At 38.6% G+C, this 72089-nt stretch overlaps 3 protein-coding genes across 27 annotated transcripts in view; 1 reads left to right on the plus strand and 2 right to left on the minus strand.

The window, feature by feature from the left end:
- The window catches only part of Stim (stromal interaction molecule), a 240478-nt gene extending 240090 nt beyond the window's left edge, over positions 1-388 (plus strand). For all 20 annotated transcript variants that reach the window (XM_067132347.1, XM_067132343.1, XM_067132346.1 and 17 more), the window contains one exon: positions 1-388. This exon is cut by the window's left edge and continues 1 nt beyond it. In XM_067132347.1, coding sequence (XP_066988448.1) covers positions 1-254 — 254 coding nt within the window. In that variant the 3' untranslated portion in view covers positions 255-388.
- Positions 389-20563: 20175 nt separating this feature from the next.
- Positions 20564-52675, minus strand: LOC136855396 (THUMP domain-containing protein 1 homolog). Of its 6 annotated transcripts, none has more exons than XM_067132371.1 (4): positions 52553-52675; positions 38239-38437; positions 31548-31699; positions 20564-21792 (listed from the first exon to the last, which is right to left on the minus strand). In XM_067132371.1, the coding sequence occupies exons 2-4, from the start codon at positions 38426-38428 to the stop codon at positions 21019-21021; spliced, it is 1116 nt and encodes a 371-aa protein (XP_066988472.1). In that variant the 5' UTR covers positions 38429-38437; positions 52553-52675; the 3' UTR covers positions 20564-21018. The 6 variants fall into 6 exon arrangements, with proteins under 6 accessions (XP_066988472.1, XP_066988468.1, XP_066988473.1 ...); XM_067132367.1 differs by lacking the exon at positions 52553-52675 and adding an exon at positions 48851-48874; XM_067132372.1 differs by lacking the exon at positions 52553-52675 and adding an exon at positions 43531-43581.
- A 14532-nt stretch (positions 52676-67207) lies between these two features.
- LOC136855302 (uncharacterized protein PF3D7_1120600-like) lies at positions 67208-68917 on the minus strand. Its single transcript, XM_067132206.1, has 2 exons — positions 68864-68917; positions 67208-67666 (listed from the first exon to the last, which is right to left on the minus strand). Exons 1-2 carry the CDS (start codon positions 68915-68917, stop codon positions 67208-67210), a joined length of 513 nt encoding a protein of 170 aa, XP_066988307.1.
- Positions 68918-72089: the final 3172 nt, after the last annotated feature.

Below are 72089 nucleotides of genomic sequence, written 5' to 3' on the forward strand. Positions count from 1 at the left end.
AAATATCAGTAAGTGAACCAGCTTTAGGTAGCCCAAAGACTAATTCAGTCCGTAGCAGGAAGACAGGCACATCCCCTTCAGAGGAGGGTAACTCCTCTGATTCTTCAGAACGTCCACCAAGCACTGACTCAAGAAAAAAGAGTAAAAATTGGTTTAGAAACGGGATTACAGGAAGTTTGAAATTAGGAAGAAGTAAGAAACAGAAAGATATAATTTCAGAAAAAGAACCAATAAAAGAAATTCCCAAAATTTAACATGGTAAAAAGTGCATCACTTCTGTAATGAAGCATTTAAGCTAGTTTTCTCGTATGCACAATTACTCATAACTCTCAACCACCTCATGTGATATGTATTTAAATAGTATATGATCATTTTCTGTATTTCCTTAATTTTTTTTTCTACCTCACCAGTATTATAACTGATGTAGTGTACTTATTTCTTGATAAATTCTATATAGATCAATCTTGATACCTTAGTGGTTGTATGTGCAAGATGAAGAAACAAACATCAATATGATAGATGGTGATTACTGATGGAAAAATGGTGGTTTTCTCATTCCACTTAGCTTGAGTGTCAGACTTTTGACAGTTGCAATATTAATCTACCTAGTACAGTAATATTTTTATCATTACAAAGTATTCTTAGTCATTTTATCCTTAACCCTAACTGTCATAGCTCTAATATCATTCATATTTTGACAGTTTGTATATAAAGATATATTTAGTGTTCCATTAATTTCTGTGCTAATTTGTTATTTTTATTTCCCCTTTTTATTTATACATTACTTGTAATTTGTTGCCATAGGCCTCTTCCACATAAAGGCAGTAAGTTATGGTACACAAGCATAAAATTGTGTGTATTTCTCGACTGCAATAGTATTTGTAAATATAAGTTTATGACCGAAAAAGGAGAGAATATACATGGAATAGGATTAAGTGATATTGTGACCTATTGGGCTTTCAGCTAAAAATTAGTGATTCGATACATGATTGTACAGTATCAGGATTTGATTTTTTTACATAGTAAAAGTACATTAAAACACCAGTTCATACACAACACGTACATTTATTTTTCAGTCTATACCAACAATCATATTCTCAGAACAGATTCATTCATAATTAAAAATTACATTTTTTGTATTTAAAGAATGAAAAAATTCAAGGTAGGTGGTTTGGTATTGTTATTTCTGTTAGCTATAAGCTGCTTCCATTTTTCTTGTAATTTATGATAGCTCATCATTATTCAGATATTCTTGTAAATTATTCCAGTTTTCCACATATTTTGCTGTACCTTTGGGAAATTTCAGACTTCTAGTAGACAAACAGGTGAAGTTGCAAACATGCCTTTTGTAAATTCAAAAGGGCTTAAAGTGTTGTTCTGTATACAGTGTGTGTGTGTGTACATATATATATATATATATATATATATATATATATATATATATATATATATATATATATATATATATATATATATATATATATATATATATATATATATATATATATATATATATATAAACATATATATGTATACATAGCAACACTGTGAGTATTGCTGTAAACTGTCTTTAAGTCTGAGTATAGAAAGGATTTTAGCCCACTACTGTCCTGTGTCCTACATCAAGCATTTTGGTGATACATTTTTGAATGGGCATATGATAAGTTCTGTGATTCTGAAGTGTCGCACTGTGCATTTCATATTAATAAAGCCAAAGGCATTATATTATGTATTATAGAGCTTACTGTAAATATTACAGTTGTTCAAAGGTGCAGTTTTCTTTGTTGTCTTTTTTGGTAATTTCCAGAAATATTGTTCCTACGTCTCCCTAATAGGATCATTGGTTATATTTAACTGAGCCATGATTGGCTAATTAGGATTAATTTTCTCTTCAGTTCATTTACAAATTTCATAAAATGTCTTGCAATACTGTACAGTTTTATAAAGTAATAAACAGTGTGACTGGTGACTATGGTAGGATTTATTAATCTCTAGTATCTCATCAGTTTTTCTTTGTGTGATTTACAAGAATGTACCAAAATGTTTAAAAAGTCACATAAAGAATGTTATGAATTTGTGTTGCCCTTCACATGAATAGCCCTGGTGGCTTGAAACTTTTTACTCAATTTTCTTTCCTCAATTTAAATGGCATTCATTGGTATATGTATTTCCAACATTTTTATTTCTTCATATTATTTTATTAAAAATCATGTGATGTATCTTTAATTTTCATATTGTAGAGTAGTTAGATAGGTGGATAGGCTTGTTACAACATGTGCGTAAGTAGAGTTAGGTGATTTTTGTTGGTAAAACAAAAGTCTAATCCATGTGCACATAGTAGTGGGAGGTGTATGGATGTGTGAATACTGAACTGATGTACTTAGATGGCTGTGTGTGTTTGCAGATATCAATAAAATCAGTGTTAAATTTGTACTTAACTTTTGTGGCAGTAAGTTCCAGTCTTGGAGCATCTACTGTGGAATGCCTTTTAAACCTATACAGCAGCACAGGTAGTTTAATTAATTTTGAAATAAATATTTTTCAGTTTATATTTTAAGCAAAGAAACCTCTGTTTTTTTTTTTGTTTTTTTTTTCTGAATATAACAACTTCTGCATTCATAATGTATTCCTCAATGTTGAAACATTTTATGGGAATTCTTAACACCTTAAAAATTAAATACTGATTTGCTGTTCGACACTGAAAGGCATATACTGTAGTTGTTAGTATTTTTGCTAATGTATATTTAATTTGCATACATTTTCAGAAGAGTTTCCCACTTTGGTTATTAAATTTGTTTAGATAATTTTAGTCTGAAATACATTTATGATTGTCTGCTATGGCTTCACCGTCAGTTATGATTATAGAGGCGTCATTGTTCTGCAAGTTTTATTTTGGTTCTAGTGTTGTTGATATAGCTTTGAACAGAAAAAAAATTAAATTGTAAATGTATTTTAAGGCTATAGAATATATAAAATCAACAATTTGAATTGTTGTAAAATCTAATAATTGTGTATGCCATCTAATATCACTGGAATGTAAGTGATCCTAGTTTGTGAATGATATCTTCACCTCCAAAGTTCAATTTTTCCTTTGAATATTTGAGGGCAGATTGAATTAGTTAATGAATGACAAACAGATGAAGGTAATACTGAAGTTGAAAGTATAAGTTAACATCATTAATATCTAATAATTGTACTTTGAGTTACCTTACTTATTCCTTATGAGTGCATATCACACTATTACTACTATGTTTTAGGAATACAATAATGTAGTTAGAATGAAAATATAGAGTTAGAAAAAAGTTATTTTTTTACAATGACTTCTGGCTTGCACCTTCCCATCCTTAACTATGACATTTCTTTTGAGACTTAAGTACAGTGAATGATACGTTGCAGCATATATAATGGACTTGGTATATTTATATAGACATTTTCCTGTAAAAAATATATTTGAATGACTTAAAAGAGAGTAGTATTGTATATTTATTGCAGAAAGTATCTTTCAGATTTAAGTTTTATCAACATAAAATATTTATGATCCATGAGTAGATATGTACAGTATTCAACGTATTTTTTGCCAGTTTTCATGCAATAAGAATAAAAACTTGAACCCATTTTCATCATGTTCCCTGTGTATTACCCTGATTTTGGGTTTAAGAAAAGGCATGATAATTGATGATCAAGTGAAAAAAAGTGTAAGCAGTCATAGTTGACTCTATGCCATTATTTTTCGCAAATTGTTACGAATAGCTTTGCTTACTGGTACAAAAATCATAGGCAGGTTTGCACAGAATATTCTCCAAATGAACATGGATATTCATTGTTAATTATTACAAATAATAATACTTGAACTGCTGAGTTGGTATCATCACTAATGGCACTCATGGTCATGGAAATTGGCAGACATTTAATAGGGCACACGAATATAATTTTACATCTATAGATTCATATAATTGCTAATCTAGAGATTACTGCTGTTTTGTACTGTGGTAATGCCTGGACATTTGTACATTTTTCTGCCAAACACTGTACTGATTTTAATTTTTGTAAATTAATGTTTTTATAAAACCAATTACAGTACACAGTTATTTCAAAGCCCAGTCATTTCTAAAATGCTTTTCTTAAATTACATGATCTGCCCTTGTGATGTGTGTAAGTGAATCAAGTTTTGTATGACTGACTGAAAATATTAGAGTACTTATGCAAAACAAATGTTTTACCATAATGTAGTATGCCTGCAAGTAGTTACAGAATGTATGACCATGCATTTGGGACTTTGAGCTTCAGATTTTGTAAACAAAAATTTTAAAATCATATTGGAAACATTAAATTCAGGGACAAAATTATAATCTGCAATTGTTACGTCAATAAAGATGTTTTTACTTTTGTAACATGAGAATTACTTTGTTATTACAAATTATTGTTACCTTGACAAATAAAGGATGAAAGAAACATTTGAATATCGCAAGAGTTCACTTCACCTTCCCCCCCCCCTCTCTTTTACTCTCCTTTTCTATTTATAAAATAATGCATATGCATTGCTCTCATTTTGTTCCTGATTTCCAAGATGAAGTGTTTTATATTTATGGGAAACTTCAGAAATTCCCAATTTATGTTCATAAACATCCACTGTCTCTTGACAAACCTATAAATAATAAATAGGCTTCTTTGCAATGTTGAATTCCCCTAGACATGATCTTCAGATGTCTTAAAGCTGAACAGCTAGAAATGACTGTTCTTGTATGCACACCTCCAACACATCGGTAGTCAAGTCACCTCTTGTTATGTGCGTTTGATTAAATTTTGTGAACATTGATTGACTGAATTTTTTAAAAATAATTATAAATATTAAAATCTCAACAGATATTAACCTGAAACTTTCTTGGCAGTTTCCATGATACTTTGCTAGCAGCCAAGAGCAAAAGGCAGGAAGGCTTAGTTTGTTGTAAATTACCATATTGCAGTCATCTGTATTAACAAGTCATGCAAGAAAGCTGTAGGAATGAATGACCCAAGGACAAGCCACAGGAGAATGATGTAGGGACAGATCTGGAACAAGATGCTTATGCTGAGACAGCATCATTTTTAACCAGAGCCAAAGTACGGTAAGAGAAATGTAGTATCAAGCCCATTTCCATAGCTTCTAGCATCACACAGGGAGTAGAGCAGTTAATAAAAAACCACACAATACAGGCCCAATGGTAAATGAACTGTAAAGTTATTAATGGCACATGGCATCATGTTTTCCAGGGCAAGTGGCTGGAGAAGTGTGGCAAATCCTAGTGCCACATGTATATCACAACAAGTGATGAAATTGATCAACAAGTCCATTGTCACCTTGGAGCTAAGAAGACTGTGGACTATATAACCAGCAATTTCCATTGGCCAGGAGTGTTTGTAAATGTCACAAGATTTTTTTGATCCTGCGACATTTGCCAGAACACTGCACCTAGGGCAATATCAGCAAAATATGATAGGAAAGATGCCATTGATAGAGGACTTACTCCAAAGAGTAATAGTAGGTGCATTTGCACCTATATTGCCAGTGTCAGAAGGCCAAAAGCTACATCCTGATAGTGGTGGATTTTGCTACAATATACTCAGAGGGAGTGGCACTACCTAAGATAGAAACCTGAGTGTTTAGCAAAGACACTATTTGGAGTTTTCAGTACGTAGGATTCCCCAAGGAAATAACCAGTGAGAGGGGCACCCAGCTTGCTTCTGAAATGCTGAAAGTGAGTTGTCTAGTAAGCACAAAGCAGTTGTTCCCAATGCACATAACCCGAGATGAAATGGATTGAGTGAAAGGACCAATGGTGTGCTAGAATGAAGCCCAAGCTGGAGATGTGCCATAAGAGAGCATTGGACTGGGACCAGCATCTACCAGCAATCTTGTTCACATATCTAGAAGTGCAGCAGTCAAGCACCGGATTTTTGCCTTTTGAACTACTGTACTGTAGGTTGAGCAGTGTGAGGAACTTTGCAAATTCGTAAGGAATTATGGACTGGAGACTGTCCAGATGAAGTAAGCAGTGCAGCAGAAGGAAGGAGAGTCATACCAAGATGTCAAAATTGCCAATGACCCAAGCTAGTAGCAAAAGCAGGTACCACAGTTACTGGAAGAATTTCTAGACATATTTACCAGCGATCCAGGGAATACTGTGTTGGGAGAACATTGCATCAAGTTCATGATGGAGCAGCAAATCAGAGCCACTATGGAACTGTTTCTTGAAGTTGTGGAGATGCTAAGAATGAGAACCATCAAAAGGTGAAATTCTGCATACCATTCACTATTAGTAGTGGTGAGGAAAAAGAATGGATTGTGCAGATTGTGTGTGGATTACCATTGACAATATGTAATTACCAAGTTTGACAACAAACTGAAGGGAGATTCCAAGGATATGATGATATGATTATGAAACTTCTTAATGACAAATTTTCACTGGTGGATTTGAATAAAAGAATGTTGTCAGACCCCTATGGAAGAAGCTTTAAAGAAGAAGAAAGATTTCAGTGCTGAGCGTATGCTACCAGTTCAAGAGGACACCATTTGAATTGAAAAACTGAGCAGTAACTTTCAACAGGGTAATGAGGAAGATGCTAATTGGAGCTAAAAACCCTGACCAGTGTGTGGAAGCATTAACTCATAACAGTGTCATAGCATTGAGAAACTCAAGGACCTCTTTCATAGTGACAGAAGCAGGACTGGCTTTCTAATGTAAGTCTTACATTGGATACAATAAAGTAGAATTCCTTGGGTAAAAGGTCAGCTGTAATAGCCATGGATTAGGCAAAACTAATGAAGACCCAGGATGCATCACCACCAAAGCAAGATCATTTCCGGGATTATGATACGACTACGGGAATTTCTCTGAACATCTCAAATCTTGCAGCTCTTTTGATTGACTAAAATAAAAAAGACAACCCAATAAAGTGAAGTGGAAGGAACTTCAACAGAAAGCATTTGATGAAGCAAGCTCTAAGAAATGCACTGATACTACGAGCATCAAATTTCAACACAACTTTCATCGTGAGGACAGATGCATCGAGTGAAGGATTGGGAAGCATACTCCAGCAAAAGTTTGCTGAAGGCATATTTCCAATTGATTATGCAAGGAGATAATTTAGGAAAAACATTTGCAACTACTGCACAATTGAAAAGGAATGCCCATCAATAGTATATGTAGATACAGTAACAGATTCCATCTCTTACTATATGGAGTGTATTCTGTGATTCCAACACACCACAAGCCATTTGTTTAGATCTAAAGGTCCAATACTGAAAATTCAAGAACTATGAGGTGAATCACTGCACTCCAGAGCTATGTTTTGAGTGGATAGCATTCTAAGAAAGCTCAACACTGGCATTTATTACCTCAATAAATTACCCTCATAGGTGTGTGTTGTCTAAAGTACAGTTTACCATATATGATTTTCCTATTTTATTTCTTTTTAGGGTAACATGTATAGTCCCCCCACCCCAAAAATCACTTTCTGTGTTAAGCTAACAGAGGAAATGTTCAGTCTTCAAGAAGTTTATATTTATTTGTAATGATCTGTTTAAAGGTACTGGTCTTTCATGTTCCCATTGATGGTACAGATCTGCCTTTTTCTTGTTGACAATACAGGGTTAGTGTGCTGTGCTCTTGTTAATAGTAGTATTAGTGTGTCCCAGACTATTTTTGTCCGAGAAGGAAAGGAAAACTTTCTGAGCCTTTCCTTCCTCCAGCTACAGCTTGGTAGGAGGGAAAGGGAAAGGATGCGTGGAAAAGATTACTATGAAACTTCCCATTATTTCAGCTGCCACATTTAAACCTAGAAAAGACCCAGAGCCATTAACTTTAAACCCATCTCCTTAATCAGCTGTTTGTATGGAGTCCTTGAAAAAATCTGAATTTTCATAATAAAATTAGTTACAGTATTCCAATACTCACCATACATTCATCTGCTTACAACTTTATCAACAAGGCAGAGAAAGAATTTCAGTTACACCTGGTTGGGCTGGTAGGCTGTCCAATTCTACTTTCTCACGTGCAGGTAGCTTGAATGAGATTCCCATTTTCTAGCCTTTTTTTCCACTAGACTGAGGGGAGAAGGGGAAGAGTTATGAATGTTTGGTAACTGGTGAAATAACTACCCTCAATACGAAAATTCATACTTCAATAATAACACTTGCCAAACAATCCCCTAGCTGAATACTGCACTGATGTGGATGGAGTGTGAGTGGTTTCTTCTGATGTAAATTTCTATGGTGAAATTAGTTACTTGGATACTTATCTACTGGGAGAGTTAGCTTATACCTTTGCGCTGTTGGGTACGATCAGCACTCAAAATAAACAAAAAGAATCATGCTTAGCTGACCCGCAAGGACTGTCTCTGTAATCAACAGTTTTCCACCGGGTGGCAATTGAGTGTTTACAGCCTTATTAGAATCCTTCATGACCACTCACAGAGATGTGGGAAGTCTGGGTGGGTTTCCATGTTAACAGTACGTAAGTATCCAAATTGTTAATTTATCAAAAAATTTTCATTATTTGAATCTTACCTACTGTTAAAAGTTAGTTGACTACCACATTGAATGAGGATGGTTGGTTAGTGCAACCAGAGAAACAACTGTTCACCCAAGGAAACTAAAAGCTTTTTTTTTAATGAAGGGGAGAAGCTTCTAAGCATTCCTGCTTGTTTGTTATGCATCCTGATAAATAATGTGGCCAGATGTTGGAACCACAATGGGGTGTAAGGCCCTTGTAGTGAGACTTGTCAGAGGATCCTTACAGGGAAAAAGGACTATCTCTTCGAGTACTAGTGACTCCTGTGCCTGAGTTGAAAGACCATAACCACCAATCCAAAACTAGACAACAACTACCTTCAGATATGAAGGTGCTAATACGTACCTTCATGCTCCCAAAACTTGACACTAGGATTTCCTAACAACTAACAATAAGCAAAAAAGCAAGGTTACTCTCATTTTTAGTCCAGGAAAAAGCATCCCCACAGCAACAATATTACTACTATAATGGCTTTACATGTCTCATATGAAATTTGAATGTTTTGCAAATACAGTAATATGAGGCAAAAACGGTTACATCTCCACTGAGCTGCGTTGACAACCTCTTGGAAATGATGTCATAGAAAATAAAAAGACATGTTTACGGCGTGGAGACCAAGAGGCTTTACTTTAAAAAATGGAAAAGCTCTGGGTTCATCTGTGTGCACTGGCTTAATTAAGCACTCTTGGAGATAAAGTGTTTGGCATTCTAACACAACAGCATAAATTCTTAATTCCTCCTCTTAAAGGTTTAATGCTAACCACTTGGTTCTTAGCCATGTAAAATAAATCTAATCCTTTGGGCCAGCCCTCCCTTTGGGCCAGCCCTAGGAGAGCTGTTAACCAGCTCAGTGGTCTGGTTAAACTTAGATATACTTAACTTGTCCATTATACCCTTAAGAGTTCTAACTGGACAAAACAAAGCCACCTCTGCATGCCTACTAAAGCAGTTAAATTAGACAATGTCACAGTCTGGGAAGGGCTTTCATTCCTGCATCTTTTTTGTTCTAAGCAATGAAAGAAAAGAGGTTTCCACTAGAACAAAGCCAACATATAAGAAAGGGCTTGAAGTTCACTAATACGGTTTGCTGTAGCAAGAGCTAAAAGAAAAATGTCTTCAAAATTTTTCAAGAGATGCCTTATCCAATGGCTCAGTCTGAGGTAATCTTCAATCCTTGAGGACCACGTCCAAATTTCATCATAAACCATAATAGGAAAACTTGAAATTTCCAGCTCTAATGATCGAAAACCTCCTTCAAATCTAAACTTTGATTTATTCCAGTTAGCATGACACAGTACTAGAGACAACATAAAGCAACATCCTTTGATCACTAGGGCAGAAAACTGTATACTCAAGATACCAGAACAACTTCATCATGATATTTACAGAGATATGGGTTCTGGATATCCCTCTGGAGAAGCACCAAAATCTATAAACCAACCTCCATTATTGATGCAGTCTAACAGTGGAGGGCCTTCTAGACTTATGGATTGCTTCCCAGGCCAATCTTGAAAAGTCACAAGCTCATAACAGACGGTTCATAATCTCCACGTGGCCAGAAGAAAGATGTAGGGGTTGGATGGGATCTTCTCAAATAAGACTGTGTGAAAAGACCGGACGGCAGAAACCAAGGAATGCCCACTGCCATGAGAGGAAGTTCGGGAAACCATTCCCATTGGGGCCACCAAGGAGCTATCAAAATCATCCTTGTGCTCTGCAAAGCTTGCAACTTGTTGAGCATTTTCCACAAGACAGCAAAAAGAGGAAAAATGTAAAGGTCTAGCTTCAACCATTCTTAAAGAAAGACATTGATTGGCCATGCCTGAGGATCCTGGCATGAAGGGCAGTAAACTGGGAGTCTTGTGTTAAGGCAGTCATGAATAGTGATGTTTAGGTCCCCCCTAAAGTTCTACAGCTTCTGGCAGAACTATGGATGAAAAGAACATTCTTATAGATGACCTTGCCCATTCCTGCTGAGTATTTCTTTGATAACATTGTTTCTCCCTGACACAAAATGAGGTAAAAGAATGATGTTCCTGGACTCTGTTGGGAGAAGAAGGAAGTTTCTTTGTTAGCCTGAACAAAATGTTGAATAATCTGAATAGACCGCAATCACCTGGTCTCTGACTCTATGCTCAACTTGCATAAGGCCATTCCAAATTGGCTAAAGCTCTAGCTTTTTTATTATAAGCAGCTTGCTCTTCTCTACAGTCAAACTCCCTGACATCAAATTTTTCTCAGAATGGCACCCCAATCTGCCTTGGAGGCATCTGAGGACAATGGGAGGTCTGGGTTCTTCAAGTCTAAAAGCAGACCCATCAAAATTCTTGCAATAGAGATACAAAATTGTCTATCCATCTCTATCAGAAAACAAACCCGAAATAAGAGTCAGTCTTTATCCCAAGATAAATAACTGACTGGATTGGAAAAATCATAGATTTGTCAACAATGATCAAAATGCCCAGCCCTAAGGCTGGACACAGAAAATAATCCTTCACCCTCAAGATCGCCCGAGACAAATTGGCCAGAACTAGCCAGCTGTCCAAATACAGGAGAACTCTGATCCTAAGCAGATGACTCCATCCTGCTAAAGGCACCAATGCATGGGTGAATTACTTGTGGTGCCATGTTTGGACCAAAACACAGCTTAGAATTGGAAGAACTTCCCTTTGAAGACAAAGCATAGATACTTCCTTGACTGGAGTTGCATCAGGACATGGAAGTACAGATCCTTACATTTCAATAGAAATCATCCATTCGCCCTACAGAATGGCTGCCAGGACCAAACTGAATGACTCCGTTGAAGAGGGAGTAAAATGAATTAACTTGTTGAGACTGGCAATGTCCAGTACTGGCCTACAGCAAAGCTCAGAAACTACTATTACTATGTCTATAATAGCTAGTATAGAGGGATGAATAAATTTGTTTTTATTTAGCATTTCCCAACGTTTTGTGAGAGAGAGAGAGAGAGAGAGAGAGAGAGAGAGAGAGAGAGAGAGAGAGAGAGAGAGAGAGAGAGAGAGAGAGAGAGAGAGAGAGAGAGTGTGTAATTGTCGTTAGTGAGTGCTTCGGTTGTTGGAAGAGGGATGAGGTCGTTAGTTTGTTTACGGCGCTGTCTGTCTGTGGAATATATGTGTGAGGATTTTTCGGTTTTGAAGGCAGTCTTGAGTCAGAGCTAGTGCTGGTCTGTCGTTTGGTTTTGGACAGTTTTTTGTGTGCATTTTGAGAGTTGTTGGTTTTCCTTGTTAGTGTGCTGTTCTTGTTGCTGTATGTTCGTGAGTTGTGTGTTTTTCTGTTTTGGTTGGGTTTGTGTTTTTGTGTGCTGTGTTATGACCGTGGACGCCTTACTCCATCTTCCAGCAACCGAGGACCAGTGAGTGCTGTGTACTGTTTTTTTTTGTGTTTTGAAATTCTGCCACATAATATTTGGCGCCTGAACGGGGCAGCTGGTGGGGCAGCTGCAATTGAGATTAGTGGCTGGTAGTGTGACTGGAGGGAATGGAAGAGGAACTGGGGAGGTTGAGAGGAGTTGCGGCTGGCAAGAGAGGAGAATGAGAGGCTGAGGGTGAGAATGAGGAGTTGAGGAGTCAGTTGGAGGAGATGGGGGATGCTAAGGAGTGCGAAAGAAGAAATGAAAGGGGGAGATGAAAGAGTCAGAAGAGAGGATGGATAAAAAGTTGGAGGGAATGATGAAAGGTGTGGAAGAGATGGTGAAAAGGTATGTTCAAGGGTGTTTTTTGGAGAAGGGGCTGTTGGAGGCAGGTTCTCTGGAACGTGTGAAGGGGCAAGAGAGAAAGAAAAGGAGGAAGAAGTGAATGGAAGCATGAGTGATGAAAGTGGATATGGGAATAGGAAGTAAGAAACGAGGGAATGAGAGGCAGGGTAAGGAAAAGGGGAATGAAAAGCAAGGGAAGGAACAGAGGGAAAGTAAGGATAAATCAGGGAAGGAAAAGGAAGAAGGGAAAGGGAAAGGAAATTGGTAAGAAGGGTAAGGAAGTGGGAAAGGCAGGAAAGGAGGGGAGAGGGTGAAGGCAGTAGTGATAGTGAGGTGGATGGGGTGAGTGGATAAAAGTGGATAAAGAGGGGGAAGAAGAGTGTAATGAGTAAGATGAATGTAAGTGCGGAAGTTGACTCTTTGTATTCGGAAGAGGGTATGAAAGGACAGAGTGAAAGTAGCGAAAGTGGGAGGAAAGTGAGAAAGAAGTGAGAAAGGCTATGTATGTGAGGAGGAGGTACCCCGGTGTGAAAAGTATAATGAGTATGGAAGTAGGGATGTGCATGATTTCTTTAGGGAGTATGAAAGGTTTTGTCAAGGATAAGTATGGGGAAAGTAAGAGAGGCTGAGAATTAGGAGAATATTTGACTGGTTTTTGCTTGATATGTATAGGGTTATTATGAGTGTGGGAGATGTTGAGTATGACAAGGTGAAAGCTAGACTAGTGGAGCAAGCGCAGGCGTATGAAAGCGAAAGTGTTAAGTATAAGAGGAAGAATGAATTTGATGAGGCAAGAATGAAAGCTGGGAAACCTTGTCACTGTATGCTTGTAGGGCTGAGACGTTGGCAAGGAAGAAGTTTGGGGATGATGGGATAGATGAATGTAAGGAGTTAGTATGGAAGTTGTTAGGACAGTGCCAGATGGAGTTAGAGAATTTGTGAACTTGAAGGCGGAAGGAGAAGAAAAGATGGACGAATGAAAGGTTGACTTGGGGAGAAATTTTGGAAATTGTAGAAGATTATGAGCTTGACAGGGTTATAAAAGAGAGCAGAAGTGTAAGTGTAAGGGCTGGGGTAGATGAGAGAGTACCAGAGTTTGGAAGCTTTAGGATGCAGTGTTGAGGGGCCCAATGAGAATGGCCGATAGTGTAATAGATAGGAGTGTAAGAGCAAGTAATGTGGAGGTGCCAGTGAGGATGAATGGTGGGTTTGTAAGGGAACAACGGGTTGGACGGGTTAGGGATAGTAGTGTACAAAGGGGAAGGTCGGTGAGTGGAAGTCAGTAAGTGTTTTAGATGTGAAAGGAAGGACATACAAAGAATGAGTGTAGGTGGGCTTTAGGAGCGTGTTTCAGGTGTGGGCAATCGGGACATTTGGTAAGGGAGGTAATGAAAGATAGGGGGTTAAATGCTACAGGTGCGGACAGGTGGGTCATATTGCTAATGGTTGTAGGGGTACCTGAGTGAATGTAATATGTGGCAACTGTGGTAAGAATGGGCATTATGCGAGAATGTGTTCAGAACCAAAGAGCGGCGGTGTCGTAATGTGGAATGGAAGGGCATGTATCAAGTGTATGTAGACGAAAGAGGGTGACTTTGACTGAATTCGGGAAACTGAGTGTGAAGGGGGTTCAAATGGGTGGGTCCTCCAGGATGCAAGCGGTGCGTGATGATGCATGTACGTGAGGGGTTGTTGCATGAGGATCAGCAATTTGTTTTGATAGAGTATGGTAGGAAACGTAAGAAAGGGAAGAACGTAAGTGAACGGAATGGTCGTAAGTTGTGTGGATACGGGTGTGAGTGCCAAAGTGGAAATGAGTGATAAAGCGTAATACGGATGAATGGGATGGTATGAATAAAACGTATAGCATATGCGGGTTTGATATAACTGAGTTGACTGAACGTGAAGTTAGTGAACGTTGGAGGTGAGCGAAGTGTAAGAGTAAGAGAGCGTAGCAGTAATATACGAGTGATTGAAAGCATGAATGAATCGTTGCAAGAATTGGAAAGGTCAATGAGCTAATGGGATGGGTTAGTTAAAGAATTGGGGGAGGTATTTGGGAACGAGTTAGAGGGTATAGATGAGATTGTGGATGAAATTGAGAGTGGTAATAGTGAAGAAGATAGCGTGAATCTCAGAGAGAATGGAGGAGGATGTGAGTTTGAATGTTGCTAGAAGAGAGAGAATGATTCTGAGAGAATGATTGCTGTGTTCGCGAACGCGATCTAGAGGACCTGCTAGTGAGCATCCGTGGGTGTTTGCAGAAGGATTTGAAAGAGGTGTGAAAGGTGTTGGTTGGGAAATGCTAAAAGGGGGAGAAAATATAGAGGGGGATGAATAAATTTGTTTTTATTTAGCATTTCCCAACGTTTTGTGAGAGAGAGAGAGAGAGAGAGAGAGTGTAATTGTCGTTGCTTAGTGAGTGCTTCTGGTTGTTGGAAGAGGGATGAGATCGTTAGTTTGTTTACGGTGCTGTCTGTCTGTGGAATATATGTGTGAGGATTTTTCGGTTTTGAAGGCAGTCTTGAGTCAGAGCTAGTGCTGGTCTGTCGTTTGGTTTAGGACAGTTTTTTGTGTGCATTTTGAGAGTTGTTGGTTTTCCTTGTTAGTGTGCTGTTCTTGTTGCTGTATGTTCGTGAGTCGTGTGTTTTTCTGTTTTGGTTGGGTTTGTGTTTTTTTGTGTGCTGTGTTGGCGACCGTGGACGCCTTACTCCATCTTCCAGCAACCGAGGACCAGGGTGAGTGCTGTGTACTGTTTTTTTTGTGTTTTGAAATTCCGCCACACTAGATAACTCCACCAGTTCACACACATCACTATCACTCTCTCCTAAAAAGGATAACAAGTGAGCTGGTAAATGTGAATGCTAAACTCTACCTAATAAATCCTTTGGAGAACACATTAAAGTCAAACCAGAAGACAGTTGAGAAAGGTGGCAAGGAGCACAGCTCTTGGCCCTAGACATGCCTTTGTTCCCTGTCAGCAGAGAAGACAAGCTGATGCAGGGCAGCCCAGAGGGTGGGCTACAAACAGACAAAGGCTTCAACACCTCTCTGACAAGGGAAACCGAAAAGGTTGATCACTATGGAAGGAACCACGATCTTCACCAATAATATACACGTTCAAATGTGTAACCAATCTAAGAGGAATGTAATCCTCAATTTACCAATTATTTTTCTCCTGAACCACATAGAAGCATACGAAGGCAGAGCAGAAGGAGTGAGAGGAATCAATCTATCATGTAACGGAGGAGTAGGAGAATCAACACAGGAAGAAGGTGGGGAGAAAAAGACTGAGTAGGCTTATGGCCAGCCCTAATGAACTGTCTATGCAATCTATCAGCCTCTTGCATCTTCCAATACTTTACTAAACTATTCATCCTCTCATCAGACCACTCCTTACTTTCTTCACAACAGGAAGTCACAGCACACTTGTGTCCCTAAAAGTAGGCTAACACACACACACACACTGACAATCATGCACAACCGAAACATTCGGTTTAAACAAAACTCATTCCTATACAGCCTTATGCTTCTATTTCTGCTTGCTGTAGAAGACATAATGCACAAACAGAAAACAAGCACAATACATTATAAGAGAAAATCATCCTGAAATTGTCAAAATTACTGCTGCTGATTCACATCATATGCACATGGACACAGCATGGAGAATTCTGACAAGAACATAAACATTCTAATGGCACCTGGCAGGAAACAGGTGATTACAGACAGTTCTTGTGAGTCAGCCAAACATTATTCTATTGTTTATTTTGAATGCTAATCACACCTCATGACATGAAGATATAAACTTACTTTAACTGTAGGTAAGACTTATTCCAAATAATTATATCTTAACAACCAAACAACCCAACCACCTGGAAAAACTACAGAAACACCTTTCTTATGAAAACTCGTACCTCTTAAGGAATTTTCAGCATCCTTCATCAGAGGTAATGGTACTGTTGGGGCTATGCCAGTTGAAGTAACTCTAACAGTGAGAATCTCACTCTTACAGAATGACATGCACTACCCAGTGCCAAGGATTTTGGTTGTACAACTGAAGCAGCTAACAAAACTATAAAAAATACCTGTCCAAGATGATACACTCCTAAATACAATCACTACCCTCATTCTTCGTAAAACTCAAAAAGAAACCAGGATTTTTAGGAAAGAAGGAACATACTAGGAGTGACTTCCCTTGAGTTTAAGCACATAATGGTCCTAAAGTAAAACATGTTCATAAACTACTTCTACATCTTTCAGATGTGAAACAAATACTGAATTGCACCTCCACTCAGCAGCATTCATACATCAGTCACAAATAAATTCTTAATACAGTTAAAATGTAGCTACATCTCTTACATTATGAGCTTTTAACTTAATTAAAGTTAGATGTCCATTCCCCTAAATTAGCATGAGCTTCCTTATTCAATTCTCTAATTAAAACAAGATATTGTATTCTCAGACATAGGAAGTCCTGGTTTCCTAATGCCACAATAAATTATTTACATTTTACTCACTATTTTGGTAGTAGTGAGAACATGAAGGAATAGTGTTTTAATAGAAGGTATTTAAAGAATACTTCCTCAAAAGTCTCAATGACCAGAAGCATCAAATATTTCAATACTACATCGATGTTCTACGTTAGGGGTTTGTTACTAAGGTTAGGAACCTCAATTACAATGGATATAATATCCTCATGTAGATCCATATCATAGGACAACAATGGACAATACTGATCTGTAACTCTTAATGGCCAGAACAGATAGCTTTGTAATATCTCTAAGGTATCTAAAAAACATAATAACATGCAGGAAATCCCTCTAGATTAGCACCAGGACCAATACACTGATTACTGATGCTGATCCAGTTGGTTAGCTGATGATCTCTTTGATTTGAGAATCGACTTATTATACTCTCTTCAGTCAAAAGTCACTAAACGGTCAGATGAAGAATGTGAAGGTTTACATTAAATTTCCAAACATGAGGTTGTTCAAATAAAACATTCCTGTTGGATAGGCACCAGGAAGAGTCCAACAGAAGTGTTAGTAGATCTAAAAAATCCCTTTATGGCCACCAGGGAGCTACTAGAATCATCCTGCCATTCATAGTCGATCTTAAATTTGTTTAATACTTGTTCCAACTAGAAAAAGGGGAAAAATCATATACTTCTATGTCCTTCCAGTTGATAGCATTATGTTTATTCCCCATGTCTGAGAAACCAGACTGGGAGAACAACAGATTGGAAAACAACTGGGCTTTCCCATAATCTCAAGTCATTTGCAAACTTCCACACTCAATGTCCACTATGTGGAAGAAAGTTGGCCTTTCTGACTCTGTTAATCTGATAGTATGTTCATCTTTCCTAGAAGTAACTAAGGAAGTAATCTGATTCTTCTTGCTTCTGCTCACAGAAGGTCTTGGACTGAAATGAAAAGACTGGCTGACTGTTCCCCAGAATTTTAAATGGCCTTGAGAACAGTCTTGGATGACGCCATGGAGTATCTCATAAGATTCATGAACTTGCCCCACTTTGAGACATCCACTACTGGCCTCCAACCACTTGCTGCCTTGGACATTATGAAGGGGTGATTGTAAAACCCAGAACTTATGTATAAAAGCCTGAAAGGCTGTTGGAACTAGAATGGATTTCTCATGAAAAGAATCATGTAACCTTCCTTCAGCACCACACAACCTATGGAACTGATCCTAACTTGTCACGAACAGGCTAAAAACTTGCTAATCTGGCATCTACTTGGGTATGTGGGCTTACTTCTTAACTCTACTACATTCTATTCTATTAGTGAGGGAAGCACTTCTACACTGAGGGAGTTTTCTTCTGGGAAGAGGCACAAAAAGACTGTCAAAATTCCTCTATTGGCTATAGAAACAAGAAGATGACTTCTCTAAATCGGAAGTCTTAAACTTAGGTTTAGAAACCTGAACATGTACTTAGTGTGCTTCTTGGAATCATTAGCTGTAGTCTTTAAAAAGATTCAAACATATATTAAAGCTGTTCTCTGACCTGGAGGAATAATCTTGGAAAACAAATTACACAAATGCTCCACTCTTAGGGATGACATTATAGAGCAAAATTTGCTGTTTATGATGCCATCATTACAAGTCTTGTCTATAAATTTAAGAAAACTGTTTCTTATCAAAGCTCAATTTCCAGCTGTAAGAGCGTTGCCATGACCTTAATGTTATGAGCTAACACAACTAAAGACCAGTCTAGAAAGGACCAAAGTTCTCCAGAACTAAAATATTAATGAAATGGTCCTCTTCAACCACTGACCGCCAAGACCTGACTAACTGACATGGGTTCCTCCAGGCAGAGTCTACCAAAGTGGAAAATTCTGAGCAGCACTTTTTTAAGAATTATACTTCATAGCATCTGATTGTACATATTCATTGTTAACTGTTAACTACTGTTAAGATGGGAAATAAAATGTTTGTATGAACAATTGTTCAATGAACTTGTCCACACAAATATCTGAAAATCAACTCCCTTTACATGACTATGAATTAAAGAATTAATCTTTGCAGAAATGAGCACTGTTACAGATTGATTTACTCATATGAAAGAGAAAATGTAGCAGGTAGCACAGCAAAATCACACTTAAAGAATACTTCAGCAAAAACTCACCTGCACTAGACTTTCTAAGCTAGTTTGATATGGAGTGAATTACATTATAGCATATTGAAATGAAGTTCAGTCTCTTACAAGGAAGAGTATCATATACTAAATGTTCAGGTGAGAGGGAGAAAGGTAAACAGTAGGGCATCGAGGGTCAGTTACCCCAAAAACAAAGAAGCCGCCTTACAAGGTTAGACAAGCATTCATTTCAGCATCTGTTATAAATTTATGTGCCCTCCAAAATTTCTTTAGTGTCTTTACACAGAGGTTTCAGCCTCTTTCAGTACTTCAACCTTCATGCACTACCAGTTATTTCCAGAAAACTCAATTCTCCAATCTGTAGCTCAATAGTAAAGTCCTTTGAATCCACTGATTATGTCTTACTCCAGGGGTTAAATAATATTTGCTGTACTTGGAGGAGGAAATAAGATCTTCGCAATAGGGTCATGGTTCTACACACATGATGGTTATCTTTTTTGAAGCCTCAAAAAAAAAAAAAAAAGGTCAAACCAACTGGCTGTTATTGTAGTAGCTCAAAACTGAACAGTTCACACTCCTTGTCATTACTTTCAATTAAGCCAGGCCTCTGCCAGCACAAACTCTTGATCAGAGTGCAGCCCATAGATTAATAGCAAAAGCTCATTCTGTTTACATTTAGATCTTTCATGGTTTTAGAACCACCTGCCCCGTGTACATCATAAGCATGTTATGATCCTCAAAGACTTGTAAACTCTGGCAGTCTTTCCCTCTTGTATAATGATGGTCGGTTCCAAACAAGGACAATCTCATCCATATCAGATGTGGGAACCTTGTATCCCACTATCTGTTAGTTTTCTAACTTTACTGGAGAGCCCTCTGCTGCTTTACACTAAGCAATCTCCACCTCAGCATGAAACCTTGCCTGCTCTTTCTGCTTTTGGTGACATGCATTTAAATTTAAATAAATTTCAAACTGAAACCCTGTAGTTTATTCACTGGATTACTGTATTTGAACTTGAAGAATTCAGACAATGTCCATTCATACTTTTTTCTACTGAAATCTAAATGGAAACTGCAGTTCACAACAGACTGTCTGTCAGGTATTACTGTACCTAACCATGGCAATCATTTAAAGAAAAAACAATTTCACAACAGAAAATTACAGACACCATCCTACTTCAGAACATTCAACTTACAAACATTCAGGGATACAAACAAACTGGGATCATAATTAAAACTGCAATCAGAGTGCTCCCCTTTGCCACCTGTTAGCTCAAATTTTGCTTTGTGTGCCTACTCTGTACATACAGTACTGTATGTACAGTGTATTGTGTTGTAGGATGAAAAAAGTTACTGTATTGATTTTGTATCATACAGTACTTAAATAGGCATGAAGAGTACAGTAACAAACTTACACACAATTCAACATACAAACGGCCATCCGGAACGTAAGTCGCTTAGGAAGTAGCGTGGTGTCTGTATCCCAAAACTTAGATCATCACGAATGATGTTAAGAAAATTCACCAAGAACAATAAAAAAAAATTATACCCTTACACTTCAAGGTAGAAAAATCTTCAGCTCCTGATATGGAATAGAAAAATTTCATACTACTGTACTATAAATCCTCCTTACTTAATGTAAGAACAAATGAATTCTAATGCTTAAGTCAGTAAGGAAAGACCATAGAAAACTTCAACTGTAATTATTCAGTACTTAAACATTCTAAACAAACAACTAAATATTTATCAATTAGTAAACAGTAAAATACTATTTTGTATAAGTTTAAAATTTCAAAATGTGTCAAATTTTCATTTAAATTACTTTTTGCCCTCTTACATCCCATATCTTCAATCAACATACCAGATAATCTTTTAAACAGTCCAACATTGCTACTGCTCCACAAAGTGCCCAAACAAAAGTTACCACTACAATGTGTCTTGTTTGGCATCCTATGGATGGGCAATGAGATCTGCTTTTTACTCTTCAGTCATCACCTTTGATCTCCTCTTACTTAGCAGTCCCACTGCTTCAACTACACATAGCTCCAATTTTCACTTCATTTATGAACAAATCCTTCTAGCAAGCCCTATGATGGTCTTGAATGATATTGCCTTGTTCAAGTAATGCAATAACAACTTCACTAAGTAATAACATCATTTTCTGTGCAAGTCTGTGAAGATACCTCATCCTTCTCAACAGCTGCTGCTCCATCCTTACATGAAGATTCTATCACTGCCTTTACTTTGTCATCCTTTTTCTCTATGCTTAGTTTTTCTTCGCAAGCATTTGCATCTATATCTTTTTTCTCATTTTCATCTACAGCTACATTATCTTTTTTCTCATCAAGTTTTTCAGTAGGCTTATCGTTGTTACCACTGCTCTTATCTACTAGACATTTATCCTTATTTGCTATTAGAACCAAATTATATTTGCTATATTTAGTAAAATAATGTGGTAAGAAACCAAGGCAACATACATTTTTGATGATGTCAACACTAAGAACAACATCTGGGAAAGTGAGATTAGGTCTATTCTTGGGGTTTGCAGTTTCCAGAATTGTAGCTAAATCATACACCATATTTTCTTTCTTAATTGAAGTATTGTTTCTCACTTTAAAAATAACACAAAAAGTTTGGCCATTTTCTCTGAAGTACGATTTTGCCAGTTCCTGGACTGCTTTTTTAATGTCTTCTGGATAAGCTCTACAAGTTGTCTGAACTGGAACCATCCTCAACAGCTTCTTAGTTCGCTGTTTTTGAGATAACAGAAGCTCATCCATTATTGCAAGAGATAGTGGCAGAGGGTCCTTCAGTGTAGTTTGGATGAAAACACAGTTTTTGGCACCACACTGGACCTGCTGAAATCTCCTTGCCTGCTTTTTATTCTGATTATTCTTTAGCTCTGATACTTCAGCCTGAAATAAAATAATTACTCAAATGTTTTAAGAACCAGTCTGTTATGACAGGACATACCACCTTCCAATGTCCAGCAATATTTTAAAAGCAAATGAAAAACTCAGCCCAAAACAAAATACTCAACAAGAGTATTTCACATATGAACAATATAAGCAAATACCTAATGCCAATTCAATTTCTACCAGTTAAGAATATATTGCATCTAATAATACTTTTTTATAGTTAGTGGAACCATTCAACAAAACCAAATACTTTAAGCCAAATTCAACTCAAATTTGCGAAGTCAGTGGAGTTTTGGTGAATAAAGAACGAAGTTTCATACTCCAGAAAAATCAATAAGAGTCTGGTAAACACTAGAGAGCAGAGATACAGTATTCTTCATGAACAACATGATGAAAGTGGAATATGAGTAACCATTTGCACACATAAATAACAAGAAGATGGGGAGGACTACATTCCCACAGAAAAGGGTGGAACTCTGACAATGATAAAACCAAGAATCAAACAGGTCATAAACTCACAAGTAATAAGTTTTAAGATCTTTGCTAGTGGGATGTTTCAGAGGTTCTACCTCTTACTCTGACCATATTATTATACCTTTGCCTGAATTACAGACATATTTAAGGTAACAACAAACTGAAAAAATACATGAGAAGAGTACCAAATGGAAGTAACAGATAGACTTTATGCATTATGAAAAGAAAATGAGGAGGGGAAAAATAAGATACAGTACTGTACTAAGGCACCCCAGGGAAATACAATACAAAAATATTTAAGTCAGAGGAGATTGTTGGCTATTTAAAATGGCAAGAAAACAAACACTGGTTTGACAAATAATGGTGGAACACAATAAACAAGAATAAAGCAAGGGTACAACACCTACAATACCTCTATAAGAACAATATAATTTTTAAAGAAACTTCCCAGGAAAAAAAAGACAAGAATCAACTGACAGAAGAGAAGCACTGGATAGAATATGGGACAAAATTGATAAAAATAAGAAGGAAACGTCTGAAAAAGTTACCTGGGCATTAAGAAGGAACAGATACCATGTCAGGAGCAAAATCACTATGACAGAGGGAAACACCAGTGCAGTAAGAAGTTATAAGAACAAGGAAGACCCTTAATCCATTACATATCCATTTCTATTTTAAAGCCTATTCATGTGCCTAGGCTAACTGCCAGACACATTCAACAGGAAGAAAAGAAGAGGGCTACCTGCTGCTCCCAGTTGGTTGCTGCAGGCAAAAAATGGTTCCCTCAGGTGGATCAGTGGCCAACTGGATAACTTACTGAGAGCCTGCTGATATGTTCAGAGGCCAAAGTACTTTCCCCAGGCTTTAGATTGATTTGAATTGTTTCTAATCCTGATTTAACCATTTATCATTCATAAATCATTCATCCCTCAAGCTCAGGTTTCATCAAATGCATTGAGTTTCTTAAAAAAAATTACAGTGAGAATTTTTCATCCAATCTGTAATATCATATCAGGTGAGGATTTTCAGTGTCAAAGGTAGTTAAGTGGATCTCTAAAAATTCCCTCATTCTACTTCAGTTCCTCCACTTCAACAACTGTTCCCAATGATTTCAGTTGGTTTTTCAATGTTTTCTTTATATTTTGGTACTAGTTTTGTGACTGGTCGCTGGCTTTATTAATATTTCGATGCACTTTTATTAACAGTCTTTGTCTTATTTGGTTATGGTTAAGGGTTTACTTCAAGCATTAGTCATCACATATGGGTTGAGGGATAATTTATTACTGAAAATGTTAAGTAAGATGCATACTGCTCCTCTTTTTTTTGCACGATGTGAAGATTTAAGTCTGCAGTATTAAATTGTCTTCAGTGCTCTGATTTCTTTACAGTGTTGGTATTACATGCTGATGCATAATTGCATCCCTTTATCTAAGCATTGGTGAAAATGAGCAGCCTTTTCTCATTACCACTGTCTTTTTAAGTGTTTTTGTGAGCATTGCTTATTTGTGTTTATCTAAACTTACTTTTACAATTTGACTGTTAGGTATTTTTTAACACCTTTGTAAGTTATTTTGCCTTGTACTTTGCTAGCAGCATTACCGATCATTATTCATCAGATTGTGCCAAAGTCAAAGGTTAAAAATGCTAACCAGACTATTCAAGAAGCCCATATAGAAGTTGTATACCTATGAGTCGGAAAACTTGAACAGATTGATTCTCTCATGATGAGAAGTAATGATAGCATCAGAGAAGAGGATTGCACTGTTGTACCACATGAAGCATGCTTAACCCAACAGAGAAGCTGTTACAATTCAATGGTTAGGAAAAGAAAGATAAATGAGACCCAAATAACAAAAACATGGAAACTGAGAAAAGAAGTCAAAGAGGAGTATAAATACAAAAGTTTCAGCCAATCTAGCATGAAGCAGTGGTTAGTGAAAACAGCTGAAAGAAAACATACAACAGGCAGCAGAAGACAGATGCAGTACAACACCGGGGAATACATAACAAAGAGGTGTTGGAATCAAGATGTACAAAAGAGTAATTGAAGAGAAGAGAACTTTCAAGCTCTGGCAACGGAAAGACATGGAGAAGTACAGGTAGTTCTTGAGTTATGATCATTCGTCTTACGATAATTCGAGTTTGCGATGGGGTTAGCAGTTCCAAAGGTTTCAGAGTTACAATGCAATGCCAATACAACAGCATTTTGAAAATATTTTTAAATTTCGCATGTGGTGGGCGCAGGCAGCAGAGTACAGTCAGGCAGTGTTAGGAACAATCGTTTGTCGATTGTTCCCTTAGTGGATTGTTGCCTCCTTTGTTTTTGTTTGTTTTTAATTACTGGCGAGCTGACGTCTGATGGATGGCGTCAGACTTCGTCAGTCAGGTTCGTAGCAGCAACGAGTCAGGTTCTGGAGGGCAGAACAACCAGTCAGGTTCAGAGCGGCAGAGAGGCAGAGTCTTGGCAGCAGAGCAGCGGAGAGTATCTGAGGACGAGATGGTGGTTGTATCAACCCTGTCTTGATTGTACAGTGGTCGAGGAGGACCTCCATACTGTATCTGAGGACGAGATGGTTGTTGTATCAACTCTGTCTTGATCGTCCAGCTGCTCATGGAGGATGTCCATATTGTTTCCAAGGACGAGGTGGTTGCCGTGATCGGCTCTGTCTTGATCGTCCGGCATTGGATTGTTGTCTCATTGTTTGAGGAAGTGTTCCTGTTTTTTGCTCTATGTACATTATGCCGCTTTCAGTGTTAATTTTAATTATGTATTATGCTGCCTATTGTTTTGTTTCTGTTAAGATTGTTATTGTCGTTATGCTGCCTATTTTGTTATTGTTTATTCTATTTGTATCTGTATGAATTTTATGATTTTTTTTATGGCCTTGTTATTGCAGTGTGGATGTGTTTATTGAATCGTTGACTGGTTTTAAATACAGTATTATTATTGCAAGTTGATTATTTTGTGTTTTTGCCACCCAGAACCTTGGCTCAACTGTAAATTATGTATGTAAGTATTACTGTTAATAATAAATTAATTTTAAGGTAACCTTTTTTTGTATTTGTTCTGCTCCTCTCTCCTTTGTTTGTCACCTCTCGTCAGTCATTTCAGCCCAATTGCTTGTTTCATTTAGAACCTGTCGACCTTGCCAGGATTGGTTCTGTTTTGGCTGGCGAGGGTGTGGCAGCATTGGGGGAGAGTATTTTGTTCAAAAAAAAAAAAATTTTATTGAAAATCTTTTTTTTTCTGTTAGGTGGGAGGTGTTAGGAACAATCGCTTGTCGATTGTTCCTTAGTGGATTGTTGCCTCTCTTTTGTTTTTTGTTTGTTTTTAATTACTGGCGAGTTGACGTCTGATGGATGGCGTCAGACTTCGTCAGTCAGGTTCATAGCAGCAACGAGTCAGGTTCTGGAGGGCAGAACGACCAGTCAGGTTCAGAGCGGCAGAGAGGCAGAGTCTTGGCAGCAGAGCAGCGGAGAGTATCTGAGGACGAGATGGTGGTTGTATCAACCTGTCTTGATCATACAGTGGCTCGAGGAGGACCTCCATACTGTATCTGAGGACGAGATGGTTGTTGTATCAACTCTGTCTTGATCGTCCAGCCGCTCGAGGAGGATGTCCATATTGTTTCCAAGCGACGAGGTGGTTGCCGTGACGGGCTCTGTCATGGTCGCCAGAACTGGAGGAGGACGCCAGTACGCTTCTTGGAGGACAAGATGGTTGCCGGTCGGCTCTGTCGTGGTCGCCAGTACTGAGGAGGACGCCAGCACTGTGCTTGAGGACGAGATGGTTGCCGTTTCGACTCTGTCGGAGTTGTCCTGTAGTGTTCCCGCCAAGCAGCTTGGGGCTGTTTTGACGGCTCTATTGAGTTTGTCTGGTGATGTTATTTTTCATGAATTTATCTTGATTTTAACCTCACTGTGCTGATTTTGTTTAATGATCCTGTTTGTTCGGCCTTGATGTATTTAATTTTGCTGCCTTGTATTTATTGTTTGTTTGTATTACGCTGCCTGTATTAATTAATTTTGCTGCCCGGTGTTTATTGACTTGTAGTTTAAATTACTTGTTTTTTTTCTGCTGTTAAGTAATTAATTCTAATGATCTATTTGAGGTTTAATTACTTGGATTGTATTTTGCTGCAGCCTCATTTTTTTTAATGTAATTACTGTATTCAATTTTGATATTGATGCATTTTGGATGTAAAATTTTCCTTCAGCTTTTTTTTAGTTATGTAATTTTTGGTAACTGACTCATTTTGTATATATTAAAATTGAACCTGACTCGACTGTAAATATTGTAAATAAATTAATTTTAAGGTAACTTTTTGATTTAGTTCTCCTCCCTCCTTTGTTTGTCACCTCTCGTCAGTCATTACAGCCCAATTGCTTGTTTTTTTTTAAAGAACCTGACGATCTCGACAGGCAAGATCGTAATATTGGTGACCTTGCCAATGGTTTCAGAGTTACAATGCAATGCCAATACAACAGCATTTTGAAAATATTTTTAAATTTCACATGTGGTGGGCGCAGGCAGCAGAGTACAGTCAGGAAGCGTAAGGTATGTACGTTGGCCCAAGAGGCTGAGATGTGGGTATCTCTTGCCCTACCTCAACCTCACTCACGCACGCCCTCTACGAAGTCAAGTTAGGTTCGTGTGAGATTTTAGTGCGTTTGACTGAATGTAAACAATTTAAAATTCAAATTTGTGTAATATCAGTACGTCTGCCAAATGCCCAAGTGAGTCTCCTTCTGGTAGTTCGAAGAAGAAGAGGCATTCCATTACTTTAGAGCAGAATATGAAAATTATCAACCAGCATGCCACAGGAAAGGCAGTCATGGTGATTGCACGTGACGAAATACTAGCTGAAGAGGAGCGAGTTGATGATCCTGCTGCTTTATCATCCTCCTCCTCCTCCTCCTCCTCCTCCTCCTCCTCCTCCTCCTCTTCTGATTTTTAGTTATACGTAGCCATCAACAACCTGACACTGTTCAAGTATGCCAATTCTTGTTTGTGCAATTCATTTTCTCTGTTTGTGCTGAATTATCATAAGTCAATCTGCATTGAACCTCCAGGATTAGCTGATATTCATAATTATACCATTTATGTGGTACAGAGTAAACTGTATAGTGTAGGCTAGGCTGCCATAAATGTATAGATTGTACTGTATACCCTAGTGTAGGCTAGGCTAATTTCAAGCTACGTTTTTTTTTTTTTAAGAAGCTGTGGGGTTTTTGTAATGTAACACCATCGTAACTGGGGAAATACACCTGTATAGAGATGTATACAAGGGGTAGAGGAGGGAAGCTAAGTGGTAAAGAAGAGGATTTTGGAGGAATTGAATTGAATCTCAACACTGTAGAAAGAAAGTTGTTAAAGATGTGAAACACCAGAACATTTACAGATAAAAATGCAGAAATTAAAAGTTAAAAATACAGCTTTCATTATTATTATCATCATTACCATTATTAATACAACCCAAGCTGCGACCCTAGTAGGAAAAGAAAAATACCACAAGCCCAAGATGCCCCATAGGGAAAAAAAAGTCGAATACATACACACAAAAAGAGGAGTACAGACTTAACTATGAAAAATAAATAACAAATACATAAAAATATGATCAATACAGTAATAATGAATATTAACTTTGCCTTATTTATCCTGTAGCTTAATCACAGGAGATCCAGAAGGAGCTCAGGTTGTAGAAGAACTCTAAAACCTTTTTGTAAAAGTTCCTCTTGTTCCTCCATCCAGAATTGGAATATAAAATTTAGGCCAAAGGCCAAGCACTGGAACCTTTGAGGTCATTCGGTGCTGAAAAAGAAACTGAGAGTAAAGGAGGTTTTAAAAGTGTAACAGGAGGAAAACCTCGCAGCTGCACTATGAAACAATTGTCAAGAGAAGGTGGAAAGTAAGACAAAAGAAAGAGAATATGAACAGAGGTACAGTGAAAGAAAAGAAAGGGATTGTAGCTAGGGACCTAATGGATACGCAAAGAACCTTAAGAAATGCCTACAGAGCACCACATGAGGTGAACTGATGGCACTACTCCCCAACGCAGTGTTCCACCATCAGACGTACTGTTAGTCCCACATGCCTCATACAATGGATGGATCACTCACCTACAAGATCTGTGAGCATCAGGCATATAAATTATTCTAAAACTGAGGGCTGTTTCTTTTTAAAACCTGCAAGCATTTACTCCATAGGTAGACAACATGGTGAAAAGAGTCATGTCAGACAACTCAGAGACTATTGTCATCCAGAAGAATGAAAGCAAAGAGGTCAGAGAGATTAAGCCAGCTAGGGTGTAGGTATTCCTGTGGACAGAAGCGATTTAAATGTCCCAAGATTTATTCCATGACAACACATGTAGTACCAGATTCCCTTAGCAGGAAGAACCAAAGTCTTCTCACTAGTGGTTGCTCCATCCCAAAGTTTGGAAGATGATTTAGCAGCTATTGAGGACACCTCTGTAGGACTTGTTTGCAACCCACAGGAGTAAAAATATGACAAGAAATTGTTTCTCTCTGCCTGATCTGGGAGCAAGGGGAGCAGACACCTTCATGGACAACTAGACTAACTAGGAGGTGTACATCATTCCACTAATCAGGTTCATCCACCTAGCACTCAACAATGTAAAACCTCACATCTACAGGGCAACCTTAGCAGGATTAGTGCAATGCATAACCATAGTATTTGTTTAAAATCAACATCCTACGTGATATGAGACCTTCCTTTCAAATCAGCCTGATGAGCATCCCTGAACAATGTGTTATTAATATGTATAAGTCTGCAACTGGGTGGATGCTTTTAAAATACAGAAATGAATAATTACTGTTTCTGATTTAGTGAACAAAGAGCCGTGCATTTTTGCCATTTTACAATTTCACTGAACACTCTAAGGCTGTTACTTGACACTAACAACTCTGACAGAGCAAAAGAAAAAGATCTTCAAGAGAACTGGTGTAACAGAAAAGATAAAATCTACCCTACATTGGACATAAAAAATGGACTTCAAAATTAGAAAGTAATTTCAGCTAATGACTAACATAATATCATTAGTACAGGGTACCCTCTAGAGATGGATAACTAATCATTCCTAACTAAAACTGAACCACTTCAGGCATGTTAGTGTTGTATAGGTAAATTACTGCAAACCGGTAAAAAACATAAAATTGTAGAACAAGGTATTGGTGGCAAAGGGGTTAGGCCCATCAGATGAGAGAGGAGGCATCAGTCAACTTCCTTAATCCAAGAATGCCGTGATGCATTCGGTTTCTTCCAGCCCAGGGAATCACTTTGAGGGGTGGCAAGAGGTGGGCAAACATTATGACCATAAGTTTGTTAGCTATAAAAAACAAATTAATTAAAAATTTGTCATTTGTTCATTTGCGGAACAAACCTAGGTTCGTTTTTTATGTACTCTTTCCCCCCTTCTTTTCCCAGCCCGAGAAGAACCCTAAAAGAGTTCAGAGGTCTGGTTAAACAAATCATTTATAACTAACTAACTTAACATGAGGATAGACTCACCTTTAGTGGGAGGAAAGGAAAGTCTTGAACCAACTGGAGGTTCAGCACACCGGGTCTCATTTCCTGGTTATGTTAAAGGAGAGGAAGGAGACATGCTTGTGACTCATCAGGCAAAAAGTTTATGAAACGGTCAGACTACTGGGCTAATACACAATGTGGAGGAACCTCGTATAAGTGGAAGTCAAAGAGCTATATCTGTTCAGACAACAAAACTATGTTAGCTACCAATTTGTTTCCCATTCCTCTCTCTCCTTGTCAGAGAGAGGAAGGACTAGCTTCTGCAAGGAAATATTTGTATACGAATAAAACTTTCTCAAACAGAAAAGTCAATCACTCAACTGTATCTAACCAGTTCCAGCTCATGATGGATCAATCTTCCTACTGCCCATGGGTAGATAAGAAGTGGAAAAGGGAAAGAAAAAAAAAACACCAGTCATCTCATTCACTCTCACTTTCATACCATCATCTTAGGTAAGATACAAACTGTCCTGCTAGGGGCACTGGATGAGCTAAACAACTTGTTGAGCAGCCACCACCGGACCCAAGGAAAAAATGTCCAAGGACCTGTAGGCAATGTTCTGAACGCAGAAGAATGTGAAGGTGATTTGACAAAGCCAAGTATCATCTTCAAAATCCTATGAACAGGTAAGTTCTTCTTAAAAGCTAATGAAGGGCCTAAACCCATAACATCATGTGATCTTGCACGCATTGAGTTAGAATCCGAGGTTGTAGAAAAGCTATTAGCAAGTCTAATAACCTCACGGAGCCTGAAGATGGTATTCTTGGACACTTCTTTCTTGATCCAGCCTGAGCATGCAAAAAGTTTTTGACACCCCGGCCTGAGGTGACGAGTCCTTTTTGGGTAAGGTAACCAGGCAGTGACCTGACAGGACATAAGAGCAATTCGTTGGGGTCATTATCAACAAAATCCCCAAGGAAGGAATGGTAAAGGATTCAAAACTGTCATGATGATGAACCGAAGAATTCCGAGTCTTAGCTATGAATTCTGGGACAAATCCGAAGGCTATGGACCCCAACCCTTCATGTGTTTAGCATTAGAACACAGACCATGGAGTTCACCCACTCTCTTCAATGAAGCTAAAGCCAGTAAAAAGACTGTTTTAAGGGTCAAGTCTCTGTCAGATGACCATCGTAACGGTTCATATGGGGCTCGAGTGAGACTACTTAGCACCAGAGTCAGATCCCAACTAGGAGGTTTAAGTTCTCTAGGAGAACAAGACTGCTCAAAGCTTTTGAGTAGCATTGAGATTTCCCATGAAGACAGGTCTACATCTTTTACGCGCAGAACCAAACCCAAAGCAGCCCTGTAGCCTTTGATGGCAGACACAGAAAGACTTTTCTCCCTCCAGAGAAAAACTAGGAAGTCTATTTGCTGAACAGAAGCTTCTCATAGTTTTCATCACTGTAATACAAAAATTGACCTCTTTCATAAATGTTTTATAATCATTGCACTTATGCCAAGAAGCTGATTATGCAAATAGGAATTGCATTATTTTTATCATTATATTCTTAACAGAGGATGAATTCAAGTTCATTTTTTTTATTAAAGAGACAAAGCTGACCATTCTCAAAAATCTAATTTTTCATACTTTGCTAACTGTTCTTATGCCTCTATTTTTTTTCTTTGAACACATTTGGACTTGAATACCAGTTGTACTCAGCTGCATACAGTATAAGTAGTATAATATAGACCATCTACAAATGTACAACAAGATATTTTTTTTACCTGGATAGCTTCTTCAATATCTAGAGGTTCATCATCATCACTGGAGGAAGGAGATTCCATTTGTCCCAATTTGCCATCATTCTGTTGATCTCCTCTGCCATCTTCAAGTGCACTTTCAGCACTTTCTGGCTGTGATTTAGTTACAGTACTATCTGAAAGGAATAGAATATAGTTTAAAATATTTCAACTGTCATAAGTACAACATAATATGGACTCCATGTTAATGACAAGATTAAATTTTCAGAGGGAGATGGGGATAGCAGACTCTATGGTACATAGGCAATTGGACTTGCTTCAACAGGTCCTCTAATATCTATTATAATGTCATAAATACTCCATACGCTTTGGACTTCTGTCACATGGAATATCAGGCTGGGTAAAACATTAATGACAACACTGATTAAATCAGACATCAACTAAATGTAGCATACCTTGATATAGCATAATTGGCTGATAGTATAGTTTTTCTGTGCTTTTACTGTGCTAATCTTTGTGTGTTTCCACTGTGCTACTTTTTCTCTTTTGAATAAACATCTTTCATCAAATTATTCTGATGTTTATAAATAATAATGAATATCATGCTCATCTATACAAGGATTAACTCTTTTACTCGTCAACCTTTTAACAGATATTAATTTTGAAGGCGTTATGTCATGAAAAACTCAGAGATTACATGTCTACATAAATATTTATAAGTCATAAGAGGTATGTATTTAAAATACAACCAATGCACCTGCAAGATGAGTATACAAGCGGCAGGTAAAAATGAATGATCTTGTGTTAACCCTATAATTCCTGACTCAACTTTTGACAAATTTGCATCTTGAATGATTTTGTTAAATAGTTATCAAATAGTGAATGGTTGCCTTTTGCTGGTACCAGTTTATTTACTTTGTAAACATAATGCTATTGGTTCATAGCCTTAAAGGAAGTGCTGTATTTCCTCAAGGTGTAATCTGGTCTTGAGGCTATTTACATTCCACCAGAGTAAATAATTATTATATGTAAGAGTGGTCCGATTTTTAGGGTTCACGGACACGAATGGTTTACTTTTAATCTTATTATAACTGGAATTAAATTTTTGCTGTTCTTGAAAAATTTCACATTTTGTACTTGATTTAGTATTCTTGGGTTTAACCATTTCATTAGTTTCTTTAGTTGGATCTTTAGTTTCAAATTTGTTCTAGTAATTTATAATCTAACATTTAAATTTTTTTTTTTTATCAAATGGCTGATGCACCTGCATCCTTTTTCAGGAGTTTCTATATCTGTTTCATTATTTCTATACATTTTATGGAACTTATTGTGCTGGGCTGCCTTTGTCTTTACAGCAAAGTTCAACAGAATAAGTACTGAATCTCTATGTGTCATTAGCTTTTTCTTTTCCTTTGAGTATATCTTGATTAGTGGAATCCGCTCACCCCTAGTGCATACTGACACCATTATGGTAAAAACGCTCCGGGGGTAGTAACCCTGCCATTGTGATAGCTTTTTTTTCTCTGCATATTTAGCAATATTTATGCCTAGAAATGAGTGCTATTGGAACCATTTCACTGGGTGACAGAGGTCGAGCCCAGAAATAGATTTTTCCTTTGTCAAAATCCCTTTTTGAGGTGGGGTCTCTAATGATTGTTTTGTTATTTGTGGTGTTGATGGACTAATTTTGTCTGATTCTTGATGTTAGTTGTTATCTTTTTGTATTTTCTATTTTGGTCTGACAGACAGAATACCTTCACTGTTTTAAAGATGTCTCTAGTTTTCCTGCTTGGAATATTAGAGATTTCACAACCTCGAACATTATTGTCCTTTGTAAGTCTAATAAAATATCTTTTTCAATAGGTTCAATCTTCATTTTTATACAAGATGATTATTTCTTGTACATGTTCACTATGTCATGTTGTTACTTTAACTTTTGAGTCATCTAGCAATTGTATTGCATGTTAACTAGCAGACTGATTTTTGTTAAGTTCCTCAACCAATCAAGTTTTGTTTTTTATTTGGTTGAAAGTCTTTTCAACAGTTGAATGTCTATTTAACAGGTGTTTTCAAGTTTTTATGATGACATTTGATATTCAGTTTCTAATATTAAGAACCTTGACCAATTCTTGTTCCCAAATAGGGAATCAAAATGGATCAGAGATGGATCCTGCCTGAATCTAGTTTTTCTTTTTGGTTTTACCCCGAAAGATTTTATAATTATTCCATTTTCATTTAAAATAGTGAAAACCTAAAATTAATTTAGGAAGGGTTCCCTCTGCCCTAGGGGGATCCTACACAAAGAGGAGCAATACTGCTGCCTTTAAGAAAGCAGCTGCCCTGGAAGACCCACTGGAATATACACCATACCCTCACTGCCTTAAGAGTTATCAGGTACTCTAGTTTTATTGGTGGAGTGGCATCCTGTCCACCTTAACCCTCCATTAAAGTTTCAAGAGCAGATTTTCCAGTCTGACTCACTTTAGAGTCATCTGAAAGTCTGTTCTGATAGATAAGAAAGGAACACTGAAACAGTTACTGAGATAAATAAAAACTTGACTACAATTTGTTAGGTCAGCAGCTGAGATGCAAGGCTTCCAGGACTTCCTTGTTGAACATCATCACAGCACTGAGACACTACTCCTAAGCTGCCCTCCTCTAAGCCCCCAATGATGGCAATGGGTCAAGGATCTGGGGAAGAAGCAGCTCTTCCATCATAGGTGGCTCCCTCTGCTCTTACTTCAGTGACAACTGAAACAGCACTGATCAATTCCAATCAATCCTCCCTCCCAGCTCATTCTGAGTGCAGGAAGATCAGAGAGATCTCACTTGGTTGCTGGACAACAGGAACCTCCTCTTGGGAGTTTCCCTCTGATGCATCTACTCACATCTCCATCAGAAGGGGACCATGGTACACACCTGAGCAGCTCATTTGTCTTGGGTGTGTGGTTCAAAGACAATCCATGTCTGCACATTATCATTCTGAAGAGGTAAGTGGCCCCACTAGCCCTGCAAGATTTCAAGGCTGTTGAAAGAGTCACCCCTTCCTGTTGTTTAATTTAATCATGTCTGAAGTGACTTACATCAACAAACATGGGGAAATGTCAGTTCCCTTCAACCCTGTCAGCTGGCAAAGCAGATGCAAGAGAGGATGGTTTGCCAAGCCACTGAGCTGTTAACCAGTTAAGAATGAAGAATCTTCTGATAGACCAGCTCAGCTACCAGAGGCATTTAGCAGACTAGTAGTCTACATCTTTGTGAGAGAAGGAAGTTCAAGCTTTCAGAACTATGTGTGATCAAAATGCACACCACATGATCAACAGAGCTCTTGATCTTCTGTTCTCCATTGCCATATAACTAGTTGGCCCTAGAGTACATCTCCCAGTACCGCTCTCTCTCGTTGATCACTTCAATGCTCAAGACATCCTGGTAGCTCCGCATGGACACCAAATCGGAGAGATTCCCAGTGGACCACTCTACCATCAAGGAGACCATCTTCTGTGTAAACATAGTATCTCTCCAATTACAGTTTCCATTCGGTGGATCATGGACCTCCTGGTCTACCTTTACCAAACCATACTCAGTCACTGTGGTGAAAAGCTAGCTGCTTGGAATAAGGCCTTCAGACTAAAGGGCATAGCAATCTCAGTTGTAGCTGAGCTGTCTATGCCAGTTAGGTGCTTCAATCAGTCTTGCCTGCCCAAGAGTTCCAGCTTTTGAGGAAGGAGGTGACTCACATCCTCTTTAATCTAATTTGTCTCTGTATGAGCCCTTGAGATAGGTCTCAGACTGAGACCTCATTCATAACACTCTCCTTCCTTGAAGAAGCATGCGGGTGGGTATCATAGTCTTCTTGTCTGGTAAATGGAGAGTTGGAATCACTTTTGTGCTCATTAATTCCTTGGTTCGTGACAAAAATTCATGAATCATCAATGACAATAGACACAAGCTGTTTTACCTCTTTCTAGACCTTCTGGTAGTCTTGTCCAGATGAGAGGCTTCTGTGCCCAGTGTGAGTCATGTATGTTACCAAGTATGACCCTCCCTTTTACATCAAGAGCTTTGGTGCCTCTTGTTAGTACCAAACAGCTCCTTTCTTTCTGGTCTTTCGCACAGTTTACAGTATTTCTGACAGAAGTCAGTCATACAGATCTGGAGAAAACTCACGAAGCAGAATCACGGATCAGTTCATGGCATTTTAGAGTAACTTTTCTGCAACAAGGGTGATGAGGGCATGTGTGTACAGCATCAGACCACCTTTTACCTCATCCTACTTAAGGGTTTTCACACACAGGTTACCAGACACCTTTTCTCTGGGACCTGCCTGTGGTGGCTGCTCAGCAGGTTGTTACAGTACTCCCCCTGCTCTTCCTTTTAACATACATGTACGTGTGTGTGCATAGAGCTACATTCTAACTTGTGCAACCTTGAAAGGGATAGCACATGGTTCTCTGATCATTTCCTTACTTGAGTGAGGCTCTACTCCCTAAATCAGGCCCAGGGCCCTACCACTCTGGCATCCCTACTCCAGACAGAATTAGGCAGTTACAGGAGTCATTGCTCCCCTTGCTCACTCTCCCAAGCCAGAATCAAAAAGAAATACTCAGTTGACAGAGATGACCTCCCATCTAATGAGGAAATCTCCTACATAAGTAGTAATGGTTCATATTCCTTAGTTCATAGGCATACAAATCAAAGCCTTTATCAAAGCCACTGCCTCAACTACCCCACCAAAGAAAGTTCCTTGGTGTTGGCAGGTGAGTGAGGGGTATTACCCCACTCACCCCCTATAATCACCAATTAATTACCATGATAACCAATTCAATGACTGTCTCCAGCTCATGATGAGAAGTAATGACAGCATCAGAGAAGAGGAATGCACTATTATACCACATGAGGCATGCTTAACCCAACAAGAAGCTGTTACAATTCAATGGTGATACAGATCCAGTGATTTTTCATCGCCCTGGGAGAGACACAAACCCGCGACATCTGAGTGGCATGCCATGACACTAACCACTATACCAGTGGACCAGATCTTGGTTTTAAGGAGGGAAGACCCCTCCCAGCCCTGGATATGGAGAAAAGCCCTCAGGTTCTGATAGTCTCGATAGCACAGGAGTTGGATTATTTCTCGAAAGAGAGGCAGGCATGCCAGTCTGCCCTGGTGAGCACTCTCAGACTGCAGACAAACAACTAGACCTGGCAGTACAGATCACTGAATAATGATTCAAAATAGATTCATAACTGCCTGAAATCATGGTTCAAAATCCCAAGAGTTTTGTATTATAATGATTCAAGAATGACTCACAACCACTTGAAATTGTAGTCCACATTTAACAGACTTTTATAGCATTGGTCAAAACCAAACTAGAAGCTACATATGAGTGCTCACATGTGCTGCTATGCATGGGTACAATGGCCTGCTGAGGCCATGGGAAAGCTAGGACGAGCACTGTCATACACTTGCACCTCCAAGGCTCATGGCATACCATGAGAGTGAAGTACTATACATGCAAGCACATGCAGATAGTCATGGTACCTTTGGGTACCATACAACAGAGACTTCTCACATGTGAACCCCAGGTACTGGGCAAGAAGTAAATGTTGACTCTATCATTCATGCTTCAAGAGAAACACAAGTGTGCAAGCAGAGGCACTCCTTTCCAAAAAAAAACAGGAAACTGTGCATGTTCCAAGCAAAAATGTAGCACTAACTGTCTCACATTTTGGGAGAAGCACGGGCATACAAGTCATGGGCAGCCCTCCTTTCTGAGAAGCCAAGAGGAAGAATTGGGGCACTGAGCACACTTGGAAACTCTGGTGTCAACCCTACATATGGTACACAAACACCATTGCTGTCCCTAGAAGGGCAAAATCATTCACCCAAAGCTGGTGAAACTCTTGTGAGAGGGCTTCCCGGATTATTCTTCTGCTTGTGAGAGGAAGGAGATATATGAAGACTAGGAGAAAGAGTAAGAGTTGACTACAACGACAAGGACAAAGAAGAAAAGTGCTTGTGTTTCTTCACCTCACTCCTTACTCATGTCTTACTCTCCTCTGCTGGAGCAGTAATTGTGGTTGATGCCATGGCAGCATCTCCCACTGGAGGTTTACAGTATTAAGCTCCTAGTGGGAGACACAATAACTGACAGAGCAATCAACATGATAAGGGCAGGCAGAGGCAAATAACATACTCATGTATTGGTACCATCTGGGGAGAGCCCAGATAATGCACAACTCACCACTAGACACAAGCGCTAAATTTAACCTTCCTCCTCTACTCCCAAACATTTTCTCATGAGAGCTGCAGATCCTACTTCTACAACGGAGGACATGAAGAGCCACATATGCCCTTCAAGCCTCTGTTATATACACTACTTAACCTTGGTAATGTCAACAAGCAAAATACAACAAGTCAAAATACAAAAATACAAGTTCCAACTAGGCAATCAGAAGGAGTTCAGCAAGACATCCTCATCTGATAGTGGCCAAAGAAAAACTGCTTGGTGATGGCAGGTGAGTGGAAGATTCTCTTACAAACAGTTACCAGTTAACAACCTTATTCCACAGGAACAAAAAGTATGTGTAAAGTGTTGGTTTTGTACTCTCATATTAACTTATATTAAGTTAACAGTTTTGGTAGAAAGAAAAAAAAGATATAGTAGGCATTAAAAATGATACAGTAGGCACCATACAAATCTTAGTAACTTACCTAGTGATTCTTTACCATATAATTTATCTGCAAATTCATTGAGAACATTATAAGCTTCTCTGACACAATCCCGTTCATTATAATTGCAAGTGCACATAAAGCCAACCATGTCTGGCCCCAATACTGTGCCCTTCTTTTGTCGCTTCGCACACTGGATGTAGTAAGACCTTGAACGCTTATTTTTACCCATGGTAAGAATCTGAAATGTTAAGCACCTTTTTAATGGATTTCTTTTACTGTAGTCACAAAGCACTTAAAACGTGAATTTGAATCAAAGTCATTCAATTCAACTGTCAGTTCATTACATATCATCTGCTCTCATTCTTTTATTTATTAAAGAAATACAGTTCTGTAAGGTCATATGTTAAGATAACAAACCAGAAGTATTGTACACAAGTATCTATAAATACATTTATAACAAATTATAAAACTTAAATTTTTCATAGTTGCACATAAAAAGCCTTTTCTGATAGGGAGTACTCCTCAATACCAGCTGGAATCTGTCAGTGAAGTTTAACAATTATTTTTATATTACTGTGTTATTATTATTATTATTATTATTATTATTATTATTATTATTATTATTATTATATTATTATTATTCAAAAGATGAACCCTATTCATACTGAACAAGCTCACAGGGACCACTGACTTGAAATTCAAGCTTCCCAAGAATACGGTGTTCATTGGAAAGAATTAACAGAAGGTAATGAGATACAGTATACAGAAAGAAGAGATTAGTTATAGAAAAGAAAAAATATAAATTAATAAATTTCATAAGGAAGTACTGTACAGTGGCTAAAAATATGAAAGTAGTTAAAAATATACATGATTAAAATAGAAGGTGAATTGTTTAAGGGTAATAATGCATTGCATCTTTGCTTGAACTTTCAAGGTTCCAACTGTACAACACCCTCAGGGAGACTTATGTGAATCAAAAGTTACACCAAGAATAGTTAAAGCTTTGGACCCATTCAGCATGGTCCCATCTGCCTAAAGGGGAGGATGGGGTGGAAAATATGCAGATCTGTTACTCAACAGTTTTCATTTTATTGGAGTTCAGCCTCATACCGCACCGACTACACCATTCACTAATCCACTCCATGTCACGACTGAGACTTAGAGCAGCTTAATTTCTCATAAGTAGAAACTTTACTACACCCACAAGTCTTATATCATTGACATACTGAAGAATCTTGTTTTCCAAACCAAAAACCATATCACTTTTATACAGTACACTAAAAATAACAGTGAACCAAGAACACTACCCTGTGGAATTCCAGACGTAATAGGTCTAGGTTCACTAAAGACCCTATCAATAGCAACTTGCTGCTGCCTACCTGTACGGAAATCTTTAAGTAAACCTAAAACCAATCCACCCACTCCAAGATTCCGAAGTTTATAAATAAGTAACTAAATCAAAAGCAGCACTAAAATCTATTGGAATTACATTCTACACTCAAAACCCTCATCAAGGTTCTCTTGCAAATGGCATGTCCAATCCAAAAAAGCATCACAGGTACCTAACTGCTTCGTATAAGCATACTTATTATCAGCTAACAATCCTTTAGATTCCCTATACTTTGGTGAACACAGTTAGAATAGAAATTGGTGTGAAGTTACTGCAGTCTGCAGATATGCTACTCTTTAGAAAAGACACTGTATTACTAAGCTGGCGCTCATCTGTAACGATACTATGTCGACCTAAAAATCTATAGAATCTACTAATCTTGGGAGACAGCACACTAGAAACATTTTTGAAAAACAAAGGGAAGAAACCATCAAGATCTTGTGAACACTCATACAGACTAACCCCTTGTTTGCACATGCACAGTGTGGGGATTGTGCACGAGCCGAACAAGAGATGAATGCCATCTCTGCTCAATGTACCTCAGCAGAAGTACGAGAGAAAGAGTCCAAGGCAGTCTTCTGGTTCCATAAGACTTGGGGTCCCAAGCACGTTCAGCAATCCTCGCCAAACTTACCTACAGCACAAATGCCACATGCATGTGAGTGAATGCTGCTGGCACCCCTTGGAGAGGCAAAGGGAAGGCACTCACTCACGCCTAGTGGGCTTCTGGTGAGAGTGATTCCATTCAGGAGGAGGAGGAGGAGGAGGAGGAGGAGGAGGAGGAGGAGGAGGGGAGGGAGGGAGGAGGGAGGAGGAGGAGGGGAGGAGGAGGAGGAGGACGAGGAGGAGGAGGAGGAGGAGGAGGATTCCCCAAAACACCAACAGAATGCCAAATCTCCAGATACTCCAACACAGGCATCCCTGGAGTGGGTGATGCAGAAGGGGTAAGTGGTGACAAAATACTCAAACAAATCAGGGTCCCAGCTGGAGAGAGCCTGACAAGCAAACCTGTCTCGCCTGTAGAAGAGAAAGCATGCTGTCCACCCTCCTTCACAATTATAACCAGGAGGCCTAGTTAGAAGGGAACGAGTAGCAGGGGCATGGAGGGGATGGGGCAGTCCAGAGGGAAGGAGCCAAAAAGATTCAGTGATGTCAAGGGCAGAGTATCCACCCTGTATAAGCGAACACTTCTTGGCCTTCTCCCGCTCCTTGCCAAACCTCTCCCACTGTGATGGGAATCAGCCCAAACATTCCTCAGAGAGAGAATTAGAACTGCAAAATGAGTAAAAAATATCCACCAAAACAGTTGACATAAAGCAGCCATGACCCTGCTCATTTTACATTCTGTACACAAACACACCATACATATGGTAAAGAGTTTTAACTAGCAGTCAAAGAGAGTACAGTACAGCAATACGTTTTCACTTGTCAGCCGCCGAAGATCAAGGGCTTGCTCTGGGCAGGTGAGTTAGGGATTCCCTTCACTCACCTGCCTACTCCAATCAGCAACCTTGTTACCAAATTTTACACTAAGAAATACTTCTAAACAAAAGGCCACAGTTTGTATTTTCAAGGGAACAAAGTAAGATTAAACATGTCATTACAATCTGTATTGCTGAACAAAAGTACTGTAAATCTTGGTATACTGTACAATGAAATCATACCTAAATGATTTTTCCAGTTTGAAAACAATGGGTAAATGTAAAGGAGACAGTTGCACAAAGATATCGACTATTAATATAATTCCTTGACTGAAAAATATAGAAAAATGTGTATATAATGCAGCACGGGTGAGATAATTTGAGAAAATTACCGAGATAATGGAAATTTAACCATCTTTTGTTTAGATCTTTGCTTTCAACCCCAGGAGGCTGGTCCTGAACACGGTGTCCCACAGAACTTTTGCCATGTTTAGTACCAGCCATTCGGAGATAATGTAGAAACAAACCAAAGACAGTAAATTTCTCATTATCTCTGTAAATTTCTCAGATTATCTCACCTAGTCTGTATTACAGTTTCTGCCCTTTGTTGGCGAGTTGGTTGAGCTTCAGACGTCACGCCCGATGGGCCGAGTTCGATTCCGCCACGGCTGATGAAGGATTAGAATTTATTTCTGGTGATAGAAATTCATTTTCGCTATAATGTGGTTGGATTCCACAATAAGCTGTAGGTCCGTTGCTAAGTAACCAATTGGTTCTTGTACGTAAAAATAAGTCTAATCCTTCGGGCCAGCCCTAGGAGAGCTGTTAATCAACTCAGTGGTCTGGTGAAACTAAGCTATACTTACTTTTCTACACTTTTCTATACTGTTTAGCTCAAAAATTATATTAATAAATGAAATCTTTGTGTGCCTATCTCCTTTACATTTCCCAAATAAAGCTTCAAAGGCATTAGAAATCAGATGGCAGGAAAATTAGAAGTGGTGCCAAAGGTTAAACTGCAGCTACGGAAGTCAACGTGGATGAAATAGTACTAAAATGGAGATGAAGATGGTTTGGACATGTCCTGCCTATAATCCTGGGAGAATTTTATACACCATTCTGTCAGCTCCTGTGGGCACGAGAAGATTTGGAGACCCAGATCAGAAGTAGGCAATGGAAACTAGAAAACAGTGGAGATTTGTGGAAGATAAAGCAAAGGAAAAATACAAATGGCATCACATGGTGTTGGAGGCAATAAAGATAATGAAAATTTGCAACAATCTAGGTCAGGTTAGGTTGGAAGGTCCAAGACGGTTAGGTAAGCCCCAAATACCAGGTTAGCTTACTGTAGCGTTATGAATCCCTATATTTTACCATAGGCCTATATTTTATGGTGCTCTTGGCTTTTCTCTCTAGGAAGGGGTAGGAAGAGGGGCGGGAAGTAGTGCCTGTGGACCATACCAGAGTTTAGGTTAGGCAACAGATGGTTATGTTAAAGTGTATTCCCGCAGATTCCCAGGTATATACTCACATTTTAGAATTTAATTTGTTTATTACTGCCTACAATAGATATAAGTATTTTGCCAACAGCTTTCAACTACTAATATTTGCTTTTATTAGCCTAATCCTGTTGATGCAATAATATTTACTAGGCTATGTGTTATACCCAACAGAAATAACAGGAACACCGAATTAGGCCCATTTCTGCTGGTTAAACCTTGCTTTATATCACGGATACTTAAAAAATTAAAAAAAAGATGACTTCTAACCTAAGATTCATTCAACATAACTTATCCTTGCGTGCCATGCCCAACTTCACTGTGGGGGTGAGGGGCGCTTGGCCCCCCTTATCTTCAGCCTATATTAACGAAATAACCTGGATTCCCATGGGAACCCCCTAGACTGAGCACGAAAATTAAGTTTACACCATCAGTGAGCCTTAGAATAGAATTGAAAATAATATTTAGGCCGAAGGCCCATCGTTGGGACCTGCATGAGCCTCAGGGTCACGATTGTTCATACAGGCGGAGTGGTATGCCATTATAGTTCACGTCTTAGGCTGGTAATCAATTTTTCAAACGAGTAATCTATTTAGAAAGCATGACCTATCCACAGAGGTTCAAGACCTTAGACTTGACCTTTGCATACGGTGGCTATTAACACCCTACGCCGACATACCCTACTACTGGTTGATAGTAATTTGCAGAGGTAAGCGGGGTCTAATCAAGTGGATTAAACTACTTTCAAGAAAAGTATCACGAGTACAGCCTCACCAATAATTATCTTAAGTCACTCCAAATAGTTACTGTTCTGTGACTACTCTGGGGATATGAATGAAACGTGCAGACAGCACTGTCGTGTTTATTTATATTAGTCTATTAGGAGGCGTACTTTACTTAAAATTAAGGTTACGTGTTTATCTTCGTTAAAAGATATTTAAATGTAATTTAAATGTATTCATGGGATGTAGGGCAAAAGTTCATGTTGGCTTCACCAAAATTAAAATCTGCTTGCACAAACATTGCGAAGCACTTCGTCCGAAACCGTTTTGATGGTTTGGGCGGCCAAAAGTTCCCTAAATTAGCCTACAAAATTTCCCTGTTTGGCCCTAAATCTCTCCGTGTGAGTTTATGCAAGATGGCCTTGGTTTATGTGAGTACCACATGGAAAAATGAAACTCTGAGCAAGCTATACATCCACTCAGTGTTTAAAAATGGTCACTGAAAGGAAACTTCTGCATAATTGTATTAAACACGTAGGCAGAAAGAATATTGCTGTCCTCATAATTGTCGTGACAATCTTGAGCATGCCTTATTAATTTGTTGAGAATTAACTTTTAAAAAAATTACATGCAGCATTTTTTTTAGTATTTCCCTATTCAAGAATTTGTGTGTGTGCGTGTGTGGTTTTCATGTAGTTCCCTTAAGAGAGAGCTCTTTCAATTCTTCCACTTTCATGGTAAGCACAGTAGTTTTTACATAAATTTCCAACAAGGGGGAATATTGGGTATATCATTACCTACTTTGAATGTTATGCCAAATGTAAAATCCGAACAGCTCAACCACAACGAAACGGTTGTAGCAGACAGAACTTCCAAGCGATACCTCTCTCTCTCTCTCTCTCTCTCTCTCTCTCTCTCTCTCTCTCTCTCTCTCTCTCTCTCTCTCTCTCTCTCTCTCTCTCTGCATTGAATCTACAAAATTTAGAAAAAGAAATTAAGGCTAGTTCTTAGTGATTTTCAGAAATTTTGGTGTATTTTCATGTTCGTAGATTTAGGTGTACAATATTTGGAATAGTCTTCCCTGCAGCCACTTGAATGTCCCTAAAACAGGGAGATTTCCCTGTACCTAATAACACTTAGCCGAAAAACTTTAGACAATAGAACGCAATTGCAATTTTGAAGTTATTCTCTCTTCGAATGCTTAAATACAAGCCTAACAGTAATTTTTTTCCATTTAAAACTGTTCATCTTCCAGTCCTGTTTGGAAATATTATCTTCAGTATTCTATTAATCATTACATTCACTGCATGTAAAGTGAAAGACGTTGATAAAATTCTGATTTTAAAAATTAAGACTTTGCAATCCAGTAATCATACTTTATTTGGTACAATACTCCTTTTAAATGACTTTGTCTGCCGATTGGAAATAATGCTGTCTCGTTTTTCTTGCGATGATACCTTTCAAGATAGAAAATGCACTTACATAGTCATCGTTGCTTTTATGTCCGTTAAACTTATCATGCCATTGATATATAAATCTGTATCTAGCACTACTTTGAAAACTATAAGCAATTCTGATGAGAGTGGAGTCTGGAGCTTTCCCTGCATACAATTAAGTTAATTGTCCAGTTATACTACAGGTTGCTTTTGCCTATAGAAATCGTTTTAATGTTTTGGATGATGGAATATGACAATACATATCTGTTTTAGAGGGGAGTCTGGCGTGATTTCATTATTTGCATCTGACTTCGTTCAGTAGTTTCCATAAGCAATGTGGAAACACCTGAAACTAAAGTTTATAACATTTTTATTGTAGAAAGGAAAATCTCCTTCGATCTCTTTATCTGTGTGATAATTATTTTACTCTTGTTAATAAAACTACTCTTATTAATGATGCCTAATGGTCCTTTCGTCTGTATTACCGGTGCAAATTTGTTAATACAACGGCTGTTTCTACAGCTATGTTACTGTCACCAAAACTAGCAAATAAAGTTTTAATATTACTAATTATGCTATTGATATTACTACTACATGGCCATTCAATTTTACTGCGATAGCATGGTAAATAAAATCTAAGGCATGGTACATAATAAACAACCAGAGCTTGGCATGAAACATACATTCCAGGCCACTGACACTGTACAAACAGTCCTGAGAGTGGAGCATAAAGGTGAGGGCATGGTACGGACAGTCTAGGGCATGATACAGACCTTTCAAGGCATGGTACATACAGTCCAGGACAATGGTACTTACAGTCAAAGGCACCTTATACAGTGGGAAGGCATGGTTATCAAAGTCTAGGGCATCAGAGATAGAGACTTGGGCATGGTTCCTAGAGTACAGGGGATGGTACATAAAGACTAGACAGCATACATCCAGTCCACGTCGTGTTAAATACAGGCCTATGTATGGTACATAAATTCCATGGCATGACCCACAAAGGCTATGGGAAAGAACAATCGAGTGCAGAGTATATGAAGAACACGAGCATGCTAAAACAGTATAAAATAGTACAAAGGTCGAAAGCATAATTTCGTTGCAGGTAGGCAGCAGCGAGTTGCTGTTGATGGGATCATTGGTGAACCAAAATGTGTCAGGAGTTCCACAGGGTAGTGTTTTTGGTCCACTAATATTTTTGGTGTATACAAGCAATACGGTTGTTGACCTGGAAAACAAGGTTGTTCAGTATGCCGATGACGCAACACTTGTGGGTGCAGTAGTCTCCATTTGAGAGAAATGAAGCTGCCCTCTGCCTCAGTCGGGACACGAGCGGATTAGTGAATGGTGTAATAGTCGATGGGGTGTGAGGCTGAACTCCAGAAAAACAAAAACGCTATTGATTAGCAGATCCCGTACAGATTTTCCACCCATCCTCCCTTTAAGGTGGATGGGACTTTGCTGAATGAATCTGAAGATTAACTATTCTAGGTGTAACTTTTGACTCACAGCTAATGAAAGTTCCAGGAAATGCCGCACGAAAGTTAGGTATTCTTCGTAAGGCCTCATACATTATTATTATTATTATTATTATTATTATTATTATTATTATTATTATTATTATTATTATTATTATTATTATTATTCAGTAGATGAAACCTATTCATATGGGCCAAGCCCAAAGTGTCCATTGACTTGAAATTCAAGCTTCCAAAGAATATGGTGTTCGTTACTTTCACTTTGTTTCACTTTGGTTTTATGTACAGCGCTCATTCCCTCTCTGGCGGGCCCATGCACGTTTTCAAAACAAGGTGCTTCTTATATTTTGTATTTGTCTTTCAGTGTTTTCTCGTCAGTGTCGTAGCTCCTGCAGAATAGGAGTCTTTAGTTCCTTTTTAAATTTGCATTCTTCTTGTATGTTCTTCACTTCAGGCCGTATTTTGTTGTATAGTCTTGGTGCGCAGTGTTCAAATGCCCTCTCTCTCGCCTGACTTACAATTTGTTCTAGGTTCAAATAGCCTATATGCATCACTTGCATGTCTGATTACAATATTGATTTCGGGGGTCTAAAGAAGCTTAAGCAGTTTCTCAGATATGTTGGTTCATCATATTTTAGCGCTTTAAAGACTGTAAGTAGTATTTTATATTCTATTCAGGCTTTTACTGGGAGCCAATGTACCTCAATTAGTGCTAGGGTTATTCTATCACGGGAACGTAGTCCTTTTATTAACCTGGCGGCTCTAGTTTGTACTCCTTGCACTTTTCTTAGTACGTAGTTAGGGAGCCGTAGTGTATAACGTTGCAGTAGTCACGCCTCGAAAGTGTTTGGTTGCAAATGCCTGTTTTCAGAGTATTTTCATTTAGGTATTTTCTAATAAATGCAATGTTTCTGATATGATAGTTACAGGTTTTTGTAATATGCAATATATGGTTCTTCATCACAGTTTATTACCAATAAATACTCCAAAGTTCCTCACGGCTGCTACGATATTTATTGTTGACGAACCAATAGTTATTCTTCAGAAGTGTTAATATTTTCGTAGTGCACTGTCAGATCCAAATAGCATACGCTCAGTTTTCTCTTCATTAAGTTTCAATTTCTTCGCCGACATCCATTTTTTTTATATCTTTCACGACTGCATCAATTTAACTAATGGTGTCTTCTACCGTTTCGACAGGAAAATAGAACTGGATATCGTCTGCATACAGTTTACACTTAACCTTGTGCTTATTTAGAATTCTAGATAATTCCATTGTGCAAATGCCAAATAGCAGTGGACGCAGAACGCTGCCTTGGGGCACTCCTTTTGTTAGGCCTTTCTTTTCTGATTTCACATTTGATATAACCACTGTAACCTTCCTATTTTCTAAGTAGCTTTTGTACCATTTGTGTACGTTATCTTCGATGCCTACTGCTCTCAGGTCTTCAAGCAGTAGGTTGTGGTCAACTGTGTCAAATGCTGCACTTAGGTCAAGCATAAACAGGATGCCACATTTTCCATTTGCTATAATTTCTACCATATCATTTATAATTGCACACAATGTAGTCTCTGCTGAGTGATTTTTTTCTGTATGCTGACTGATCATCATCAGGTATAATGTTGAGTTGTTTCAAGTGTTTCCATGTTTGTTTGTGAACTTCCGTTTCTATAAGTTTTGATAAGTACGATAGGTTCAATATTGGTCTATAGAAGCTTAGATTTTCTTTATTGTCTTTTACTTTATAGGCCGGCATTATACAAGCAAACTTTCACTATTTGGGAAAGATGCCTGTGCTAGACTCATGTTGACAATTATCAAAATATAGGTCCCGTAACTGATCAAAGTTTTTTGCCTCTTTTATATCACTTATGGGAAACGTGTCATTTTCACAATAGGTGTTTTTTTAACTTTTCTCGTCGTTTTGTCAAAGTCATTCATGTTCAGTTCTTTAAACTTCCTGAATTTGCTATTTCTCACGGGAGATCATGAGGGATCTCCTTATCTAAACTATGGCAGATTCTTTCAAATTTTTCTTCAAAGTAGTTCACAAAGTTTTCGGCCAAGTTTTTGTACTCATTAGTTACATCAGGTAGAACTTTTTCTTTCTTGAGCCCCAATATTCTAGCTAAATTGTTATGGATTTGTTTGGGATTTTTCTCTACACTAAACATGTTATTGTAATATATTTTCTTGGTTTTCATAATCAAGCCGTTGTAATGATTTTGAGCTGTTTTATACAGTGACCAATTTTCACTACTTGATTCTTTTGGTCTTTTCCATAGATCTTCCATTTTCTTTTCTTTTTCTTAGCTTCACGTAATTCACTGTTGAACCATTTGGCATTTTCTTTAACTATTATTTACCTTCTTACTTCAGGACATTTATCGTTGTAGCTTGACGCCAATATACTTTTGCTATAGAATATAAAAGCAGCTTACACATAGTTGGTCGTCTGTCAAGGTATTCCTCAAATTACACCTACATCTTGGCTTTTTTTCTCTTATTTTCTTTAAACTCTCAACAATAAATTCATCAGCTTTAAAGTTGGTTTTGTTTCTGTAAGTGATAGTTTTTATTAGGAAGAAGTAAGAGGAAGTAAAGAGAAATACAGAAAGAAGAGATCCCACTTATTAAGAAAGAAAAATAAATAAATAAATAAACACGTATTAAAATGCAAGAAAAATAGTATTATGGTACTAACGCATTGCATCTTCGCTTGAACTTCTGACGTTCCAATTGTACGACATCCTCAGGGAGACTGTTCCACAGTCCAGAGGTGTGAGTATAGGTCCTCTGGAACTGAGAGGTTCGACAGCGAGACACATTTACTAAATGTTGGTGCAGCTATTCAGCGAATCTGGTTGCTCTCGGCAGGAAAAAGGGATCAGGGATCAGTTGTGAATGTGAAAGATCTCTATTAAAATACAACTTATGAAAAGTGACAAACAAGAGACCATCCGTCTAGCTGGTCCAAGTCTTAACTGCTAATGTTTGGAAACAGAAACCAACCACCACGAACCACTCTACCTAAAATTAAGAGATAAATCTCTGGCTGAAGCAGACATCCGCACCGGAGAACAGTATTCTAGTAAAGGAAGCACGAATGACTTAAAACAGGTTTCACTGATTTTATTACTGTTATAAAAATAAATGTAACTTTTGACTCACATCTAACTTTTGAGAAACATCTAATGAAAGGTTCAGCAATTGTGTGTGTGTTTGTGTATGTGTGTTTGCACGCATGCTCATGCATATCAAGTTCATATATGCAATGAATTAAACTGTTCTCATTCTAGTTTATAACAATGTTCTGCTTAACAGACACAACTGAATTTTAAATCCCAGTAACAACAAGTCCCCTTCCAACGGTATGATACAGCCTATTATGGGTGACAGCACAGTTATTTAAGATGACTCGTAATTATGGATTTATCGAGTAATTATCCTGGTTAAAGCCTTTCAACGGTAATATCCATAAACTAGGAAGCCAGCGCGCGGTAGCATTTGCCCTTAATCAGCAGTGGTCAGTCAAGGGAAAACTTTGGGGAAGACCCATGACGGAAGGTAAACATGCAATGTTACGCTGAGCACCATCATCGCTACTTTCGAAATAGAATTCCAGGAAAATGCCAACTTTTACGTACGAAACACTATAGATTTTCATCTGAAAACTCTTCTCCGATTAGTGCTCCAATAATCAGGCAAATTTGGCTGCGTGGTTGATTTCTGTTACTCTAACATCGACTACCAGTCACTGGACACTTGCAACGTTGCACATGAAGGATAGCGGTTAATTTTCGGACATTTACGGGTGTCATGGATTCAACTACCGAATGTTAATAAGCCAATCTTCTGATCAACTGTGAGTCGATATTTTAACCTAAAGCTCTCGTGCGAAAGGTAACCACCATTTAGGCCTACAAGATTCAGCACCCCTTTCACAAACACACAGGGAAAATAAGCAGGAATGCAATATTTTACAAGTAACTGAAGCTCCTGTTATCTTGATATTAAACACTTCCAAATATTAGTAAAAACAGTTCCTAGAATAATCCGAAAAGGCAAATTTTGCGAATTATCGAAAACGAAAGATGGATTTTTTTCTCAAGGTTGCCAAATGGCCAGTGTTGTCAAACGACTGCTCTTGGCATTATTTTGCTGACAAACGCTGTAACGCACACACACACACACACACACACACACACACACACACACACACATATATATATATATATATATATATATATATAATATATATATATATATATATATATATATATATATATATATATATATATATATATATATATATATATATATATATATATATATTATGGACTGGTCTCAAGAACACTAATCCATCAGGTGTTCGCGATGACAAAGAATTACAGGAGAAACAATATGTCAATTGAAAAGGGCCACACGAAAGGACCAGTAGATGATTGCGCAAGTTAAAACGTGAGCAGCGGTCCGTCCCTTTTCCTGGTTTGGTCAGGGACAAAACATGTATGGAATTGCCCTGACTCTTGCACTTTTTAAGTGGACCATTAGCTGCGGAGTACGCCAGTTTGCATATGAGACCTATGGAAAGAGTTTTTAAACTTGTGCACCGCGTTATTTTGGTGTTTTCTCACCGTAAAGTGATATATGTTGCTTCGATAGTACTGGTCAGTGGTTTAGAACATTTCTGGGAAATAACCGTAATATGCAATTGTCAGTTGGAGTTTGGAGGGATTCAACTTCAAACGAATTTAGTCAACGTATCTCTGGCAGGCACAAGAAGTAGCCTACGCCATGTTTTCTGTTACGAACGAGCTTATTAAAGTTCATTGTCTCACTTCAAGGATGAAACCGTATAGGATTTATTTTGCATGTATATGATCTGGCAGAGTAAAAGAATATTGCTTAGTCTAGAATGTGGTATGTCCAAGCTTTTTGATCCAGGAGTAGTAGGCTAAAGGACGCCCCGTGCAGCTTCAACAGGTAAGAAGTTGGAATGGTTTTGCCATTGATTAACGATCTGGGCTATGGCTGTAGGCCTGGATAGTGAATTATTTGATAAATATTATTTTGCAAGAATTTATGTTTAAAGAATTTTTATGAAGATTTGAAAGATATAGTAAAGAATCGTGTAGGGATGTACGGACGGGAAAGGAGCATTGTTCTTAAACAATGTCAGTCGACTACAGGATCTCCGGTAGATTTGTGGCCATACGGGTTTAGGCTGAACAACATAGTTGATAATGGTAAAATTGCCCACTAATACTGCGGCCCCTTAGCTGGCCAGTTACTGGTGTACGTGCGAATGTGTTGAGTACCAACCCCCTTCCCCCTCCCATCGGGATCAATGTAACAACAAACAAATGACGGCTGCCACTTTTTGTATGGTATAAGACTATAAGGCAGCGCAGTACGTTAGGATAAGCGTGAACGGTGGTATGTACTTATTGAAAGGTTGTCATGGTCCGCTAAACCAATAAGTCACAAGAGTATACTTTGGCACTGGTTTTCGGTACTTTGAAAGGCCTCGCAGATTGTCTGCTAGGTTAGTCAATATTTCCATGTAAATGTACTTAGATTCTGTACATCATGATGACTGGTGTAGTGTAACTTCTTTCATTATTACTTATTTGCCTCAGTTATGCCTATGTCCGAGGGCCGTCCGTATTACAAATTAGACACATGAAAAGGTTAGACTGAGTTGCTTAAGGTTGACAATCGCCAATAATCACGTCAGTTCTAAACGAGTTTTGATACATGTTCTACGCAACATAACACCTTACACTCTTTGCATAGGAGATAGTTCACATGACCTTGTTTTGACGGTCGAGCAGACCTCGATGTGTGTGTGAACTCTTGACCTGGGAGTGGCGACCCTCGTATTACACTAGTGATATGTTGGCAAGAAGCTATTCATACACGTATGAAGTGGTGACGCCATGATCGAAAATTATCTACCTCAGTATGCTAATACTGTATACGAAAAAACAAAACTGGTGTATTAATAGAAGTCAGGTAGGTCTATATGTTGTTAATTTTTTGCATTAATGTAGCGCAAGGTTTGAAACGTTTGAGATTAGATAGATATAGGGCGTGAGGGAAGGGATTGCTGTAGCCGAGATCCTAGTCACTGCATGAGACGAGTGAATGTTTTGCCATAAGGGTTTCGGCGTAGATGGTGATAAGCTTTTCGTAATGGCGCACAAAGCAGCTAATGTTGTGGAAGTGTTCTGCCCATAAAGTTAAAGCTTGTATGTGGAAATTGCCGTCGTCTCTTTCTCTATATGTTGGACTGGTCCGGATGTTGGGTTACTATTGAGCTCTCAGCAATATTCTTCGATGCGATTGCCAGCCCCATCCCCTTCGTTACCCTCGCTATGGGTAAAGAAGTGTAAAGACTTACCTTTGAAGACGTAATTCTTTGCTTACGTCAACCACAGCACTATGGGCATTAATCTTACCGGCTGCCCTAGAGCAATAACCCGTGCCAACACAAGGGTATTAACTGAATGCGCCTAAATCGTTCTGCTTAGGAAATCGAACTCGGCGCACTTGCAGGTAAGGTGGGCGTTTCCTCTTAACAAGATTGCTCCAGTTTAAAAAGTTAATGCCAAATTCAAGTTTATTAAAGTACCGCACGTGATCACGGATGAAACCTAGGAAGAAATTTTTCACATCCTCAACAACTCGGTAATTCATAGTCCTAAATAGAAGGCTAACCAACGGTGCATTGATTAACAAAGTTTTACGTTATTTCAAGTTTATTAACAAAGTTTTACGTTATTTCAAGTTTACGTTCATTTTCAACTTTACATTAGTTTTCCCATTTTAATTTGGTTTCTTTGTTGGGAATAGTGTATCAAGCTGCCTGATCTTTAAGGTATCAGGTAATAAATTTTAACAGAATAATGATATTCAAAACTCAAGCCGAGAATGACTTAGTTTTTACACTTTTAAATTTCTCTTCTCTATCAAGTATACGTTGTTTCTTTATACTGGCGTCATAATGTCCAAAAGATACTGTGCATTATTAAGTTATTACTCCGTACATGTACATAAAGATTTTATTTCCTTTTAGTGGTTCTTTAACCCACTGTTTGGATCCTTTAGATAAATTTGTTTTCCATTTTCTGTGTTGTTTTTTTATTTTTTTTTATTTAAATACAGTTTAACATTACCCAAGGGCCAATCTCCCATTTCCAACACGCACACTTTGTTATCGTTAACCTTGGAATGTTCTGTGACTGCGTGGGCTTGAAATCATTGGAACACCTGATGTATGTATGCAGATGTATCAGCGGGGAAAGTGAGACGGTTAAAATTCTGACCGGTTTCGTGTTCGTTTGACGTTATCTTACAGTAGACGCCAAATCAAAGTCCTTCAAAGAAGGCACCTTGCTTACCCCATATAAAAATGGGTATAAAAGCACGTTAAAACGAAGAAGAAGAAGACTTATGCAGTGTAGAACTACGGTATATGTTATGCGGATCTTTCCTAGATAGCGACCACCCGAAGGGTTTTCGGAGGTCGTTATCTATGACTAATATTTCTTTGTGGGCGGGTCGTTATCTTTATTATATTTACAGTCTCTTGTTTATGTTTTTACGGTAATCCCCAACGGCTTGTACTAAACGCGCCGCAAAGGAGGATACATACCGGGTTAAAACCCGTGGGGGTCACTAGCTAGGAGAGATTCCATCATCCCAGAGTGGCAGCACAAATTTTCAGAGGGATAAAAAAAAAAAATCGCACCTGTCACGAAAAAATGAGTCGTAGCCTCGCTTGTGAGAGAAGTTGGTGCTGTCTTTTCCTTGAAGATATTCGTACACATTTGCCATTAAGCCATGACAAACAAGTTTCCTTCAGATTTATATATTTTTTGAATTTATTTTTTGAAACACATAGATCAAGTATATGAATTGCTCTTTGTTTTCATATTCAGATGAATGCTTTCTCATGTGAAGTCTGATTTAGTTTACTTCTCTCTAACGAAATACAATACACAAGGTTTTAGGATTGAAACCATGGTTATGTTTTCTTACGTAACAAAATGTTGCACTGTTCTCCTGTGCATATAATCTTACTCAGATTTTATACTTTAATGTTTTTTTTAATGATCTTCCAGTTTGACCAATGTAAAAATTGTCACATGACACATGGGAGTTGATGTACACGTTCATTAGCATTGTCGGGACAGTTCTTTACAATTACGGCTTGTTCTAAAACGCTACGTGAACTCTCATATTCTCAAGAAGCTGGAGGAAATCTTTAAAATTATTATGGAAATAGCAGCGTAATTATCAGCTTTCACAGCTGTGTTTTCAAGGGCATTAAATATATGTAATTCTGAATATGTTGCCGAGGAAAATGATGTAACCAGGCAAGAAATTAAAACGTCATAGATTAGACCATGCGTTAAGAATGTGATAATGACTTCTTACGATTGCAACACAAACAGTTACACAGAACCATACTCATGCTGTCATGATGTAGAAAGTTTACAGATATTCCCTGTCTCCGTAAGAACTTGAGAATCGCCATTTATTAACAATAATAATACAGTAATAAAGGATGTCAATTAACTTTTTACATACAGCTCAAACTGCAAACCCGTAGAAAAGAGGATAGAACAACATGTATAAGTTATGCATAGGAAAGCAGTACGTTTATGTTAATGAAGTACGTATTTTTATGCACAGGAAAACAGTGCGTTTATAGTCATGTAGTCATGCCATCAATGAGAGAGCCATAAAAGCTGCTTTAGTCTAAGAAACGCTAGAAAATAATTGAAACCATCTTTATAAAAGAAAGTCGTCGAAAGAATATGAATATTAGCCTAAGAAAGTTTAAACCTGATTTCATTTATTCGAAAAGAGATATTTAAAATTTATAGAATTTAAGGAAGTAAATTTGTGGGTTTAATAGCAAAAGTGTGAACCAACCCGCAAGGAAAAGCAATTTGTTATTAAAGCCCTGAACTCTGTCAGTATTGAAGTTATGGGTCCTCGATGTCCTGCAAAGTGCGAATGTTTTTTTTTCAAGCTTGGTTTTTTGTGTTCGTTTATACTGTCAGCTAAGCATATACAGTATAATGTAAATTGCTTGCATTATGTATCAGCCCTCTCGAGGATATCTTGAAAACTTAGAGTGAAACTGGGCAGGATTTATACCCGGTGGTATATCTACATAGTCACATAGGCCTATATGTGTGTGTGTGCTTGCTTGCTTGCTTGAAAAAAATGGGAATTAAAGACTTGTTTTACAGAACAGTTAGGTTCCTCCCATAAACATCATTGGTTAGGCTTAGTATGTGGGATGTTTAACAGAAATTCGCGATTGAAAGTTCACTGAAAAGAAAAAAAATTAACAAAGAGTCCCCTGACGACGGTCTAAGAATAGTAAGATCAAAACAGTTGGGAAGAATAACGCAAACTTCAAGTAAAATTGTCTGGAAAATCGAGGTCTCTGATAACTGCTGGTCTCCACACCGAAGAAGGTCTCGGCATTGGGGCCGTAAAAGCTCTGAAGTGAGTCATATATGCCACGACATCGTCAGAGATGAAGGGAACTTATCAGAGATAACACTATTTACTGCTTTTTCATTTGCTGACAGCCAATGGGGAAACCTGCTAACGCGTAAAGAACTGTAGATTAGTTTTATTGTATGAGATCTGCCAGTTAGCCTATAAGCTAAACCTTGTACTAACCCGCTTTCTATTTATGCTGGATTGACAGCGACTGCACTTTGTTTGACCAACTGTGTCGTGTGTCCACTATCCTGTTATTAAGACAGCATCTGTGCTGTTAGTAAAGAAGAGTGTACAAGGTGTCAGAACATAACTAGGCTATGAGGGAGAGTTTTTTTTTTTTATCCCATAAAGCTACTGTTTACAATATGTGACTTCAGACAGGCATTACTATGGTCTAACCCTGATTAGTTTTTTTTTTTTTGTAAGCTTTCAATGCTCCTCTGAAGGCGCATGTTGACTAATGCTGATTAAGCTACCACTTGAGCAGCACACCTGTTTCTTTTTTTTTTATTTTTATTTTACCACCCGAATATGACACTTGCCGGTAACACCTGGGCACTGCAAAGGAAGTTCTTTTCTCGTTTCATTTTTCAGGTCTAACTTTACGTTCAACAACAAATAAGTCTGTTGTCTTGCATCTACGTTAGTTTAAAAAAACACTTTATGATGTCCGGCGTATATTTTTCTTTAGTAAAGTCCTCTTTTTCTCAACAGTATTTTAATACTTTACTTCTATTTTTTTTAGATTTATTGCCTTTACATGTTACAATTCAATAGACACGCGTTTTAGTAGCAGTAATGGCAAGATTGTAATAGATTTAATATTTCTTGTTTGTGATCTAGATGTGGAAGCGTGTAAAAAAATGTCACTTATTTGTCTGTTGAAATCATCGTTGATCGCTTGATTTATTCATTAGAACTATCAATTTAAGTGTCAATTATTTTTTAAGTGGTGACGTGTCAGTGGCAACAGATAGGAGCAGAAATGCTGGAATGTTAGCAGCCTGTTTAAAATGGGAAGAACTTACACCTTTACAAAGCCAGAAGGGATAAACGTGTTGCCTATGTGTGTTGACATCAGGGCCGAGATATTGCCAGACATTCATGTTTGAAGTTTATTGAAGTCATTGATTACTAAAAGATAGGGTGAATCTCAGTCGTAATTTTGAGTGAATTAGGTGTAGTGGGACGTATACGATCACTGTTAATTAAAGGGCTGGGAGTAAATGGCAGTAATTCCAATTTGGATTACGGTTTTATTATCCACTCCCTTATATTTGTTTATATCTCCGTTTACTAAAACTCTCTCTCTCTCTCTCTCTCTCTCTCTCTCTCTCTGCAGACTGATTTTCCTTTGGGGCCCCTCTGGGGTTGATAGTGTATTGACCCTGTCCGTGAGGGTTTTTAGCTGAAAATTCAAAGAAAGAAAAGAAAAATGATTGCTAATTGCAAAGCATTATAGAATAGAATACTAGAATTTTGGCCAAGCGCTGGGACCTATGAGGTCATTCAGCAATGAAAGGGAAATTGAGAGTAGAAAGGATTTAAAGGTGTAACAGGAGAAAAACCTCGCAGTTCCACTAGAAACAATTGTTAGGAGAGGATGGAAAATAAGCGGGAAGGAAGAATATGAGCGGAGGTACAGTAAAAGGAATGAAAGGTGTTGCACCGGGGGCCGAAGGGACGCTGCAAAGAACCCTAAGTAACGCCTACAGTGCACCGCATGAGGTGCGCTGACGGCACTACATCCCTACGGGGTGCAGAACATAATGAAGTTCTCTTCATTGATCGTGGAAATTGGTAAACATTGAGGTGTGGTTAGGTAGCGCACAACGCCAGCTGACGTTGAAAGCCAAGGGGAATCCTGGATGAAGACGAGAGGAAAGGAGCTTGGTGGAAATAGTTCGCATGGGTCGAAAGGGTACGAGAAGAGGAGGTATCTGGCGCCAGTGCAATAGTATTTCTTTAATAGTACTTCTCTTGGGTGCAAAATGATGGCGGTACATATTGATAAAAGATGCGGACATTTCTTCGTCTTTTCTGTTGAACTTATCTACGCAAGATGACCATACTCTCTGAAGGTAATTAATAAACATGGCAAGCTCTCTCTCTCTCTCTCTCTCTCTCTCTCTCTCTCTCTCTCTCTCTCTCTCTCTCTCCAAGAAAAACGGGTCTTCTTCCCAGAAATAGGTAGTTTTTTGGGCAAAAGAAATCAAGCATTAACGTCTTTTCGTTGTCAAGCGAAGTGACAGCGTAGAGCTTTTTGGTTATCCTTGTCAATTGCGGAGGCGTTAGGTCCCTCCCCCCACTAACACGCCCCTACACCCCAGGCTCCACCACAGTTGTCGTACGCAGTCCAGGGATGCCTTGTCGTTTTGCCAACCTGGTTTTTCTTTTTATTTGTTTTTCTTTTCCGTGTAGAATTTTTATCGGTTACCCTTCCCAGCAGTTTTTATTCCCCGACACTTGATGCGTGATCACAATGCAAAAGCATTTTTGTTGGGTTGTCTATATTCATCGTGGCATTTCGGGTTGGTTTGGTCAGGGGAAATTAAAATTTCATCACGTGTGCAGTATTGCATTCTAACACAAACGATTTCCATGTTTATTTTAAAATGTGAGAGTATGGTTTACACTTCACAGTTCAAGGAAGCCAGGCTAATTGTGCATGGAATAATAGTAATAATCATGAAGAAAAACATGGTATAGAAAACCGAGTGATTTGCATCTTCCTTCTGTGGTTCTGTAGTTGACAATTAAAAACAAAATGTCTTACTTACCAAAGGAGCGGGCTATTCTTAGAGAATACTTGCCGGTAACCGTTTTTGTATCTATGCCATATAATAAATTTTAAATGTACACATTCATACACTTCGTCATTGGGCAGCAAAGTGAAGTTGTGACGCCCAGCTTTCCAAAATAAAGCTAAGCTTGTTTTTGCCATTTTCTCTAGACTCATCGTCACCTTGAATAGAACAGATGGTGGGTCGTGAAAATCAAGAATGGCAAGAGATTACTCCACTCATTTTGCTCATCCTTCGCTTGTTTTGGAGTAGAAATGATTGACCAAATTACGTGGATGTCGATCAAAGATCCAACAACTTAATCATCTAAAGATGGAGTTGAATAAAATGTGCAAATTGTTAGTAAGGATGGTATAAATCTTCCTAGTTGGAGATGTTGATATTACCGGTTGCCACAGTAGAATCGAACCTGCACACTTTCTTCAGTTTCATCATAGTGCAAATATGCGCGCGCGCATGGACGCTTTAGCTCGTGGCTATTTCCAAGTAGCCACTTTTGGTATTGTCAGCTGCCGGTTGATACTCGGTCTGTTGACATTAGCACCTGCGGAGTCTCTCGGTCGCTCTTCCGATTGAGTCAGTGGAGCTGCTTATCTATCAATAGACTTTAATTCATTAATAATCGAGTTTGTAATTTGTCGACTCCGCAGTTCTTCATGCACAGTTTCGCCTTCAGATACTTATTGATTAGTTAGTTAATTATTCAGCAACAACATCAACGGGCGATTCGTGCACAGTCAGTCCAAACAAACCTGCAAGCGCTCTTGGGCGTAAAGTGCAACGTAATGTTCGTTGCCGTATCACGCGCTCATGCGCCGAACATCATGACGTTGATGCTACCTCAGTAACGTAACGCAGGCAGCGTTATGTTGTGTCCGTTCCTATTCTTGGAACCTGCACGACGCACTCCCCAAAGCCAGGTTCCTACCTCCCCAGACATTATTTAGGTACAAGCGTACAGCATCAGCCTTCCCTCGGCATAGCTCCCTCTTCCCCAGCACCCAACTCATGCTACTCCCTCCTTCCCTCCGTTCAACGGCTTCCCCAAGCCCCAGTCTCTCTCTCTCTTTGCTACCGGATGAGTAACATGGATAGAGAGAGGATCGGCCGTTTCCTGCGCACATCGCATCCCTTTTGTAATTTTCTATACATATTATATGCCTTCTTTATAACTTTGTAATATTTCTGCGTCTTTCATATCTCATAAAAGTAGGGTACAGTAGAAGTGCAAACGTAACTGTTAACTGTACTGCGTTTATTATGAGGGTAATGAACCCGTTGAGGTAATCCGGTCGAGTGACTTCCAGAATTTTAAGAACTACAGAGAGCGTTGATGATTAAGAAATGCCTTCGCACGTTAGAAACTGATACGGTATTCAGAAGTAATTGTCGCGATGACTAACAGTTTTATTTCTTGAAGACAAAACAGTTTTATTTCATGAAGGATATATACGCCACCAGTTATTTGGAAATGCATTGCGCTTTGGCGTAAATGCAATAGGCTCTTCCACCATACGCCTTGTCTTGGAGGGGGGGAGGCGGGAGGGAAGGGTTGTCCATTCGCCTCTCAGGAAATCGTTTGCTGCGTTGATAGACATCATCGTCGGGTAGTCCCAGCGTAACCCCACAGCAAGCTGCTGGGAAAATAAGGGAGAGGGCAGGTTTATTAGGGTGCTGCGACAACACAGTGGGATGGATCTATTTACAGTTGAGCACGTGAACATTTTATACATCGGCCATTTGTTTTAAGTGACTTCCAAGATATATAAATGAGAAACTTACCTATTCACATTATCATTAGAATGAAATATAGATTATAAATGCGTATTCATTCAAACAGGATTGCGCAAGGGATTGTTACCATTGGGAAATAGTACCTACCTGGGACACTTGGTCCGTGGTTTCGTAGAAAAACCAGTAATTTATATATATATATATATATATATATATATATATATATATATATATATATATATATATATATATATAGAGAGAGAGAGAGAGAGAGAGAGAGAGAGAGAGAGACTAAGGGGGAGGGAAACTTCTTTACTGAAGTGAAATGCGGATGTCTAATAAGAATGAATGAAAATATTATTTTTAATGCGAATTGTGTAATGTGTAACGTTGGTGAGAAAATTAATCAGTGTTTAGAGGTTGTTCGTGCCTATAGTGAGAACAGTCGAAGGTAGGTTTGCATATTGGTGTACCGTTTGAATAATTCGGATGGTTTTAGGGGGCGGCAGGGAAGGGAGGCGGAGAAAGTGTAGACATAACGGCTTAGAAAGGTAATCTAGACATTTCTTGATTTGAAAGTCCCCATTTACCATCTGTAGGTCTTTAAAAAGTGGTGAACAAACATAATGGTCTATGAAATCACCCTTGCCTTTTATTTAAAGATAATTAAGATGAGCAATATTTGGTGTGTGACAGACCCCTCGGCTACAGTATTTGAAAACCATATTTCCCATGTCGTGTGTGAATGCTGGAGCTTTATATAAAACGGACTCGGTAGGAGGGAAGTGACGTCATTCCTTCCGAGTGGCCTCATTATGGTGATCGATTTATTAGTATGTTATAATGTCTGCAAGGCAGCACCGGGTATGTTTTCTGAACTGGCTAAGGGAAAAGTTCTCTCTCTCTCTCTCTCTCTCTCTCTCTCTCTCTCTCTCTCTCTCTCTCTCTCCACACACACACACACACACACACACACACACACACACACACACACACACACACACACACACACACTCTGTCATTCTAGCAAGAGATTGGGACCATTTGACAGGAGAGTAGAATAACGGGGAATGATCTGAATTTCGGCGAAAATGGAGGGTGAGCTTACTGGGAAATCATTTTTTCTCGAAAATGGCGTGATCGTTTTACAGGAAACAATTCGTGTAAAATAGCTGCGTCATCTTTGAGAAGAATAGGAGAGAATCGTAGGAAGTAAATTTCTCATTCTCATCTGAGAAAGAGTTGGAGGAATTAGACGCTTTGCTTTTTGCGCAGTTTAGTGGATGAGTGTGCGTTTAGTTATAAAATGTGCTTGTTCATTTAAAAATCTTTGGCGTTTGACGGTTCATTTAAAAATCTTTGGCGTTTGACGATTTAGCTGAATAGTTTTCTTTGTCGTTTGACGATTTAGCTGAATAATTTTCTTTGTCGTTTGACGATTTAGCTCAATAATTCATCATGGTGTTGCTGTTGCAAAGGAGAGAGAGAGAGAGAGAGAGAGAGAGAGAGAGAGAGAGAGAGAGAGAGAGAGAGAGAATCCTGAGTATGCGTTTAGTTATAAAATATGTTTGCTGGTCATTCAGTATTTCTTTTTCGTTTGACGATTTAGCTGAATAATTCATCATGGTGTTACTGTTGTTATTGTTGCAGGAGAGAGAGAGAGAGAGAGAGAGAGAGAGAGAGAGAGAGAGAGAGAGAGAGAGAGAATCCTGAGTATGCGTTTAGTTATAAAATATGTTTGCTGGTCATTCAGTATTTCTTTTTCGTTTGACGATTTAGCTGAATAATTCATCATGGTGTTACTGTTGTTGTTGCAGGAGAGATTGTTGAGAGAGAGAGGAGAGAGAGAGAGAGAGAGAGAGAGAGAGAGAGAGAGAATCCTCTTATCTCGTTTTGTAAGGGAAGATGTTGGGCAATCATGGGCAGACCTCAGGTGCTAAGTTCGCTCTTTCTGGTGAATTTTCCAACATTGTTCATAGCTCGTGATATACAATTATACCGAGTACTTAATCATATCCCGTCCATGCTTTCTGGTAGGTAATGTTTAGGGTGTAGAGGTTAACCCACCCCCCCCTCCCCTTTTCTTTTTGTGGAGCGGTTGTCATTGCTTGATTTGTGCCAAATGATGATGTTATCTCTGCAAATATATTCTTGAGAAACTGGTGTATTCTGGTTCCCTGTGCTTTTGGATATGAGAATGTGTGGTGTATTCTAGTTAATTAGTCGCGGAACATTATTTTACTGCTAATAAAAATGCTCTAGCTCTTTCTCTCTCTCTCTCTCTCTCTCCTCGAAGTAACTCAAAGAAGGCGGGGGGGAGGGGGGATGGGATGGGGAATGGCTGTGTGAAGTTGAAGCACAAGTCCTTTTTTTTTTTTTTTCCTTCGCACGAGAGACACGGGAAAGGGTTCGTTGGGTTCAAGTGAACTCTCATGGGGCGCCCGAAAGCAGTCAATTTGTAGGTGCCTGCCGCTGCCGTATACAAACACGAAATTTTAGGGGCAAAAGTTGACCAATGCTGCGTTCAGTTCCCTCTTCCCTCGTATGCAAGTCTTGTGAGGGGTGTTCGTCCTCGCACATCATGAGTCTAGGGCTCTAGGCGAAAGACCAGAAGATGCAACCAAACCAAAACAAAGGATTCCTTCCCTCGCGAAGTGGACCAAGTCTACGGCTTTAAGCAGGACTCTGCGTCCTCTGCTACTCGATGCTTCACAAAAGGAAGGTACAAATGACGACGGAGTGGACTGTAATTGGAGATAACTTGCGGTTTTTTGTTAATATTCCTATGGCTACGAAATGATGTATCCCGAAGTTGGTTTTACCGTGGGGCTGTAGCTGTGCCAGTTCATCGTTTGGAGGTTTCTGTTAACGATCAAACGTATCAAACTTGAACTGCGCTGAAACTGAAGATGGAAATAGATTACGCTTATCAGAATTACTACGTACGAAAGTTTATATACGCAGTATATTCCACTCTATTTACGTATTTTTCAACAGGCTCTCTCTCTCTCTCTCTCTCTCTCTCTCTCTCTCTCTTCTCTCTCTCTCTCTCACGGGATTGGAGACCATTTTAGATAATCTGACCCTTTTAATTTCTTGGTCTTACCTTTTTCTTGTGAACAAAGTGCTAATTTTGTGTTGACACTATTCTAGCCAGTCTTCATTCAGTCTCCATATATGACAATCATAGCAGTGTGATTTTTATTTTTTTTTTACTTATGCCAACATTTATTACATCATCACGTCTCATTTTTCAATGTCTCATTTCAAACGTTTCCCTAGGGAACCCTCCCCTTTTTTTTTTGGTCCTTGCTTTAATTACAGCATAAACCTTGCCTCTACGAAGAAGAACTCTTTCGCCACCTTGTCTATTAGCATTCTGTAAAAGAAAACTAGAGTGCCGGCATTGTCTGTCCGTCCGCACTTTATTCTGTCCGCATTTTTTCTATCATCCACCCTCCAATCATCAAACATACCAAATTGCAGCCTTCTAGCCTCAGTAGTTTTTATGTTATTTAAGGTTAAAGTTGGCGATAATCGTGCTTCTGGCAACGATATAGGATAGGCCACTACCGAGCCGTAGTTAAAGATTCATGGGCCGCGGCTCATACAGCATTATACCGCGACCACCGAAAGATAGATATATTTTCGGTGGCCTTGATTATACGCTACACAGAAAACTCAACTGCGCTGAAGAAACTTGGGCGCATTTTTTACTTGTTCTGTATGTTTTCGTTATCTTAACTTTTGTTACGTTGATCATGGGGTCTCTAGAGCCTTGTGTTATTTTCGGTGTCTTTTATTCGGCTTTTTGCTTCTTAGCTTCTACGACATATTGATATTCTTAGCAGTCAAAGAATTTCTCAAAACCCTCCAGTAAGTTTTCACGGTATAGGATCAGTATTTATCATACAGAATTAAAAGACGAATCTATTTCAAAATGGAAACCAAGCGTGCTTAAAATTTTGAAACCGTATTGCAGCTTTTAAAATATTTCATAGTCTAGTGGTAAAGAGAATCAAAAGCCTCTGGTAGAGTGGACAATAGCGGACGTTATCTGTTGAAATATCCAAATAAATTGGCTTCCGTGACCGTCTAAATGTCACTGAAGTTACGTCACCAGATCTCTACTCTTTCACTGAAGGCCATCTAAGCTTAACATTCAATATAAACAATGATAAAAATATCATGGTCTCTTAGCACCAGCGCTCTCTCTCTCTCTCTCTCTCTCTCTCTCTCTCTCTCTCTCTCTCTCTCTCTCTCTCACACACACACACACACACACACACACACTTCAAATCTTGTTCTAGTGCTGAAGTTCTATTCTCTCATGTAATTGTTAATCACAGAATTCATATTTATAACTTGAAAAATTATTATAAAACCATTGCTACTTGCAAGCAAGAACTTTCTATGGAAGTATACTTGAGATATAACAGCAGTTAGGAATGAAAATGGCACCGACCCTTGAATCTTGCCAGCAAAGCTGTTTGCATGTTACCCTGACAACACGAGTTCAGTCTTGGTTGAGAGCGGTAGTTCACTGCTCTCATTTTATTGTCAGCTACATCGTTAATGCATATCACGCGGAGAATTTGTTACAGCATCGACGTGAGAGACTTTCCTGTGGAATTAAATTGTAGAGGCCAGACAGTTGGTAGGCACATAGCACCGACTTCCGACTGCGGTCGGTAAAGTTATGTGCTTGCAACTCTGAAAACACGAGTTCAAATCATGGTTGAGGGCTGAAATTCATTTCTCCCATTTAATTCTCACAGCATTTGAATTGAGAAGTCTGTGCCACTTTGTTTTACCCTTGATTATATACTTCCGCAGAAGCTCGGTCTCAGTCAACAAGCTAGCGATGGTAGCATAAGTTACTAAGGTTACACATCTTCGTCACCTTGCCGCCAAGATCGACTCCTTTGATGACGTGGAAACAGTGGAGCGGAAAGACTGTCCAATACTCTCCCAACGTGGTAAATCTACGTAGTGCGTTTCGTGGACTCACTCAAAAATAATTCGTTTTTGAATTAGAATTAGACTAAGCCTATGCCATGTAGTGAGCTAGGGAAAACTAACTAAATACACTTTGAGCTCAAGGTGCCAAATGATTAACACCCACGAAAGGAAGTGCTAATGTGATTGCTGAATGCAACAGGGCCACCATTAAAGAAGAAAATGCCAGTTGCCGGTAGGAAACGATTGGTCCCGTGTGACGTCAAATCTTTTGTTGTATTAGATAGTGCCAGGCCGTGTGGAGGTTCTAAAAGGAATGGCGGGTGACACTGTCTTCAACTCGTCGTGTCTTCCCCCCTACTGGAATGTTGCCATTCCAAATATCCCTTTAGGGAAAGTATACACAACTTAAAGCTGTGTTAAAGTGCCATATTGGCCTAGACCTACTTGGTAGAAAATTAGTTTAATGTTTTGTAATTGTCAATAAATTCGTATGTGTAGATATTTTGTCATATAGTAACGTTTTTTACAGCTCTATTTCCCCGAGAGTATTTTATGTTTAGGTATTTACGAAAGATTATGTTTCAGTGCTTTTTGGACAGGTTGGCGCCTTGTTACCTGTATGTATTTCTTGTTAATCATGAAAATTCTCTCTCTCTCTCTCTCTCTCTCTCTCTCTCTCTCTCTCTCTCTCTCTCTCTCTCAACTCTTTACGTCCTTTTGAATTCACAGAGATGAATGGCAGCCACATGTTTGTGATTAGGCTACGGGAACTCCGATGTCCATTCCTTGTTTTCATCTGGCCTCTGGTCCCATTGGGTTTCATGTAGGCTAAGAAAGACGGTTGCATGCCAGAGAGTCCAAGCACACGCAGGTTAATTGTAAATCTGTAGTTTTCAGTATTGTCTTCGTTTACTGTCAAGCTTTGGAATTGTATCCCTGCCTCTGGGCTCTTTGTTCCCATCAAGCACTCTGTTTTAAGAAAAGCATGTCGGTTGCTTTTGGATTATTTCTATTCATTCTTCATTTCGGCTTATGTACTTTATTGTCCGACCTCAAACATTCAGTACGTTCCGCGCCATTTTGATGGCCGTTTGAAAATAGGAGCGTTACGTATTTACTCCTCTCGACTGAGTTACGTAAACGCTAACCTTGTTGCTCGAGTGAATATAAGAAATGTACTGTAGTGAACACAGCTAAAATGCATTTACAGGATGTTTTCATGTACTAACTAGAGAAAACTCGAGGACTTCGAAAACATAAAACACATGAGATTCAGTACTTAGAAGTGTGTCACGAAGTGCGTCAAGATACCAGTATCACAGAGTTATCGATACGTTTGGGTCAGACTCCTTTAACTAAAATGTCATTGGGACAGTAACCAGCCGTCATAGAAACGATTGGGTTTAACTCAAGATCATTGCTCTCTCTCTCTCTCTCTCTCTCTCTCTCTCTCTGGTTATACATTATACATTCGTATGGAAGTTACATTACAAGCTTCGTTTGAATACTCGGGATGCGCTTATGTGTAGAGTATGTATTATATATATGTGCGCGCGTGCGCGCGTACACACACACATACTATATATATATACACATATACATGCTATTTACACACATATGTACACATCCATATATATATATATTGTATGTATAAATGTATTTATAGGAGAGAGAGAGAGAGAGAGATAAACAACTATCAAATAATTAAGTAAGTTGTTATAAATAAATGCATGAGATCTTGAAAATGGCGGTACGAATAAACTTAAAAAAAAATAGAAGACTATTCAACGTGATTTAAACGAACGAGATCGGCAACTATTTTATATAGTAATATATTGGCGATATTTCATTTACATCATTTCAAAGTTGACAAATCGGTAAGTAAGGTGGGTAGAGATCAGTGCCTCCCAGACTTCTGGTCTCTATCCAGTGTCAGTATCTTATCTAAGTCAACTACTTTGTTAAGTGGTGATGAAATTAGGCGTCTCTCCTTTGTCGACATTTTCGGCTGTGTAGTTGTTTGAGACTTAGTCGTAGGTGGCTGTATTATTCAAATAGTCGTAGGTGGCTGTATTATTCAAATAGTCGTAGGTGGCTGTATTGTTCAAATAGCAGTAGGTGGCTGTATTATTCAAATAGTCGTAGGTGGCTGTATTATTCAAATAGCCGTAGGTGGCTATATTATTCAAAGAGTCGTAGCTGGCTGTATTATTCACATAATCGTAGTTGGCTATATTATTCAAATAGTCGTAAGCGGCTATAGTATTCAAATAGTCGTAGGTGGCAATATTATACAGATAGTCGTAGGTGGCTATATTATTCAAATAGTCGTAGGTGGCTATAGTATTCAGAAAGTCGTAGGTGGCTATAGTATTCAAATAGTCGTAAGTGGCTATAGTATTCAGATAGTCGTAGGTGGCTATATTATTCAGATAGTCGTAGGTGGCTATATTATTCAAATAGTCGTAGGTGGCTATAGCATTCAGCTAGTCGTAGGTGGCTATAGCATTCAAATAGTTGTAGGTGGCATTAGTATTCAAATAGTCATAAGTAGCTATATTATTCAAATAGTAGTAGGTGGCTATAGTATTCAGATAGTCGTAAGTGGCTCTATTATACAGATAGTCGTAGGTGGCTATATTATTCAAATAGTCGTAGGTGGCTATAGTATTCAGATAGTCGTTAAGTGATTATATTCAAATGACCGGATGTGCTTTCCTAAAAGCTTTATCTCGAATTCTTAAATTTTGTGATTGCTCGTTACCGGAGTTTCTCTCTCTCTCTCTCTCTCTATATATATATATATATATATATATATATATATATATATATATACTAATGTATGTGTTTGTGGTTTGGACTTAAGGAAGAGACTATCTCCTCAGGGTATCACTCGGCAACAACCAGCCAGGAACTTCTTACCGAGTTTATTTTTGGGGAAATCAATAATCTCGGTATTGGTTCCCTTGATGGTTGCATTTTCCTACAGAATAAATCATAGAAATTGACCGACGCTCTGTCGGCCTTCCTTTACATAAGAAATAGTGTTAATACAAAAGTTCGTCGATGAAAGTTCCGATTAACGTCACCGTGGTATGCTGAATGGATTCTTCATGTAGCCAGGCTTAAGAGTTTGACCTTAGACTAAACCTCAGGTTTTTTACAGGGATATATTTTAGATGTTTAAGTTCTTAGCTGGCATGCAGTTCAAGAATCCGGGTAAAAAAAAAAGCAACAGAAAAAAAAGAAAAAAAGTCACATTAATCTTCCCTAGATAGTGACCCCCAAGGGTTTTAACCCGGTATGTATCTACCTCTGCGGCTTGTTTAGTACAAGCCCGGTTGGGATTAGGCCTACTGTAAAATCGTGAACAAAAGACTTAAATATCATAAAGATAATGGCCCCCAAGAAAATATCATAAAGATAATGGTTAAAAATACAAAATTCTTCTCTGTGACTTTATTACCGGCCACCATAAATGAATTACTTTTTCCTGTGACTTTGTTCCTAGCCAAAATTGTGACTTTTTTCCCTGTGACTTCATTACCAGCCACCTAATTTCAAATTCTTAACCCAGACCACACCAACAATCACATGTTTTAGGACCCAGACCACACCAACAATCACATGTTTTAGGATAGTGTAATGAAAACCAATGGCACTGAAGTTATCCCTCTGCTCACTTGTTCGTTAACGGCAATTCCTTGTGAGCGAAGACGGAAGTCGCCTGTAAACATTTTAACTTCTGTTGCTCGTAATGAACACCTAGAAATCTGGCAGTGTTGAAGGCAAGGGAAGACAGCCGACCTAGAAACACATTCGATTAATTTGAGTCCGTATCAGATTACTCTGCCATAGGCTATCAGTTCCCTTTTTATCCAAGTCTTCAGACGATTTTATTTGTACTTAATCAGCTGAAAGCCGCAGAGAGTCACATGGGAAGATATGGAATGATAATGGTTGTGGTGATTTGGTGTCCCACTCAGTAACCTCAAGATAAAGAATAAACCACGTGGCTGAGTGGCCCTTCTTGGCGTTTCAATCAAGTGCAGCTGAACCGCGCAAGAGAAGTTTTGCATTCTGGCGAAGACAAAATGGTTTATGTTCTTTATTAAAGGTTTGTTGTCATGGTGACGTTCAGAAACGTTAGAGAAGATGTCTATTGAATGTATACGGAAGACAGAATCCAGTTAGAAAAAGTCACGGAAAAAAATCACGTTAACTTTTCCCAGACAGTGACCCCCAAGGGTTTTACCCTGTATCTATCCACCCTTGTGGCGTGTTTAGTAAAAGCCCGTTGGGGATTACCGTCAAAACATGAACAAAAGACTGTAAATATCATAAAGATAATGACCCCCCAAGAAATATTGAGAATTTTCCCCTGTGACTTAATTACCGGCCACCATATATTAATGCGACTTTTCTTTTTTCCTAGTCAAAATTGTGACTTTCCTGTGAAAATATTAGCGGCCACCGGGAGGCAAAAATGGAGGCTGACGCGCGAACTTAAACATTGTTAGAAATCAAACAGCCAAATGTTTAGATAAAAAGTGGCACTGATGAAAGATGTGGGAATATGGTTATGTTGAAAAGAAAGAAAAATGTTTTGTGGATCATCATGCCTGTAATTGCTTTACTCCCTCCATTTCCACATGTAAAATCTGAACCCTGTACCTTTTCAGCTGTTTTCAGTGTCCTTAGGTCTTTTAGAACTGAAAAGCCCCGTCATGAGTAGAGGCACGTTATATCATCCTGTCCGGGTTTCTCAACGAAATTGTACACGGGCGCCCGCCAATAAATACGATATATATATATATAATATATATATATATATATATATATATATATATATATATATATATATATACATACATACATGCAACCATACATACATACATACACACGTGTGTACTTTAGATGTTTTGACTCAGGATTCCAAGCTTATTTAAACTTATAGTCCTCGTATGTATTTCGGTACTATTGTTTCATCTCCTCTCTGGGGAGAACCGTTGCCTGTACAAGTGTATGCAAATACATGTTTGTTTTTAGTGAAACGTATCAGCCTTCATATTGTTTTTAGTGAAACATACCAGTCATATACGAATATACAGTAAGTTGGTATGGTTTGGTAGTACAAGTTACCCACTTCTGAAAGTGTTCTACCCGTCACTATAAAAGCATAGATTCCTCATCACTGCCACGGCATGTAACCCGGCGAGGACGCACACAATTCTAACCGCGTGGCAACGTGACGTGATACACATCGAATCAGTACTTTGAACCCGGCGCCACCAGTTGGGAACCGAAGGGGACCATTCTTTCTTTTGATAGGACGAGAGAATCAATCTGTAGTTGGACAATGCGTCGCCTGTGAAGTGATCTGAATGGAAGCTTCTTATCGCTGGTCACCTTAGCGTGGCTCTTTTTCAGAGTGCTGTAGGAAAAATGTTTGAACACCCTTCAAGTAGCCAAATTGTAGACAGAAAAACGTGATAATAAACTCATAAAATCCTGACGTAGAATGATATTGCGAGACGCCGCTAACATCATCGGTATCTTGAGCAGAGATCATTTTGAATGGCTGTAGGGTCGAGACGGACTGGCAATTATCGTGAAGGCCACTTGAGTTGTTCAAGGGTAGATGGCGTTTGATAGATATACTCATGAAAAGATTACTGTTGTTGCGACCGTCAAGTAGGGCTGCGGCGATGCTACGGGATTTTGTGGGCAGATTTTGTAGCTTGCAAATTATTACTAGTGTTTAAGGACTGTGTAATATTATATCAAGGGCTATGCACATTAATAGCCAATCGTAATTTAATGCATTTTAACAAATATTTATAAGAAATTAAGACGTTATTAAGTAAGGTGAATATATTCTTCTAAACAGCTATTTATTATGTATTGTACTTGCACAGAAGTGTATGAGAGAGAGAGAGAGAGAGAGAGAAACAGTATGTTGGAAGAGGCGCCGAACAATGTCTCCAAGGTCGCTGAATATCAAATGAGCCGACTAACCGAAAGAAGGGTTGTGGTTTACGTAATGCAAATCTCTCGAGCGTCATTCAGCAGACTTCTGAACATTATAGTACTACGGTATATAAGATGAGGAGTGCAGGGGATGGCTATTGCAAATAATGTAATAATAAATAATCTAGTGATACTGAGAGGAGCACGAAATTTGATGAAGTAATTTACGCAGAAGTAAGCAGACGCATTGAGCTAGTCTGTCTTTTATATAAGGAACTCCGTCGTATGACTATTGTGATTATTACCGTACGAATTGGCATGGGAAATGAAAGAACGGCTTCTTTTTATATATGTTTGTGTGCGGATCAGTCAAGATGAATATTTCTTAGCGAATGGAAACAGTTGAATTATCAGTGATTAATATACACCTTAACCTCCACCACGGTTTCATCTTTTCAGAAGAAAAGATGAGACCAGAGTAATTAATACAATTTACTAACCTCCACCGTCGTGTTTATTGGATCAGGAAACAGCCTGCTTTATTCTGTGAGCTATACAACGGCTTCACATTAAAGTCAGCATTTGAATGATGAAGACAGTAGACAGCATATGCATTACTTATGCGTCAAAATGGGCTTGTAATGGTCCAAGCATTCGTCCGCATTTTGTGGAAACCCGATAAAAGTTGATGCGCAAAAAACTCGGTTTATCAGCCTAAGGCCGATGCAGTGGTCGTAGGCCGTCCCATTGCCATCCCAAGGACAAGTCGCTTGCCTCTTGGTATCCCTGGAACCAGTGAGATAGAACTTGCACTTTGATGAAGACGAAGCTGTCGAAAGTTTTAATGATAAATAGGGCTATTAAATTTGAGATTAAAAATATAGGAAGACTTACAATCTGTATTTTTTAGGGGGATATGTATACAAAGATATCAAGATG

The sequence above is a fragment of the Macrobrachium rosenbergii genome, chromosome 31 (genome assembly GCF_040412425.1).
Source record: "Macrobrachium rosenbergii isolate ZJJX-2024 chromosome 31, ASM4041242v1, whole genome shotgun sequence".
Lineage (NCBI taxonomy): Eukaryota > Metazoa > Arthropoda > Malacostraca > Decapoda > Palaemonidae > Macrobrachium > Macrobrachium rosenbergii.

Coding starts and splice junctions, on each gene's coding strand:
- LOC136855302 (XM_067132206.1), bottom strand. CDS start 68,917: ATGTTTACAGGCGACTTCCGTCTTCGCTCACAAGGAATTGCCGTTAAC. Junction 67,667..68,863: donor GAATTGCCGTTAACGAACAA/GTGAGCAGAGGG, acceptor ACCTACGACTAG/CTGAATGCTATAGCCACCTA.
- LOC136855396 (XM_067132367.1), bottom strand. Junction 31,700..38,238: donor ATATGGTAAAGAATCACTAG/GTAAGTTACTAA, acceptor TATTCCTTTCAG/ATAGTACTGTAACTAAATCA. Junction 21,793..31,547: donor ATATTGAAGAAGCTATCCAG/GTAAAAAAAATA, acceptor ATTTTATTTCAG/GCTGAAGTATCAGAGCTAAA.